The 70,756-nt window shown below is 49.5% G+C and overlaps 2 protein-coding genes and 1 pseudogene across 3 annotated transcripts; 1 reads left to right on the forward strand and 2 right to left on the reverse strand.

Moving 5' to 3' along the window:
- Positions 1-5,971: 5,971 nt before the first annotated feature.
- On the reverse strand, positions 5,972-47,427 carry SLC25A48 (solute carrier family 25 member 48). Of its 2 annotated transcripts, XM_036423961.2 has the most exons (8): positions 47,284-47,422; positions 40,747-40,790; positions 36,068-36,139; positions 33,840-34,098; positions 19,559-19,816; positions 17,187-17,320; positions 10,022-10,151; positions 6,113-6,256 (listed from the first exon to the last, which is right to left on the reverse strand). In XM_036423961.2, exons 1-7 carry the CDS (start codon positions 47,327-47,329, stop codon positions 10,029-10,031), a joined length of 936 nt encoding a protein of 311 aa, XP_036279854.1. In that variant the 5' UTR covers positions 47,330-47,422; the 3' UTR covers positions 6,113-6,256; positions 10,022-10,028. The 2 variants fall into 2 exon arrangements, with proteins under 2 accessions (XP_036279855.1, XP_036279854.1); XM_036423962.2 differs by lacking the exons at positions 10,022-10,151; positions 36,068-36,139 and having other exon boundaries at positions 5,972-6,256; positions 47,284-47,427.
- On the forward strand, positions 38,814-39,813 carry LOC118711051 (annotated as a pseudogene).
- Positions 47,428-57,892: 10,465 nt separating the features above from the next.
- Positions 57,893-60,113, reverse strand: LOC118710946 (putative protein TPRXL). Its single transcript, XM_036423776.2, has 2 exons — positions 59,559-60,113; positions 57,893-58,750 (listed from the first exon to the last, which is right to left on the reverse strand). Exons 1-2 carry the CDS (start codon positions 60,111-60,113, stop codon positions 58,421-58,423), a joined length of 885 nt encoding a protein of 294 aa, XP_036279669.2. The 3' UTR covers positions 57,893-58,420.
- Between the last annotated feature and the right edge of the window lie 10,643 nt (positions 60,114-70,756).

Here is a 70,756-nt window from a genome sequence, read left to right on the forward strand (position 1 = left end):
TATGTAATTGTTTCATATAATTGTTCCCAGTGTACAAAGGAGGAAACTGAGGCCCAGAGAGGTTACACAACTTGCCTGGGGCGCACTGCTTACAAGTGGTCAAGCCAAGGTCCTTGCTCAGGTAGCAGACTCTAGAGCAGTGGTTCTCAACCTTTCTCAATATAGTTCCTCATGTTCGAGACCCACAGGTTGAGAACCGCTAGCAGCGTCGCCTAAGACCATCAGAAAACACAGATATTTACATTACGATTCATTAACAGTAGCAGAATTACAGTTATGAAGTAGCAACAATAATAATGTTATGGTTGGGGGTCACCACAACACAAGGAACTGTATTAAAGGGCCTCGGCATTAGGATGGTTGAGAACCACCGCCCTAGAGCCAACTCCTCAATCTGACCAGCAGGGGCTTACAGCTCTCTGCATGTCAGCCGCCTCGTCCATGTTGCTAGGACCCGGGCTAAGTTGTTTCCAAAAGAGATTCCAGACCAGGCCACACCGCTGCTGGCAAAGCCACACCCCGATGCTGCTGGCCTTGAGTTGACCAGTCCCCATGCATCTGTTTCTCTATCTTCCCACCCAGCCAGTTTGAAACGAGACAATATTGTAAAGGCTCAACCCTGTGGTTCCTTCCCCACCCAGACCAAGCCCTCTCTTCCTCTGAAGGAAGCCTTCAGCAGAAATACAAAGACCATTCGCCCGTGTAAAGTGGCTAATTCAATAGCCTGTCCCATAGTCTCGGGGTTGGGCAACCATCACCACAATCTAATTTGAGAACATTTCACCACCCCTGGAAGAAACCCTGCACACATCTGCAGCCATTCCCTATCCCCCCTTCCTTCTTGCACTTAGCACGGTACTTTGACATTTCATTCACAATGTGGCAGGTATTGATGCTGACCTTCAGTACTGTCAAATCATATTCTATTTTATGGATATGCTGCATTTTATTTGCCCATTTATCAGTTGATGGGCGTTTGGGATGATTCCACCTTTTGGCCATTATGAATAGTGCTGCCATGAACATTCATGTAAGGGTTTTTGTGAGGACATAGGTTTTCACTTCTCCTGGGTTTACATCTAAGAGTGGAGTTGCTGGGTCACATGGTAATTCCCGCTTAACTTTTGGAGGAACTGCCCAACTTTTTCCAAAGTGGCTGCACCGTTTCATATTTCCACCAGCATGAGGTCTCCAGCTTCTCCACATCCTTAGCAACACTTGTTATCTATCGTTTTCATCGTAGCCATCCCAGTCCAATTATCTCGCTGTGAATTTATTTTTCTAATAACTAGTGTTGCATCTTTTGACGCATCTGTTCGTGTGCTCCTTGGCCACTTACATTTCTCCCTTAGAGAAATGTCTCGTCAAACACCTGGACCAGAGAGGGGCATGGGTGTGTCATGGGGTACAGCAGAGAGGCCCTGGGTGGCAGAGATGGCATCATGGGCCACGTGGCCAGGGCCAAACGGGAATGAAGATGCTTCCACAGAAGCCACCGCGGAGGAAAGGCCAGGACGTAGGACTACGAGGGGGGATGCCAGGAATGGGGATGTGTCTCCCACGAGACAGAAACTTCTCCTATACCCCAAACCCCCAAATCTAACTAGGGATGGGAGGAGAAGGAGAGAATCCTGAACTGGCTGCGTTTCACTTGTGATTTTGGAATTTTATCCTGAAATGGCAAAATTACTTTTTCTGCCATCACGTATAATGGATGTTTGAAAAAATACTAAATTTAGTTCATTTGTTTTGTACGCACCTGAAGCCGTGGTGAGTCACTCAGCAAACACCAATAAAGCATGCAGGGAGCGCCAGGTGCTGACCTGGGCAGAACAGTGGATGGGGCAGCACCCTCTGAGTCTGCAGGCGTGTGGGGGAGAGAGACTGGCCTTCGCTGCCCGGAGGCGGAGGGGCAGGGCACTGGGAGGGGTCTTGTGACTGGCAGGGGTGACTGGGCCCAGAGAATACTGGCCCCTCCTCACTTTCAGCCAGAGCTGGAAGCAGTGATCCTGTGGATGGCTTTTCTGGGTCCGAGGTGCTTATGGGTTGTACTCCTCTGCTGGACAAATGTTTCCTAGAAATTTCTTTGATGTCGGCCTGAGAGAGGGACCAGAACCCTGAAGGACCCAAATCAATGACTCGTCAGACACCCTGGGCACAGAAGGGCCATATCAGCATTCTGCAAGCACCCCTCCCCAAGTACGCATATCAGATGTTCACACATCGGTCCAAAGGCCTAGGAGCCAGGCATCGGGAGCTCTGGGGGTTCACCTGCAGAGACAAGGCCCAGGAAGCACCGCTGCAGCCATCCTCTGTGGCCCCCTGAAAAATGCAAACATTCCAGATGTACAGAGAGGAAGGCAGGCCAAGAAAAATCACAGGGACCCTTCTCCCTCCCTCTCTGACCATCCTCCAACTTCTGTTTTGCACTTTAGAGTTTAGAAAACCACTTTTGCACTTGATTCTTATTGAAGCCTGGAAGGTAAGTAGGGGTACTCTATGGCCATTTTACAGATGAGGAAACTGAGGCGCAGCAGAAGCAAAAGCTTGCCAAGGCCTCGCAGCTAGCTGATGACAGACCTGGAACTAGAACCCAAGGCCAAGGTCTCCCTAGTCTGAGGTTCGTTCCACAGAGAAGTAAAAAAACAATAAGGGAGGCAGGAGACCCCAAACACAGGAAGAGTAGTTACAGGGCCCAGACGCTCTTATCACTGAGGCCAGGGTCACAAGCCAACAGAAGCCTATGCCTGTGCAGGATTTAGTTGACCTCTGCTGCCATCAAGTGGTGATTCTGCCACTTACCAGCCAGGAAAGCCTTTGTGCAACATTTTGTGTGTGTGTGTGTGTGTGTGTGTGTGTGTGTGTGTGTGTGTGTAGCAGCTGCTCAAAGGAGTCCTGGAGTCCAAACAGTTTTCATATAACAGAAGATGGTATCTGCCCTCTCCACTCTCTTTTCACACGAGTGTGCTATGGAGCTTTCCCCAGCCTACACGGCGACTGACATCACAACGGATTGAAAGCAGAAGCGTATGGGGATCTGCCTGTCCTCTAGGTAAGCCAGAAGTTAGGGAGATTTGCAAAAACGTAACAGTGCAACGCTTTCATTGTCTATTTTTTGGGGAAAACATAGCTATTTTCATAAAAATGTTATTATTTTAACATGTAATAGGGTTATTATGCTTTATATAAGTATTTTTAAAATTCTCTTTTAATTTCTGGTAGGTATTACAATCTGCATAAACAAAAGTTCTCTGTAATTTTGAAGAATGAACGGGACCTCTGTTGAGAACTGCTGTTATAGAGTGTCAACTGGTGGTTGTTGGCACCAATTCAATGCCAACAAGAATGCCCTTTGGGGAAGCAGTGAAGAAGAAAACTTTATTCGGTGCAAACACAGCTGTGGAACAGCTGAATGGGGATACAGCATGGCTGTGAAAACAGCACAGCTACAGAACAGCTCTGGGCCAGGGGTCCTGGGGCCAGGCCCCTCTCCCGCTAGACAGCTCTGCTCTGCTCCTCGCAGGTCTGCTTCACTCTGCTCTGGCGAAGCTTTGGTGTTTCAGCTCAGCCAGGGAGATGACACTTCATTCCTTTATTTTCTTTTTCTTTCTTCGATTTTTTAAAATTTTTTTTGAAAGAGAAATATCAATTTTTTGTTCCACTTATTTATATAATACATTCATTGGTTGATTCTTGTACGTGCCCTGGCTGGGGATGGAACCCACAACCATGATGTATAGGGAACAATGCTCCCACCAACTGAACCACCCAGCCAGGGCCCCAGCTTCATTCTTATGGGGACAGAAATCCCTGCCCATGGTCCCTGATTGGTCTGTCTCTTGCAAATGAGGGCTCCAAATCCTTGCAGTTTGATTGGCCCAAAAGGCAATGTCCTGATTGGTTAAAATAGCCACTCTGGTCACAGCTGTGCAGCTCTGATTGGCTTGGGAAAGCCTCAATCCTACTGGTTGAATAGAATTTCAGGAAACCTTTGTAAGGCTGGCTCCGATGGCAGGAACACAGTGCAGGCAGGCAGCTTAGCACAGGCTTCTCTGTGAAGTGCAGTTAGCATGACAGGCTCCATGCAGGAATGGCTGCTACGCTGTTTTTTGTTTTGTTTTTAAATATGAGCCCAGTTCATCACCTGGAGCCCTTCTTAGTAGCTGCCTTCCCCACGGCCTCAGGGCTCACAAGAGTAATGGTAATTGTTCCTTTTCCTCCGATAACAGGAATGCTCCCTGTTCATGAAGGTCAAGGTGTCCAGGCTAAAGAAAAGAAGAGGCAGTTAGCCTGGAGGGTGGTGGTCAGACAGGAGCTGATCCCATGGGTTTGTTGGATACTTACTCATTCCTTCAACAAACATTTAAATGCCCACACGTGCCCGGCATTGGATGGGATGGGAAAGCTGTTGGAAGTACAGGGATCCTGGGCCAGAGCAGTAAGAGGTGGGTCTGGAAGAGCAGCTCTGATGGGGATTGCTAAACGCCTTCACTGACAGTTCAGGACTCTGTACATCACACAGGTGCCCCGGCAGCTTTCTCTTTTCCACTAGGAAATGCGGTTCCAGGGCTGGACAGCTGGGAGCAGTGTGGCCTCAGGATTATCAGATGGAACTGGAAGTCCCGCTGTCAGCAGGAGCTGGGTACATTGAAGCCTGTTTCTCCATCTGTGAACTTGGTCAGCAAGGCCTCTTTCTGTTTACCTCCTCCTCTCAGGAGCGGATCAGAGAAACTGCAGAGGATTCTGACCCTGGAGAAGGTTGTTTCTTGGATCTCAGCCTTATCAGGGCGTCCAGCAGAGGCCCTTGCTGGCCTTGTGAACACACCACCACTTCCAAACAAACCGGGCAACCGGGACCAGACAGTGGACATCTCTTCACCAGCGTCCACGGGACCTGCCCAGGACCAGGGGTGCTGGGTGGGCAGACCCACCTGTCCTGTCAGTAGAGCATACCCCAGAATGGAGTGCTGCTGTCCCTGACACAAAGGACAGAGTCTGCACGTAGTAGGTACTCAACGAATGCTTGATGACCGGTGGAGGGATGGAGAGTTGGACTGCAGCCTGTGGATCTGCCCGAGGGACACACACACACACACACACACACACACCCATTGCCAGGGGCTGTGAGGCAGGAAGATCAAGGAGGGCACACTGAGGGTTTATTTCAAGGAGGGAACCCTTTGCTGAAGCATCAGGATAAACAATGAGGCTGAACACCTTCAACTTGCTTACGCCTGAAAGGTGCTGTGCCTTGGTGCTGGGTCTGGTAGGGCAGGGAATTTTCAGAGACATCTCTGAATTGCTCAAAGGGTTGGAAAGGAGTAGGGAAATCATGGAGAGGGGGGAGAGAAGAGAAACCTAAGGATATTTTCACCACTGGTTTTAAGCCAGGAATGGCAAGTAGATTCCTCCTGACTGGTGGGTGGTGGCTGCTCAGGCACTGTGCTGAGGAGGACTCTGAAGCTGCCTCCAGCTCCACAGTGGAGGCTCTCTGCCTGGTTAAAGATGCCTGTTGTTGGCACAAAAACTGGGAGGGACATCACTCTCACGAGCAATGGCCTCCCCACATGGCTCCAGTGAGAAACACAATTTAGAATCATGACATCATTCTGGAAACCGGGCTGTGGACAAAGCATTTTATTTTGCCTCATTTTGTTCTCCATGTGAAAAGAAGGCCCCGAGAACGCCCACCCCACTCGCACCCAGTGCCCCGCTTCTGGAGTGCGTGCCCAGCACGTACTGCTGGCTGCGTGGGGAGAGTGCCGGCAGGGCTTCCTCTCACTCTGTGGCCCCTTCCCCCGCCGCCCCCTCCCTGCCCTCCATAGGCAGCTGGGAAAAGGGAAGTGAGGCTTCTCACCTGATGGAATGGCCTCTTCACTGGTGACTTCTACAGGGGTCTAAACAGAGGGAAGAGGGTGGCCTGTGTCTCTTGGAAGCCAGGCAGAAGCATCCGATACAGAAATGACCTGAAGAAGTTTTCATTGTTTTTATTTGGAAACTTAGAGACAACTTCAGCGCCTCTGTGAATTTCCCGTGAGTTTACAGCAGTCGTGGGAAGCAGGTCTATGTCGCCCTACTTTCTGCTGGTGCCAGTGCAGATGAAAAATAGGTGGCGATCTATCAATGGTCCGGCTCGGAGGGGAGGAGCAGAGTGCTTGCAATCGGAAGGAAGGGGCTTGGTTTGGAGGTTAGCAGGTTCTGGAGAGGCCTCGCCCTGCAGGGAATGAGGCCCTGGTCCATGACACCAGCCCTGGCCCTGAGGGAAAAGGAGGAAAGGTAAGGCTTTCATGCAACCAGTCAGCAAGATCTAACAGTCAAACCATCCATTCAGAGCTGCTTGGGTGAAGCAACCACTGGCAAAAATTCACCATGAGAACAGGCCAGAGGGAGGCTAAGAGGTTGTCTAGGTTACCGTCAAACCTCGATTTTCTGTACCGAACATCTCCCATCTCCAACAGTTGGCTTCTCAACCCGACAACCTTTTTGTGCTATTACCTGTATGGTCAGTCAGACATTGCTTAGGTGAATAACAAAAGATAGAATGCGTGACTATGAGTCAGTTTATTGCTAAACTGCATGTTAACTTCTCAGGAAATTGTGCTGTGACTATTTGTGCTGTGTGTTTTGTTGCTGCTTATTATTATTAAAATTTATTTTTTACTGTACATTTCATGTCCTTTTTGTTAAATTTTCATTTACATTTCATGTCCTTTTTGTTTTAAAGTGTCTATAGATTAAACAGTACATTAGGCATGTGCTGTATGTAATATATACTGAGAGTATGATGCTGAGTGAAATAAGCCAGTCAGAGAAAGACAAATATCACATGATCTTACTTATAAGTGGAATCTAATGAATATAATAAACTGATGAACAAAATAGATCCATAAACATGGAGGTATACAACACTGATATATCTCAGGGGGATGGGGTGGGGGGCAGGAGGAGACGGGAAGAGATTAGCCAAAGGACTCATATACGTTTACGCATAACCAAGGAGCACAGACAATAGTGTGGTGAAGGCCTAGGGCGGGATAAGGGTGGGTGGGGGGGTAAAGGGGAGAAAAATTGGGAGAAAATTTTAAAGAAAGAAAGATTAAAGCAGAATCATTTGGGGGTCTGGAATGGATTAATTCTATTTACATGATTTCTAGTGGGGGGAAAAAGACTCAGTTTTCAAACAGCCTTCCAGAATGAATTAAGTTTGAGAACCAGAGTTCCACTATATTTGCATGTTTTTTTAAAAATGGGTGGGAGAGAGACTGAATCTAGTTCCCTTGAAAATGAATTTTCCTGACATCGAAAGTAGACCAATGAGGTTTGGAGCACGAAAGTCATGGCAGGGGCAGAACAGCATTATTTCTGGAAGGTTCTGGAGGTGGGGGATCCAGGTGGACAGGTAGGCGTGGTGCACTGGGTTCACAGGCCTCAGACATGCCCAAGAACTGACCGCTGACCAGTGACCGGGCCCCCTTTCTATCACCGAAGGTCATCTCCCTCGCATAGCCTGACTCGGTTTCCCCATGTGAACAGATAAAACCACATCACGAAACCACCACATCATGCGTCTTTCACGTGGGTGCAAATGGTCCGTGGGTCACTCTTGTGTTGACCCAGAGAGAGCTAACTGAGCAGGCGGCTGAAAAGAAAGTTTGGGAGCAGGGGAGCACTCTGCATCTGGTTGTTAGATGGAAAAATCGTATACCTACGGATGAGGACAGTGCGGGGGGAGGCGGGGGGAGGTAAGGGCAGAGGGTGGGGGGAACTGGGTGGAGGGGAGCTATGGGGGGGAAGGAACAATTGTAATCATCTGGTTGTTAGATTGAGGCTGATGCTGACTGGCACTGCTGTGTCCTGCAGGCACAGGAAAGCAAGTCCATGGATCCCCACTCCTGCCCTGGGCACTTCTGAGATGGTCACTATCCGACTTCCCTAGTTCTCCAATGACATCATCTCACCGTCTCCAGTTTAGACTGGGGAGGGAGGGAGGCACTGGTTTCCATGTGCTCGAAGCGTGGATGCTACCCTGGCCTGATCCATGACTGGCCCGAGATCTCAGAGCTGGGAGGTGAATTCAAAGCCACGACCTGTGAGAGGGTCTTGGTGTTCTTGGGTCAGAGCAGGAAGTTGGTCTCCTGGGGTGAGGCTTGTTTAAGATGGGGCTCCAGAAAAGTCTCTGGGACACCCTCCCCCCAGTTCCTGCTGGGCGCACCCGTCTCCTCCCACCCCAGCAGACATCTGTGCCCTGGATGATCAGAGCACTTTCAGGAAGAAATGCTTCCAGTCGGGGTGGTCACTGGCCCGAAGGGCCGAGTCCAGAACAATCGGGGTTTGGTGTGCTAGAAACTCCTTCCTTCCTCCTGAAGCAGCCCATCACCAGGGGGGTCACAGTGACAGACTGCCAGCGTCCAGCCAGGCGGGGATCGGCCAGGCCTTGGCATTAAACCACCTTGCGGCTGAAGACTTAAGGACATGGGCGAACGGTCCTGGACTGTTAAACAGGAGAGATTATAAAACATCGTGGGAAGTAGGATCCCATTTTGGGGCTACACATAAAAAACACAGAAAATAATAGAAAGGTCTTGGAATGATAGGGTTTTTGTTTGCTGTTCTTTCAGTTTATTTCTTTTTTCTAGTTTTCTAGAAATAAAACGCATTGATTTTATTATAGGATTTTTTTTTTTTTAAAGGGGGGAATGGCCCATATCGGAGCAAAGCTTTAAGAACCAGACCTCCCTCCCCTGCCTTGGACATACCCTAGTACAGTAACTTGTCACCCAAGATGTTTAATTATGCGAAAGGCATTGCTGCTCTCTTCCTTTTATAAGAGGGGGGAAAGCCAGGGAATTTGTGAATGGGGTGCTTCAGGAAAGAGCTGAAAGCATTGGCTCTAAAGCCCATGTCCAGGGCAATCCGTGGCTTCCTCTAGCCAGCTCCATCTGCCTTGTCCTCCCCCGGCCTGTCCAGGCATCCCATAGGGCTCAGCTTCCTCAAGGGAGTTTTGCTAGACCGTCCTAATGAAGACCATCCTTCCTGAGAGAACCTGCAGTCACTACAGCCAAAGCAAACCTGTTTCTGGGCAACTAGAAAAGCCAGCCACTCACCTCCTCAGACTCACTTTGTCACTGAGCTCTGCGAGGGACCGGTTTGGGCCAGGGGAGGAGAAACAAGAGAGCAGAAGGAGAGAAAGAACTGAGAAGATAGTGACGGTTGATCTTCCAGCCACTTGGTGATATTTGTGAGTGGCCATTCATGTGTCAAGCTCTGTGAGGAGACACAGGCCACCGAGGTGAAATAACAGTCACAGTTCTTCTGGGACTTTCACGCTGGCTGGGAGTGAAGAAAATCACCAGGCAGTTACCATGCAGGGGGAAGTGGTAGGGGCTGAGCAGGGGTTGTGGGAAGGAGCCGATAGTGGGCACAACTCCTGGCTGAGGCATCAGGGCAAGCTTCCTGGAGGAGGAGACTTCTAGACCAAGGCCTGGATGACAAAGAGTTGATGAGCCAAGAACCATGGGAAAAGTGTGAAAACAGCTTGGGGACAGGGACAGCATTGCACAGTCACAGAAATAAGAGTGAGAATAGTTTACAGAGGATGGTGGTGTGGACGAGGTGGTTAAGGACTGATGCTTTACCTAGTGGGTAATGGGGAGCCATTGAAGGCATTTGAGCAAGGGAGTCTCTTACTCAGATTTCTGTTTTTAGATGCTTTGGGCCAGTGATCTTTCTGCAATAAAGAAAGGAGAAGGAAAGGGTATGTGTGTGGGGGTGGGGGGTGGGAAGGCGGGGGGTGTGAGGAAATGGGGCAGAGGCTGTCCCCTAGAGTTCTGGGAGCCTGCTGGTGGCTCTCAGAGTCAGGCGGTGAGTTCAGTTGGAAAATGGTGCCCATGTGTCAGGGGTGGGTACCCTGGTTTTTGAGTCCTCACTTCTGAGGATTAACACAGATTAGGCAGGAAACCAATGCAGGGAGACATTTTCATGGTTAAGAAGAGAGTTTCAAGCTCTGGGAGGCGCAACTGACCTGGAGCTCAGGGGCTGGTCACCGGGTAGTCCCCTCTGAAGGCCCGCAGCGAGAGCTCGTACCCCAGGAACATGGCTGCGCTCATGGGGAAGCCCCGCACAGCGTTCACCGTGATGCCTCTGAAAAACACCTGTGACGGGACGGCATTATCACCGGGGGCCCGACCGCACCTCTGCAGGGCCACAGCGAGGGTAGGGGGGTGGGGCTGGTGGTGATGGCCGCTCAGGCCTGTCTTGGGCTGGGCCCTGCAGAGCCCAAAGCACCTGTGCTGCCTGGGATGCCCAGCCATGCCCTGCCCTGACCCAGGTCATGTTGGATGGCACTTCTCCTGCAGGCCTGGCGCACATGCACTGTGACAAAACTGTTGAATCCTGTGAACACCACATCTCCTTGCTTAATTGCTGCCCTCTCTTGTGAGCACACACATACACACATGCACACACATGCGTGTGCACACATGATTTTCAGGAATCTAGAAGTCAGAACTCCCTTCTCCTCTTTGCAATGGTGGACAGAGCACCAGCTCCAACCAATACAAGAACAGGTGCTTCCTGGCACATCCCCAGGGACCAGTGGGGAGAACTCAGGCCATGTGAAGAGGGCAGACACAGAGTTGAGGCACAGTTGTGCCATTTAGTAGCCGTGTTATTTCAGCAAGTGGCAGCCTCTGGAATCTTAATTTTCCAATAGTAAAAGGGGGGTGATTATGCTACTGACCTGATACAGTTGATGAGGGAATAAAAGAGATGACTGCTGTGGAGGACGGACTCAGTGTTGACTAGCACATCACCATCCTTGTGATCTAAAGTCATTGCTTTGGACAGAGTGGCACCCAACCTCGATCACTCATGTGAGGGCCTCAGGGAGGTGGCCTGTTGATGAGCCGCTAGCCTTGGCTTTAATACAAGAAGACTGTTTGCCTTCCCTTCCAGGGAATACGATAAGGTGCTTTCCCTCCTCCCGAATCCTCTTGCCTGGTGCAAGAAGACACTAATCAATGTGACCTAATTCCAGCCCTTGGAAAGTTTATAACCTACTAAAGGAGCTAAGCCCCACTCAGGAATAATTACAACATAATGTAGAACGTGATGAGAATAGATAAGGGCTTTGGTGAGCGGTGGGGTAGAGAGGAACCGTCCTTACATGTCCTCCCTGGACAAAACATCTAAAGGCAAATTCCTATCCAAGCATAAATGACACGGTAACTGTCAGGCATAAGATGCAACTCTGTTAACTGACTCCTGTATAATTTACTACGTTTATGAGTTAGGGCTGGTATTGTAATTTTAGGGGAGTGGAAATCCAGCCCTTTGCATTCCCTGTTTGCTTAGTCAAGCACTGTGGTGTCAGGTTAGGTGTAGGCCACTGACAGGGGACCTTCCTTCAGGAGCGATGCCTGCGTCTTGCCACTCCGTGGCAGCCGGGGAGACGCAGCTGGATGGAAGGGGAGAGAGGGCCTTGTGAACTTGGCAAGTCTGGGTCCTGGGGGAAGGGAGCTGATAGACAGGATCCAAGAGGTGAGCAAGTGGCTCCTCCAAACCTTGGAGCAATTCAGATAGGGGGCAATGGGGATCCTTGGGACATTAGCTTTCCTTTCTCATGTGTAACCTTTCTGGAATTCCACAGGCTCACCCTGAGTGACTGAATAACAGCCAGGAACCGAGTCAGGCTCTGGAGGGAAATTCCTTGCTAGGTGCCTCAGAGGCTCCCCTGCAAGGCAAGCCAGGCAGATCCTCCTGTCCCATAGCACTGGGCCCTGCAGGAGCCCTAGGCCACTTTAGACAGACAGACAGACAGACACTCCTCCCTCCAACAGCTGCAGCAGCTCTGCCTCTGCTCTGCGAGGCTGAAAGGTGGCTAACAAAATGCACACCTCTGACTTTCACTGTGGCTCTCAGAACACAAAAAACACTGCACTGAGTTGTTTCTCACGAAGCCTCAATGGCTCCCCACTGCCCAAGGTCAAGAGAACACCCTACCCTGGCCTGTCAGGACCCACACCCTCTGTTCCTGCTCTTTCCCTGGACTGCCTCTTACACCTCGCACCTGTCACTCTGGACCACATGTGTCAAACACAAGCCCCGCGGGCCAAATCCGTCCTGCCAGGCCTTGCAATGTGGCCCGCACCGCGCTGTCATCACTGCACTCCGCTGCGTTTCCATCACAATGACAGTTTATGACTGTTCAGTAAACCATTCGGCCCGCGATTTAGGCTGGATTTTAGATTTTGGCCCCTTCTCTGATTGAGTTCGACACCCCTACTCTGGACAGTCTAAAAGCCCGTCATTCCTCCTAAGGGACCACCTCTCTTCACCGCTGGGCCTCTGCTGGAATGCTCCCAAGTCTGGCTATGCCCTCTAGTAGTCCTCCCAGGCCACCCATGGTGGATGATGGTGCAGTGCCTTCTGTGAACTCATCTCTCTGCCATCACGGCACTTCTCATACCCCTGCCAATGGCCCGTGACTGGCCCATCCTTTCATTAAGAATCCCAGTAAGGGCAGTGGGAGCAGGGCTGTGTGTGTGGCTCATCTCCAAACCCCCGGTGTCTGTACTGTGCTTGGCCTAGAGGACCCTCTATAGCAGCAGTCGCCAACCTTTTTGACCTCATGAACCACCAGTGGTCTATGGACCACCAGCTGCGGACTGCTACTCTATAGATCATATTAAATGAATCAGTGGATGGATGGATGAATGGATGAGAGGAAGGAAGGAAGGAAAAGGAAGGAAGGAAGGAAGGAAGGAAGGAAGGAAGGGGAAGTAAGGACTCATTGATACCAGAAGCATGGTTTCTGAGCTGAAAGAGTCCCAGTGTGATGTGATAGTGGGGGATTCCTGGAGTTGAGAGAAGGCTCTCGACCCTCCCATTTTGCAGAACCAAAGAGCAACCAACCCTGGTGCTTCAGGAAGCTTTCTACTACAAATGCTCCTCTCTGTCTCTCCTTAGAGTTATCCATTCTCATCCTACTGTCCCAAATCCCTCCACAAGGACTCCAAGTCACTCCTCCAGCATCCTATTTCAGATGACAGCTCTCCAAGCATGAACCATGGCCCATGTGGCCCACAGCGATCCTCACAGCAGGCAGAAGATGGATCCAAAACTCGGGAATGCCCTAAACCATGGACTTTTAAAGCCATTATGAAGGCTGCTTTACTGCTAACCATTAAGAGAGTTATGAAAAGGGCTACTAATATTGAACACTGCCATCATCATTTTACTGCTTTCCAGTTCTCTCTTACCACTGAGTTCTTCTCCCAGGGGAAAGTTGAAACAGCTTAGGGCTTTGTACACCCCTCAGGGAGCTGCAGTCAAAGTGTTTTGGAGTGGGTATTCCACAAAGCAGTGCTCAAGCCAAATGGGACTGGAGCCATCTGTCGGCCCTGGAAAAAGGTGTTCCTCCTACTGCTACCAATATGATGGTAAGACAATCCAATCTTCCATGACGGTGTGGGAATTTTTGTTACCATATGGTATTTATATGCAATCATACAAATATACATAAGTATCCATAGACATATATATGCATGCACAGGCTGCGAATATTTTTGGAATACATCACACGAAATATCAGCGATTGCCTTTAGAAGGTACTGGGAACCACCAGAGTGATATTTAGACAATATATCTTCTTATACCTTTTTGAAACTTCCTATGTTCATACATAATCTTTTCTTAACCTTCTAATAAAAAATTTAAAAATTAACCTCAGTCAATGAGATGATTAATCAAGCTGAATATGACTATCTTTGCTTAAAACCTATTTCAGACTATAAACTATGGACCAAATGCAATTGAGATTTAAAAATGGATCATCTGGCCTTAGTTGCCCTCAAGGACATTTTTTTTTTTTTTTAACTGAGCACCAGAAGTTTTGGAAGAAATAATATCAGCAATATATTTTGCCTCTACAGACATTTTTAGAATTATGACATTAATATTTCAGATAACAGACAAAAACATCTCACATAAAAACATTCTCTCCTATGTGTACTCGTTGGTTGAATCACAAACTGTGCTTCTGCCAAAAAAAGAAAAGACAATTGAGGTGTGAATTCTAGGAAGAGGGCCGAGCAGGAAATGCAGGAATCTGCCTTCCCACCTACACAATTGTACAGGCAGAATCTGTCTGGTTTTGGAATTCTGGAGTTTATTGAAGGTTTGGACAGTAAATTGTGGTTAATTTCAGCTCTTAGCTCTGTAGCAGCTACACATCCTCCACGCAAGCCCTGAGGCAGGAAGCTGTGCACTGTACTTGGAGCAGCCTGTACACAGCTTATGGGAGCCAGGATAGGCAAAAAGGACCCAGTCCTCCGAATACTGAAGATGTTTCTGATCACTGATTGCTGTTTCTGGTCAGAGAGGTGCCATTGTTGTTTCACCCAACCCCACCCTCCATTGATCCAAGCCCCTCCCCTCTGGCTGAAGGAAATTCCAGGGGATTTAAAAGGCTAATGTCCATCCCCCTTCATTTTCCTCCTTTTCCCCTTAAAGACTAGGACATTCAAAAGCAACGGCATGTTTGGGAAAAATTAGAAAGTGACTGAACTTGCTCAGGGAAAGCTGTTCAGAAAATACCTGAAAGGATCTAAGTTCACACCTGATCCTTGGAAAAGGGAAGAATCTAATTTCCAGAGTTACCTCATTACTGTATTAGATTCAGAAGTCTAGTTTTTGACCAAAAATAAAAATAAAAAATAAAATTATAAGGCATTCAAAATAAATAAATAAATAAACAAACAGAAACTGTCCCTGAAAAAGACCTCTTAGCAGAACTACTTGACAAAGACTTTAAAATAACTGTCTTATAGATGCTTGAAGAACTGAAGGAAGATGTGGAAAAAGTCAAGAAAATGATATATGAATGAAGTTGAAAGAAACAAAAAACTCAGAAAGAAACAAAAAACTCAGAAAGAAACCAAAGTGAAATTCTGGAACTAAAAAGTACAATAGCTGAAATTTAAAATTCATAAAAGGATTCAAAGGCCTATTTCAACAAACAGAAGAATCAGCAAACTTGAAGGAAAGACAATGAAAAGAATTAAGGCCAAGGAACAGAAAGGAAAAAGACTGGAGAAAAGTGAACAGACACTAAGGGACCTGTGGGAAACTTTGAAGCCAGTCAGCATATGCTTTGTGGGAGTCCCAGAAGAAGAGAGAAAGGGGCAGAGAGAATATTTGAAGTAATACTAGCTGAAAACTTCCTAAGTTTGATTAAAGACATGAATATAAACATCAAAGGATCTCAATAAATTCCAAGTAGGATGAACTCAAAGTAGGTATGACCCATACCAAGACACATAAACTTTTTAAAGACAAAGAAATAATCTTGAAAGCAGCATGAGAGAAGCAACTCACTGGACAAAGGATACTCAGGAAGATAATTTTAGAGGCCAGAAGACAATGGGACAATATAGTCAAAGCACTAAAAGAAAAAAAAAAAGTAGTCAATTGGAAATCCTATATCAGCAACACTATCCTTCAAGAGTGAGGGAGAAATTAAAACATTTCCAGATAAACAAAAGCTGAGAGAATTCATTACCACTAGACCCACTCCAAAAGAAGTGCTCAACAGAGTCCTTCAGGGTGAAATGAAATGACATTGGACAGTAACTTGAAGCTATGTGAAGAAAGGGGAATCTGTAGGGAGAGTAATGTCAGCATCATAGCAGTACAAGACATTTCTTGCTTGGTCTCCACCTCAACAACAAAAATTCGGCAATTTTTGTTGTTGAACAAAAATTCCATGAATAGAAAAGAAAAGTTCATGGGAGGTGAGGGATCCAGCACCATATACCAAGAGACCCAAGAACAGTGGGACCCCTTTGTACACCAGGTAATAGGCAGACAGACCTCAGCACTGGCAGTGGTGCCTGCCAGGACCTGTGAACTGGCTCCAGCCCCTTTGGCCATGGTCCATGAGCGCCTGGAGAATTCTGACTTGGGCAGCTCCCACAGATGAGACAGCCTTTGTGAAAGTCCAGGTTTTAAGAGGAGAAGTTCCAGTACTCCATTGGAGCAAAATAAATAAAGTTTGGATGCAATGGAGTGGGCAATTTAGTAACTATTGGGGGGATTGGGACAAGGCAGCTACATGAAAAAAAAGGCCCAGAGATCAGAGGTAACATTTAAACTAATAAAACTCCTAATACTAATGCCAATGCCACATGGATAACTTTTTCTAAATGTTCTCTATGTGTGATGCATTAAGCTAAGCACTTTTTATATGCGTAATTTAACCCACAAATATCTCTGCTGTTCATGGTAGGGATGGTTATCCTTGGAGAAACTGAGGCCCAATGAGGTGAGGCAACTTGTGTGGATTCCTCCAGCTCACAGGTAACCAAGCTTGGCTGGGAACTCAAATCTGCTGATCCCGAGAGGCATGTCAAGAAAATCAGGGGCCCATTGGTGGGAGAGCATGCAAGACTGCTTCTTTGGAGGGTGTTCAGGGTGTCATGAGAGTCAAGATAGACAGGGATGAATTTGTTTATAACTTTGGGTGCCAGGTGTGGGAGTCTAGTCTTTATTCTGAGACAGTTTAGAGGCAGGAAGGGGCTTGGGTTTAGGACAAGACCGTTGGGGCAGGGAGGAGGAGGAGGAGGGAGACAAGGCTGCCTCCATAGCTGAGACCAGGGGTGATGGGGTCTGTACTTGCGTGGGCAGGGGAGCAGAAGACAGATCAGGGAGCTGGAACCTCTGAGACGTGATGACTGAGGTGGTTCTGGTTCTTCCCACTTGGAGCAGGGAGGGAAGACAATGAGTGAGGATGGACCTCCCAGCCTATATCGATGAGAAGGCAAGCTTTGGTGACACAACACACAGATGTGGGTCTGGGTCCCAGCTCTGCCACGCAGCAGCTATTTGACCTCAGGTGAGTTACTAGTCCTCTCTGAACCTTGTCAGGTGGGTATACACCCACCTCCTCTACCAGCCCGGGGCAAGGACCAGATGAGACAAGTTTCTCTTGTATTGCTGGATATATGGTAACCACCTGCACCTCAGTTTCCCTTCTCTATTCTCTCACATGCCCCCCAATGTGTGACCCGTCTTCCAGGGACTGAACTGACCCCGCCGGGTTATTGTGTAAACACAGAAACTAGCACATTCTTGAATGGGGAGAGGAAAACAAACATGTGCCAAAGTGCAAAGTACTGCTGTGGGCTTACTTTAAGACCTTCCTTCTGGTAACTCTGGGAGATACAGTCCAGGGCACCTTTGTATTTGCTTAAATAAACCCCATCAGCCTGGAGTCGACTTTTCACAACATCCATAGGAGTCGCTGTCCCCCAAGAAATTGCTCCTGTAAAGAGAGAGACAGACAGGAGTCAGGGGCTGGCTGGTTGGGGTCTGGAGGGGACCCTGCAGCTTCCTGCCAATCAGGAGCTTCATCAGCTGCTGAGGGAAGTGGGAAAGCTCAGGGTCAAGGCCTGCAAAGGCTGTTCCTGAGCCTCCCTTGAGACTTTGTGTGGGACTTCACAGCGTTATCCTACCCTGCAGGCCTTGGTTTGTCATCTGTGAAGTGGGGCAGCAGTACCTGTTTTCATGGGGTTGCTATGGGGATGAATAAACGGAGGTGAGGCATTCAGCACAGTGCCAGGCGCACAGCCAGTGCTTCATAGGTGGAAGCTTTTCTTTGAAGCTTTTATTGGAGAAGCCGGAACAGGCCCACCAGTGCTTGCAGCACCTTTCCAGGCACCAGAGGAGGCCCAGGCTGAGTCTGGTGAGGAGGGCTCGCAGCTCCCCAGAGGCAGGATCTACCCTGAAAACACAGAAGCTAAACAAGTGCTGGCCAGCCTGGGGATTGGAAAGAAATGTAGGAGCGGGTTTTTAAAAAGCTCTCATCTCCTCCAGGTATATGGAATAAAAGTCTTAGGACCTCGTGCCCTGCGTCACCCTGGTTGGACACGCTCAGGTGCCCTGGTTTGAGCGCTTTTTGACTTGCGGGGACTGTGGAAAAACAGCACCGGGTTATTGTGTAAACACGAAAACTAGCACATTCTTGGATGGGGAGAGAAAAACAAACCTGTGCCAAAGTTTGAGGCAGCTGGTTTGCTAGTTTTGTAATTGCTGCCAAGAGGCTCCCCAAAGAGGAACCCCAAACTCTGCTCATCCTGGCCTCCCTCCAGCCCCTGAGGCCACAGTGCCAGGGCGCCCTCTGGACCTCTCTTCCTTCTGCTCAGGTCAGGGTAACAGGCTGCTTCCCCTGGCACAGCATGCTCCCTGTCCCTCACCCCAAGGGCGAGGGTACTACAGGAGGTTTGCTTGCCAGGCCACTCACACCTGCTCTCTCCGGAAATGAGAGCAGGTAGGGCTTTGTTTGTCCTCAGCCGGCGAGGACTTCCTGAGCACACACTAGGAGCGGCCAGCCTCAGGCGACGGGGGCGGTGGGAGGGAGGGAAAACACTGGTGCTTGGGCTTTGTTATGTGCGGCAGAGTTTCACACATAGCTGATTATGAGGAGGAGGAGAAGGAGGAAAGACAATTTTCTCCTCTCAACAGCAAAGGCCACGTATCAGCCTCTTAAAAAGCATTCTCCATGTTCAAAATTGACCAATGTCACCCCAATTAATTTAATAAATTAATAAGTAAATAAATAAATAAATAAAAGCATTCTCTCTGGATTCCCAGGCCCCTCTAGCTATGCTGCACTTCTCTCTGCCCTGTTGGAACAGTCAAGTCCCTCCCAGGTTCTGGGCTCTCCAATTTCCTTTATCCCACTCTCTCTGTCCCACTTCAGTCAGGTTTCCATACTTTCTCTTGACCAAATGGGGCTTGTCAAAGTCCCTGGCGGCCTATCTACCTCACAGAGGCCCTTAGTGGGTGTCAGGACAGCCCGTAGCAGAAAGACCAGTGGGGCCAAGCCCAGAAGCCGACACGGAAGCAGAGATTGAGTGCAGGTGGGTAACAGGCGGCCCATGGCAGAGGGCCTTAAACACCACTGTAAAGACACCGACTTCTACCTAACATGACAGGGGGATGCAGTGGGAGTTCTGAGTTGGGAGGTTAAGTTCTGGTCCATGGTCATGAAATGAGTAAGTGTGGATTTGAACTTGTGTCTTTCTGATGCAGAGTCCCTGCTGAGGTCTGCACTGGCTGTGGGACCTTGGGTTGGCCACTTAATTTCTCTGAACCTGATCTTTCTAATCCTAAAACAGGGAAGACTGATTCCTACTTTCTGGAGGTAAAAAACGCTCGCACGAGGAAGGTTTATAGTGTGCCAATATTAAAAAATGGTGAACTGTAGTAACTAATTTCCTTTGAAAAGCTCGGTAACACCTGACACAGAGTAAGTGCTCAAAATGTATCTTCTGACTGAAAGTTGAAGGAGCCCAAAGAAGGACTTGCCATCCCCACAGGTCCAGTGGAGAGGAGATGGGAGAAAGTGGGGGACTGTCCTGCATTCCTAGCCCTTTCTCTGACACACAGTAGGTATTTAACATGGAATTGTTGGATGAGGGCTGAGTAGGGCATGGTAGGCCAACCCAACTGTCCCACTGCAGTGCCAGCACAGGGAAAGGTATCAATGCTGCTGTCTTACCTGCCACGCCACCTGCCAGCCACACAGCATAGGGGCTGGGGTCTGCACAGGCCTCAGGTGTGATCCAGTCGGTCAGGAACACATAGGGGATAAAGTAGAGGCAATAGCCTGGGACATCCCTCAGCATCATGGCACTGGCACCCCGGTATAGCCCCGCCAGGCCCTCAGTCCGCACGATGGTTGCAATGCAGTGCACGGGACCCTGGTAGGCTGGCTGCTCCCCGAGAGCCACTGCCCTGGGCTTCAAACTGAGGCTGGCTGCAAAGACAGGGCAGGTAAGATGACAAGTGACCCAGGGGGCAAGAGATTGGCCATTCTCTGGCACTAGAGCCAGCCCAGCCCACTGACAGTTCCCTCTCAGGTGGCCCACTGGTTTCTACCAAACCTCTGACCTTCTTGAAGCTCAAACCAGAATTCCGGAATCCCAACAGAGAGCCCTGCCAACATGAGCAGCCAAATGGAGACAATCTACCCAGGTGATAAAGCACCAGTTGCCTTAGAATGTTCAGGGGCTGCTGGTCAACCATCAATGTATCTCTCTCACAGATGTGACTGTAGAATTCCTAGGATCAACTATGAGAAGGCACACCAACCTCTTTCTTGAAGCAGAGACTGGAAAATCTAGCACACCGTGTGTGTGTGTGTGTGTGTGTGTATGTGTGTGTGTGTTTTAAGATCTTTAACTTTTCCTATAGTATCTCCACACCCAACCTTTTCAAAAGCTTTTTTTAGTGGGGCACATTTGGGGAGCACAGAGCCCTCTGAGCTCAGAGCAAGGTCAGATACTGTGGCCTTTAAAGCCCACTGAGACGTCCCTGGACACCCTCTCCTCTCCCAAATCTATCATAACACGGCCGGGGGCACCGGGGATATTTTGGCACAAGTCAAACAAGATGTACTTGTCCCAACATAAACTTTGCCTGGGCCACACTCCTGTCCAAGTGCAGTGATCTGAGTAAAAGTTTTAATGAATCAGCTCTGGGAATGAGGTGGCTTTCCGAAGTTACTGATTGAAGGAGGGCGCCTGATAACATCCTGCTTATTCAGAGGACAGATATTGAAAACTATTTGCCCAACCTCCAACTAGCCCTGGGAATAGAGAACCTGAACTCTTCTTTCCAGAGTGAGCAATAAGGAAATCCTCCCCATTCTCCCAGGCCTGTCACACAAGCAAGCAATCAAGTTTTTATTGCTTGAGAATGATCCGTTTATGACTATTAAAGCCATAAAACTGTCATGATAACTACCATCTTCTGAATGCTGCCTCGAGCCTGAACTGGCGGCCAGTGCCTTCTGGACACATGCTGATACTGCGAAGGCCCTGGGACTCCACTCGACTCCCTCATCCCCATGTAATAACAAGTGTGTGTTATTTAAAATAAAAAGACTTTTGCCAAAACCGGTTTAGCTCAGTGGATAGAGTGTCAGTCTACGGACTGAAGAGTCCCAGGTTCGATTCCAGTCAAGGGCATGTACCTTGGTTGCGGGCACATCCCCAGCAGGGGGTATGCAGGAGGCAGCTGGCCGATGTTTCTCTCTCATCGACATTTCTAGCCCTTTATCCCTCTTCCTTCCTCTCTGTGGAAATCAATAAAATATATTTAAAAATAAAATAAAATAAAAAGAAAATAAAAAGACTTTTTATTTGAAAAAAAGATTTCAAATTTGAAAAAAAGCACCAAAAAGAAAAAATTGTATAAAGAACAGCCTTAATATTCGCTACCCAGATTCACCTGCTGGTAACATTTATTTTATGGTTTATGCGCTCTCCTCCCCACACCCTTCTCCCTTAACCACGCATATGCAATGACTGAGCAGCTGCCAATGTCCCCATGCCTAGACCTGTCCGGGTTGTGTTCATCTCCAGGCAGTAATGGCCTGACCTGGGGTCAAGGTTCTCTCATGTCAGCTATAGGTATGATGTGGGTTTCAGGACTTACAGGCTGAAGGGTAGTATCTGATAAGGTCCTCTCTGTCTGAAGGTGTCAATGTTGGGAAAACACTTGCCAAACCTTGAATCAGCCTTGTGGACAAGACCCAAACCTGCACTTGTTTTCATTTTCCCCAAGGTAAGCAATAAGGAAATTCTTTATACAAACATACATAATGTTATATTCTGAACCATTTTACCATGAATTATATACAAAATGGCCTTTTACCCTTAAATACTCAGAATATGTATTTTCTAAGAATACTGTATTGTCTTACATACCATAGTGCAGTTATTTGTTTCATAACCTACATTGACAATACTGTTATCTAATGTACTGTCTATATTCGCATTGTCATTTGACCCCATAATGACCTATAAAGCATCCCTCTCCCTCCCTGGCACGGAATCCAGTCTACTCGGGTGTTGCATTTAGCCATCATGTCTCTTTAGCTTCCTTTAATCTGGAGCCTTTCCACAACCTTTCTTTGTCTTTATGACACTGACATTTTTTTTAAGAACACACTGCTCTCCTTCTTGTAAACAGAACTTTCTTCATTTGGGGTTTGCTTGATGTTTCCTTGTTTTTACATTGAGGTTATGAGTTCCTGGCCCAGCCTCTTCCCCATTCTCACCTCTTTTCCCACGAAGACTAATCACTTTCAAGAGCCTTCTCCGGCCTCCTATGCTTGTTTTGCAGTTTGTTTGTTTTAATTGAGGTATACTTTACCTTCAATTGAAGGTATAGCTATTAAGTGCACAAAAGGAGAGTTCTGACAATTGTTGCTACACTCCACTGAGAAGATGACATCTTATACTGAAACTATTTTGGTTGCAGCCCACTCAGGCAGAGCAAAAATTCCAAATCTACCTGCCCTCTCACGCTTTTCAAGATAAAGAACTCTGCACATCAACATGTCACTCAATGAGAAGCATAGCTTCCTTTTAGGCGATGGTTGTTATGGGCCCATCTGCATTAGCAGTAGTGCTATGAATGATTCATCTTGGACCACAGAGCAGAAACTGCTATCAGTTGTTCAGACCACAAGATGCTCTGTGGCTGGAGCAGGGAGTTGTGGCCCTGAGAGGTATGGCCTGGATGGGAGCCTTCACAACTAGACAAAGAAAAGCACTGATCGACTGAGAGTTCTGGGTAACACTAGCAGTGGACCAATTTTAGTTTGTGAAAATCAAATTTTGCTGATCCCAAAAAACTGACTTGGGAGGTTGCTGATAAGCAGTTCTTGGAAATATGCACAACCGAATTCCATGGCCTTCCATGTCATTCCTGCAAGGACCCTGAGGAAGGAGGCCGGGTGCTGGACCAGGATCATATGTCTTCACTTAACACCACAGATAGCCCAGCCAGCGTGGCTCAGTGGTTGAGCATTGGCCTATGAACCAGGAGAACATAGTTCGATTCCTGATCAGGGCCTGTGCCTGGGTTGCAGGCTCAACCCACTATGGGTACATGCAGAAGGCAGTCAATCAATGATTCTCTCTCAGCATTGATGCTTCTCTCTCTCTCTCTCTCTCCCTTTCTCCCTTCTTCTCTGAAATCAATAAAAATATAAAATAAAAAAATTAAAAAACAGAAGACCATAGATAGGCTCCTATAGACCGTGACTTGAAGCAAAATGACATAAAAAGAACCACTTTACCATAAACTAATTGATATAAACAAGAGTTAAGTTCAGACAGCATATTTCCGGTCACAAAAACATCTTCAAACTTCTAAATAAGTAATCAAAACACTTCTAATATTAAACATTGAAATAAATGTGAGCTATATACACACTTAAGATTCATAGAAAACAAGAAAAAGAATTATTTCCAATCTACTTATTCCAATTCAGGATTGTAGGTGGCCAGAACCTCTCCTAGCAGCTCAGGGTGTGGCAGGACCCATGCTGGACAGACCACACACACACATATTCAGACTGGCACAACTTAAGACACGCCAATTCAGTGGCCGCTGCCAGGCTGATTTTTCTCATCGTTGTTTTATATAATCACATTGAACAAAACGATGTTATTCGAGGCCCCACTGTACTCAATTCACACTGCACCACCATCTCAGCTCGTTGTTCCTGAACTGTCAGGACTTGGGCTTAGGGTGCACACATGCAGGTGAAGGGATTCACATTAGGTTTTGTTATTCTGAGGGGGTGAGATATATTTTGTTTCTCTAATTATAATTTTTTGCTCTAAAATGAGAATAAGATTATGAGTCAAATTTTGCTCATTTCTTATCATGAGTGCTTCACCATTGTACCATTTTTTGCTGTGCTAAGTCAAGAAGAGCCTATGACCTCTCACATGATAGGTATGGGTTATATATCTCAAACACTCAGAATGTCTGTGTTTTTCTTTGTTCTGCTCAAATTCAGTTAGGATTGACTCATATACCAAGACTGGCAGGATGTTCAAGGTCAATGAAACTGGCTCCCATTCTGCTCCTAATTTTCCCCTTGGAGTGGAAGAGAGCCTACAAAATTCTAGAAGACCCTCTCCTCCAGACCCCTCCCTAGATGTGGCTCTGACACCACTGCCCTGCACCAGTGGCCAGTGCCATGCTTGCCTCCTTGCTGGCCAGGAGGTCCCTTTGAAGAAGACTCTGCAGAGGGTAGGGGCTTCCAGGCTTGGCCAATCATAAGGTACCATGCAAGCACCTCTTGAGGGTCCTTCTAGACCACATGTGTCAAACACAAGGCCCGCGGGCCAAATCCGTCCCGCCAGGCCTTGCAATGTGGCCCGCACCGCGCTGTCATCACTGCACTCCGCTGCGTTTCCATCACAATGACAGTTTATGACTGTTCAGTAAACCATTCGGCCCGTGATTTAGGCTGGATTTTAGATTTTGGCCCCTTCTCTGATTGAGTTCGACACCCCTATTCTAGACCCAGGTCATGGTTCCTACAGACCTGCCACTATAGCTCCTCTTCTCAGAACCCAGGACCACACCACAGCAGACTCTGTGCCCTTATTAGATACAAACAGGGCAAGTTCCGTTTCTTTCCCTTTCGTAGACAATGCTATTCACTCTCTTCAGTGGGCCATCACCCTGCAAACAGGAAAGCTCACTGAAACACAAAGGCTGGTCACTGATTTACAGAGGGCCTGGCCCTCGGCAGCACAAAGGCCTGGCCACACTCTGGGAAGGAAAGCACCACCAGGCTGCCACTGTATGTGAGCACATAGGGGGTAACTTTCTACAGAAAATCCCTAACAAATCAGCCACCCACAGAGGAAGTGCTGCTGGTCCCCAGTCAGTGACGTGTGGGTTTACCAAACTGCTGTGCTCATGATACATCCAGGCCAGGGGGCTCTCAAATGAAGTGGCAAACATGGAGTTATTTCAACAGACACAAGAATCTGTGGACACTATAGATGGAGAGAAACCCTAAAATATCTGACACATACATTATGGCCATTTCTTTCTCATGTGTAGGTGCTATTGTGAAGAAATAAAATATATATATATTTAAATACTAGAGGCCTGGTGCATGATATTCGTGCATGGGGGAGGTCCAGCCTGGACCCTCTCCAATCTGGGACCCTTGAGGGAGGTCCGGCTGCCCATTTAGGCCCAATCCAGTGGAATCGGGCCTAAATAGGCAGTCAGACATCCCTCTTACAATCCAGGACTGCTGGCTCCCAACAGCTCTCCTGCCTGCCTGCCTGCCTTATTGCCCCTGAACATTTCTGCCTGCCAGCCTGATCACCCCCTAACCACTCCCTTGCCAGCCTGACTGACACCTAACTGCTTCTCTGCCAGCCTGGTCACCCCTAACTGCCCTCCCCTGCTGGTCTGGGTTCCCCCCAACTGTCCTCCCTTGCAGGCCAGGTCCCTCCCAACTGTCCTCCCTTGCAGGCCTGGTCCCTCCCAACTGCCCTCCTCTGCTGGCCTGGTCTCCCCAACTGTCCTCCTCTGCCAGCTGGGTCACCCCTAACTGCCCTTCCCTGCTGGCCTGATCACCGACAACTGCCCTCCCCTGCAGGCCATCTTATGGCAACCATCTTGTGTCTACATGGGGGCAGCCATCTTTGACCAAATGGGGGCGGCCATATTTGTGTTGGAATAACAGTCAATTTGCACATTACTCTTTTATTAGATAGTAATCTAACCCACAATAGCTTCATGTCATATGTGTTTTATTCACCCATGAACACTGAAAGGATGGTTGCTGCTCTATGGATTGGACCCCATTTTACATATAAAAAGGGACTCAGAAGAAACTGGGAGCCACCAGCCCATGCCAGAGGCTGTATCCATATTATGGTTTGTCCTGATCGCTGCTCTTTTGCTCTTAGTGGTCGGCAAACTCATTAGTCAACAGAGCCAAATATCAACAGTACAATGATTGAAATTCCTTTTGAGAGTCAATTTTTTTTTTTTAACTTAAGCTATATAGGTAGGTACATTGTTATTAACTTAATTAGGGTATTCCTAAGCTGGCCTTTGCTAAAAACTCAAGGGACCAAAGAATCACATGTGGCTCATGAAGTGCAGTTTGCCAATCACTGCTCTAACTGGTATTTCTTCCCATTGGTTAATTTCCAGATGGCAGGAATCACACACTGTGGTGTGTTCCGGGGCACTGTAACCTTGTACCTGACACTGTGCCCCAAATATGTGCTTCAACATCCATTCAATGAACAACTGAGTATTTGATTGGGCAGATCTCAGTACCAGGGCCTCCCAAATGTTCATCTCCCATCTCCTGTCTTGGCATTCATCCAAGCCTGGCCCTATCTGGTCCTTTTGCCAGAGGCTTTATGAACTTAAAGAAAGTTACAGCGCAATCCCAAGAACCTGGCTGTGGATGGCTTAAAGCTTCAAACAGGACAGCAAGAGCTAAAGTTGGATGCCATCAGACATTGATTGGCAGAAAAGTACTTCTTGGGAGGCCCAAAGTCAGCATATAAAACAGTTAGCCACTCCATTTCTCTCTAAAATCAACAACAACAAAAATGTGTTAAAAAAGATAAGATACCTAGAAATAAATTTAACCAGGAGGTAAAAGGCCTGTATTCAGGAAACTATAGGACATTGAAAAAGAAATAAAGATACAAACAAGTGGACGCATATATCATGTTCATGGGTTGGAAGAATTCACATCATTAAAATGTCCACACTATCCAAGTCCATCTATAAATTCAATGCAATCCCAATTAAAATACCATTAGCATACTTCACAGATCTAGAACAAATATTCCAAAAATCTATATGGCACCGTAAAAAATTTTGAATAACCACAGAAATCTTGAGAAAGAGGACCAAGTTTAAAGGGATCATAATAACAACTATGAAACTATACTACAAAGTCATTGTAACCAAACAGCCTGGTACTGGCACAAGAGGCATAAAGATCAATGGAACAGAATAGAGAACCCAGGACTTGATCCATATCAATATGGTCAATTCATATTTGACAAAGGAGGCAAGTGCATACAATGGAGTAAAGACAGTGACTTCAATAAATAGTGTTGGGAAAATTGGACAGGTACACGCATAAAGATGAAACTAGATCACCAACTTACACAATAAACAAGAATAAACAACAAAAAAAGGTTAAAAGACTTAAATATAAGTCACAAAACAATAAAAATCCCAGAAGACAATATAGGCAGTAAAATCTCAGATATCTCTCATAGTAGAATTTTTGCCAATACATCTCCTAGGGCAAAAGAAACAAAAGAAAAAAATAAACAAATGAGACTACATCAAACTAACAAGCTTCTGTACAGCTAAAGAATACATCCTCAAAATGAAAAGGCAGCCCATTGTATGGGAGAACATATATGTCAATGATACATCTAATAAGGGGTTAATTTCCAAATTATATATGGAACTCTTACAACTCAACCAAAAGAAAACAAATAATCCAATTAAATAATGGCCAGAAGACCTGAACAGACACTTCTCCAAAGAGGACACACAAAAGACATATGAAAAAGTGCTCAACATCACTAATCATCAAAGAGACATAAATTACAACAATAATGAAGTACCATCTCAGCCCTGCTGGAATAGCTATCATCAATAAATCAACAAATGTTGGCATGGATATGAGGAAAAGGGAACCTAGTACATTGCTGGTTGAAATGCAGACCAGTGCAGCCACTGTGGAAAACAGTATAGATATTTCTAAAAAAATTAAAAATAGAACTTCCATTTGACCAAGTGCTTCCACTTCTGGGAATATATCCTAAGAATCCCAAAACACCAATCAGAAAGAATATATGCACCGCTATGTTCATAGCAGCATTATTTACGACAGCTAAAAGCTGGAAACAGCTCAAGTCCCATCAGTAGATGAGAGGGTTACAAACACTGTAGTGTAGTCCTGGCTAGTGTGGCTCAGTGGTAGAGATTGGTCCGGGCACCTACTGTGTTCAATTCCCAGTCAAGGGCATGTACCTGGGTTGCAGGTTCATTCCCTAGCTCTGGTTGGGTGTGTTGGGGAGACAACCGGTCAATGTCTCTCTCTTACTTTAATCTCTCTCTCTCTCTCTTCCCTCCCTCCCTTCCACTCTCTCTCTCTAAAAATCAATGGAAAAAATATTCTTAAGTAAGGATTAAGGAAAAGAAAATGTGGTACATTTATACCATGAAATACTATAATATTATGCAGTTGTAAGAAAGAACGATCTCCGATTCTTTGTGACAGCTGGATGGACTTGGAGAGTATTATGCTAAGTGAAATAGGCCAGTCAGAGAAAGAAAATATCACATGATCTCACTCATATGTGGAATCTAATGAAGAAAAGAAACTAAGAGACATGGAATCATGCAACAGACTGACAGATCTTAGAGGGAAGGGGAGGGGGACAGGAAAAGATTAACCAAAGAACTTACAAGCACATATGCTTTTTACCCACGGACACAGACAATAGTGCAGTGAAGGCCTGGGGTGGGACGAGTTGGGAGATGGCAGAGGAGGGTTACGGGGGCAGGGAATGGAGACATCTGTAATACCCTCAACAATAAAAAGCAAGGAAGGAGGAAAGGAAGGAAAGAAGGAAGGAAGGAAGGAAGGAAGGAAGGAAGGAAGGAAGGAAGGAAGGAAGGAAGGAAGGAAGATCCAAATCACGGTCCCAGCAACTGAGAAGTCTCAGATGCTTGGAGGTACCCAGTAATGTGGTTGCGCCTCCTCCAGGAGCCAGGCTGGGCGTTACCACCGTGGTCGAGGCTGGAGCAGGCTGTGTAAGCCCTCGTTCACTTCCCCAGGATGTTACCAACTGGCAAACTCTTGCCCAGTTCCTGTTTCCAAAGAGTCCAGCAGTTTCCCCATGCTCTGAAGGGTCCACAGTATGTAGACAGTTTGGTGGAAAGAACCCTGAGTTAGGAGCCTCGGGATTTGCTTTGTGACTCGGTGCCATTCACTGTACAACCTGGTGCAAAGAACTCATCCACACAGCATCTATAACAGAGGAAGAATAAGTGGCCTGTCCACTTCATTTGGTTTTTGTGAAAACTAAGGGCAAATGCTGGCAAAGGTACTTTACTAAAACGCATGTTGTGCAAATGTTCTTTCCTCTAGGCAAATAGCTATCATTCCTAATTTTATGACCCTGTCCTGCTGTGACCCCGGATTCCGGAAGTGCTGGACCTGCCAACCTGAGGCAGCTGTGGCCTGTTGCCAAGGCTGCCAGGAGAGGTTGTGAATCCCCACACAGGGCCAAGAACTACCAACACTAATGTGAAGTCCAGAAATCAGGACAATACTGGCTCTTGTCAATTGATTCAAAGAACAAATAGGTGTGTCACCAGCACACGTTACTTCACAATGGTGTGTTCTGTGGCGAGCACCTTTGTTAATCTCTGGTAGCTTTGTGGGGCCACAAGTGTGAAAAAGACTCAATCAAGCTGACCAGAATTCAAGGCCTCCTCTGCAGTGACGTGGCTAAAGTCATGGCCTGTCCACAATCCCCCTCCATCCACTCCTGGGCTGCCATTGCTCCCGCCCTCACTTCCTAGTAGCAGCCAGAGCCTGCGTGAGGAGGCGGCCTAGGCTGTATGGTCCTGGCTTGTCCCCACTTTTTGTGCCCCTTGTCGTGCTCCAAGGGTCCCTGCCGTCCCACACAGGCTTCCCTTCAGGAGAGTTAGCTGCAGTAAGTCCTGCCCTGCACTAGCCAAGTATTGGGAAACCCAAGGTATCAGAGGCTGCTCCTCCCAAGGCCAGCCTCTTTTTCTTGGCAGCCACACGTCTTTACAGTAGCAATAAAACTACGCGGCCAAAGAGACCAACTGATGTATGGAGGGCTCTGAAGCACAGCTGGTGATCTTCCCAGACAGACGCTGCTGAAGACTTGGGGAAATGGGAGAAGTGCTTTCACCCCAGTGGTCAGCATGCACATTCCTGGGCTCAAACAGGCTTTGTGGTCTGGGGTGCAGTGGGCGACCTCATGCAGATTCCCCACCGCACCGGCCTCTCTGCTCTGACTCCGCAGCCCAGCTGGTCTCCTCTGACACACCCGGAGACCAGGACCCTTTCCTCCTCCAGTCCTGGCCACACGCTGCCCACTTTGTTCTGTGCACATTACCTCGAACATGGTAGAGGCGAGTACCTTCCCCTCCTTCCCCTTGCCCTCAGAGTTCTCTCTGAGATGTCTCTTTCCTTTGCTCTCCCAACTTGGAAAGAAAGCCTTCCTCCTTCTCCACCCCTTGGTCTCTGTGCCCAGCGTCACCCCTACCCCAGCAATCCTCCCTTCCCTCTGCTGCCCGGCACGGCGGGCAGGAGTCTCTGGGGCCTCTGCTTCCCCTGCTGCGGAGCTGGATGGCCGGGGCAGTGCCCTGTCCCACCTGAAACAACTGAGTGAGCAGGCAGGCCACCTTACCTGAGCCTCAGTTTCCCCGCCTGTAAATAAAGAGAATGACAGTGCCTATTCACGGCTGTGATGATTTAATCACTGTAGGTGTGTTAGTGCAATGATGCACATTGTATGGGCTCAAGAATTGTTAACTCTGGCTGTGAGTGTCCTTATAGCTCTCTGCTCCTTCCTAATCTCTTTTATTTTATTTTTTTACTATTTTCTCATGGATGTCCACCCTCTGCTTTTTTTGCAGCTCGCCTTGACATTGGTACCTGATGTCATGACTGCGCCTGTCACTTCTATGTCTGACATGCCAGCTGCGGTCCCACGGGCACCTCACACGGGAGCCAAGCCAAACCCATCACGCCCTCCCTCAAGCCTGCCTGCAGCCAGTTCCCAAGCAGCGGCGATAAGCACGTATTGATCACCTCCTCCATGCCAAGCACTGTCTCACACACGTCATTTGCCATTTAATTCCCAATGCGGGAGGTTCCACTCAATAGTCACCCAACTTTGAAATCCGGGCCATTTTTGACAATTCCTTCTCTCCTGCATGGCCTGCTGGTTCTACATCATCGATGCCTGCTGCCCCGCACCTGAGCCCATCCTCAGCTAAGAAAGCCACACCTGTCCACAACTCACCCACATTTTCCCCTCCCTGCACTGCACATCTGCACTAACCAAGGTGCCCACGACCCGCCTCGTGCCTGCCTTTGCTGCCACCGACTCTTTTCCTACCTGTGCCTCAGGCTGAAACGCCTCTCCATGTCCATACCCCATCTCTAAATCCCAGCCAGTATTCAAAGACCCGGTCAACAGCCACTTCCTCTCCGGAGCCTCCTGATCCACAGCGCCAGGCTCCAAGGTTCTAGACTCGAGCCTTCGACGGGCCCTGCTCATTCTGTACATCTGACTTTCCACCAGACTGTGCGCTCACAAAGGGGCAGTGGCCTGAGGGCTCTGATGTACCTGCTGTGTTTGGCTCAGAGCAGTGATCTGGAAATGCTTGTGAATGAAGGAGTCAGAGTGAACTCAAACAGGCGTGGTGGTGTGTCCCGTGCCTCCTGCTGGACCCAGGGAAGTCACCAGGATGGTCCGCACAGAGTTAATGCCCAGGCCTCCTCCAACCCCCCAAACTCTGCCCTCTGGTGATATGGAGAGCTTTCTGGTCTGCATATTGATTAGGCTCTTACTGAAAACACAGACCAGATGGGGGAGGGGTGAGTGCTGTTGACCACGGCCTCCAGGCTCATGCCTGTGCAAAGGGTAATGATGACTCTAAAAGGGAGGGACCCTTTACAGGTGCCTGCTGTCAAGGCCACGTCCGACTGAACTCAGGCCAGCTCTTCCTTGTTTGCCAAGTGGCAGAGGCCCAGGAGGAAGAGTTTAGGAGGGTACTGCTGTTCTGGACGCAATGGCAGGCGGGGCCAATGGAAACTCTCTCTGACCTCCAGCAACTCTAATGTAAGCTGGCAAAGCCCTTCTGTGTACCAGTTTCACATGGACCACGGAACTTAAAAAGGACCATAGCCTTTGACCTTCTCAGGAATCAAAGAGCCCCCACATTTAGGGAAGTAATCCTAAATAAAGGCAATTCTTCGTGGAAAAGTTTGCTGATGACATCACTATTGTTAGAAGAGGAAAAACTGTAAACAACCTAAATGTTCGTCACTAGAATGGCCGTTAAGCAATGTTTACTAAATCGTAGCTAGCAGATTTTTTCAGTGTGTTAGGATCTTTGTGTATAACATTATCTCATTCCATCCCAGGTGCAAAATAGCTGCTTTTATGCCTGCTTTGCAAATGAGTAACCTGAGGCTTGGCCATGTTAGGTGAGGCGTCCAAAGTTTCTTGACACGGTAGAGGATTAGAGGCAGGTAGTCTAAATCCCAAAAACTAAATTATGACCACAGCATCATTCTTCTCAGTGTGTGTGTGTGTGTGTGTGTGTGTGTGTGTGTGCATATCTATTTGAAGGAATATTGCACATCCTTTAAAAATATTATTCCTCTATTTCAAAATAATTTATATGCTATTTTAATAACAAAAGTATCTGTTATAATGTTGAGCTAAAAACAGAATGTGAAACTATCTAGACAATATGAGTATGATCTCCTAAGATACTTAATCTAGGTATATAGAAAAGGAAAAGGAAATGTGCATTAACAGTTATTGTAATCCAGCTGGTGTGGCTCAGTGGTTGAGCGTCAGCCTGTGAACCAGGAGGTCACGGTTCAGTTTCTGGTCAGGGCACATGCCTGGGCTGCAGCTCTGTCCCCAGGAGGGGGTGTGCAGGAGGCAGCCAATCAATGATTCTCTCTCATCATTGATGTTTCTATTTCTCTCTCTCTTTCTCTCTCCCTCTCCCTTCCTCTCTGAAATCAATTAAAATATAATTTAGAAAAATAACCCAGGGATGGCATCTGGGAGGATGGGCCTCTTCTCCCTCTATAGTCCACGGTCTGCATTTGCAGCCTCTGGTCACCACCAATGGGCACTCAGGCCTCAGTTGAACCATTGGTTTTATATTTGCAAATCCGCCAAGCAGATGACCTGAGCTGCACTTGGCTTTGGCACATGGGCGTAGTCTCCCATGGCTCAGTGTCACCACCCAGGAAGTGCACAGGCAATTCAGGGGTAATGCCACAAGCCATGAGCAATCCCCTGTTCAAGGCTGCTGGAAACGCCCATCTCAGCCCAGCCACCACGCAGAGTGGGCCTGACCCAGAGCAGCAACCACAACCTGCAGCCAGCAACCGCCTGCACTGTGCTTGGGGCTGTGCGGGGTCAAGTTGTGTTTGGCTTTGTTTTTAATTGAATTATCTAATAACTTTCAGTTGGAAGACCCCAGATAAATCTAGCTTTCTGCTTTCTCTTAAAAACCAAAAGATCCTGGGCCCGTGGCAACGGTCCGCAGGAGCAGGATCTAGCCACCCCTCGGATAGGAAGTGGAGCCACCACTCCCTACAGCCTCCACGTGTGCAATCTGATGCACGTGCTTCAGCTGCTGCCTTTCTGACAGCAGAGTGGAGTGCAGAGGGCCTGTCCAGGTGCAAGACCCCCGGCCGTGCTCCCAGGTATGTGGGCAGGCATGGCTTGGAGACCTATGCCCATGCCTGGCTTACTGCTCTGCTGTTACCCTTTTCCAATTCTTAATGATTTTGAGCAAGGATCCCACAGTTTCCTTTTTCACCTGGCGCTGCAAATTGCCTAGCTGGTCCTCACTCAGAGAGTAGGCGTGTGTCTGAATTAGTGCCTTGCCCTCTGGGAGCCTCGGTTTTCTCCTCTGTAAATGGAAAGGGTAACAGCACCTGCCTCAAAGACAGACGAATTAAGAGAACACAAGCAGAGCTCTCCGCAGTGCCCAGCATGTGGTAAATACGTAACCACAGGAGTTTCTACTCTAGGCAAAGGAATAATAATTACGGATGATGACATGACCAGGTAGACGCCCCACTCAGTAGAAAGGGTGTTATCCCCGCACCCCAAATCAGGCACATGAGGCCCCTCCCAGACACCCGGGCCTCTTACTTTCCCGAAACGGCTGTGTTTGCATCTGCAAGCGGATCTTGATGAGGTCCACGGGTGTGCCCAGTCCGACAGACACCACGCCGGCCACCATGCTGGCCAGGATCAGGTCTGACAGGTTGCGGGGAGGGCCGGCCTCTGGCTCCCTGCTGTGGTGCTGGCTGAGGAACCTCTGCGTGTTACTGAAGACCCCGAACACCACCGAGTTGTACACGGCGATGCTGGCCAGGGGGAAGGACATGCCCTTGAAGAAGCCGAACACCTGTGGGGAGAGGAAGCGTGAGAACCGCAGCGGGGTGCCAAGCTCCCCAGTGTCCCGGGCACAGACCTGCCCTCCCGCACGCAGCCTGCAGGCTGGTGGGGAGACAGAAAGCCAGGTGCCAGTGAAGAGGACACAGGCGGATGCTGATGTGAAAGGAGATGGGCGGTGAGGACATTCCTGCCCTGAGGAGAAACGGGCTTCTGCGTGAAGTCTTGTTGACAGAGGGTGTGTCCTGGGCCTGTACCCAGTATTTGCCCCTGGATGCTGAGGTGACAGGAAGGAAGTGGCAGTCGTCTTGGGCTGTGTCCGAGGGGGTCTGTGGAGCACTAATGGGTAAGTGGGCTTGCCAAGCATCACACACACCCTCCTCATCTGCCACTCCCACAAAAAACATTCTCCGGGCACTTGCCACGCGCGTGCCAGGCCCTGGGGCCAACAATAAGAAGGAAAGCTTCACTGAATTCAGGGGGCGGAGTGGGGAGGGGTGAATCTGGATGGACAAATTAAACCATAATGTGCAAAGCTGTGGGGAGGGGCTAAGAAGAGGTCCCACAGCCCCCAGGGACACCGGGCCAGCCTGCATTGGGGTGCCCCTGAGCAGGGGTGTCTCAGAAGAGCAGCTCAAGGAGAGAGCCCCAGGAAAACCCATAGGCAGGATACTGGGGCTGCGGAGAGGTACTTCAGACTGTGAACTCGGAGAACAGCATGGCTGCTCCTCGGACACCGGAAATCCTACGGCCTGAGAGGAGTCAGGCCGCATCCGAGCCCCACCCCACACCCAAAGCGAAAATCCTGGCAGCCGTTGCACAAACCCGAGCCACAGGCAGACCAGCTAATCCCAAACGCGTGCCTGCACCCTATGTGCCAGAGATAAGACACCCCACACATGCATGTTTGTTCACATGTGCAACACACACACACACACACACACACACACACACACCTGCTTCCCCTCTTCCTCAGGTCCCCTCGGGCATTGCTGAGCCCCGAGCTGCTGTGTCTCAGAGGAACAGCCATGTCCCCACAGAAACCCTGGAGCGGACACCGCTGGCAGACACGTGGGAGACGTGTGCCAACTGGGAGAATCAACAACCGCTTCCCGGGATTGCGCATTGCCCTGGAACAGCTAGTACCAGGCTGGTAGGACCCATCCAGTTCTAGAGCAGCCGATCAGGGAGATAGAACACCCTGACACAGAAATCTGGCCTAGTGGGTAGGTGGGCCTCCGCCCGCACCTGGCGCCTCTCCTCAGACCAAGCGTGTCTGAGGAAAGGCTCCAGGAGCGGGCGGAGGCCCCCCAGCTCCAGGGCACGTCCCATGTGGACACTGGTCAACCACGGGGCCACGTTTCTGGTGACTCCAAGACAAGCCCGGGACTTGACCTCTGGGGTTAATACCTGGCCGTTGCTTTAAATCAACAGGTCATGTCACCCTAAATTTTAAAGTTTATTTTAAATTCCCCCAAAGAGGCCTTTGATACCCTCCCTAACGCATCCAATAATTCTCAAAAAGGGCACCTGACGCATCTTCTGTAAAACATTATTCAAGCTTTCCCCTTTGCAAAGACAGGGAGAAAGGCCTCGAGCTGCGGTTCACGCCAGTGGCTGGCGTGTGATGGCGGGACACCGGCTCCGGCTGGAGGAAAGGAAGCCTGTGAGCACATGGTACCAGCAACTCACTCGGTTTCGAAAACCTGACAAGTCACCCTGTTTCTTGCAGGAATTTTCCACACCGGGGTGAATTTCTCCAAGGCGGCCACACAAAACCAGGTTTTGTCTCCCACAGCCTCACACCAGGTGGCAGGGTTGGGTGGGGTGAGCTGATCTGGGAAAACTGAGCGAACTGTGATGAGTGGGAACAGACGGGCTTCCTCCGCCCAACGTGAAGTCCTGTTGACAGAGCGTGTGTCGGGCCTGGGTGGGCTTCACCCCATTCCGAGGGAGGCACCGCCTGCCCAAGGGGCACTTACGCTCTCCTTCTTGTACACCATGCGGATGCAGCTGAAGGTGTTCCCATAGCCCACGCCGGCCTGCAGGCGAGTCTGCAGAGAGAGGCAAGGGGGTGAGGCCAGGGAGAGATGCTGAGCGTCCAGCACTGGGGCCCCCGGCAGGAAGGCCCTGCCCACCGTGACCCTGGCAGGAGGGAGGTCTGGGCTTGGTCCTGGACAGGCTGGCCCCCTCCTCCTCTGGGTGTCCCATGCAGACCTTCTCCTGGTCCAGGGGAAGAACAAAGGTCAGTTTATTGAGCAAACACGATGCTCGTTGGGGGACACCTGACCCCTACCTCGGATACAAAAAGCTAACTGGTGCTGCGGTTCTGTCACTCTGCCCTCCCAATATACCCGGGGAGTGACCAGCTCTTCTCACCTCCAGAGCCCTTCCTCTCTCCCCAGAGTGATGCCTGGTCCCGCCATGGCCCCTGCTTCCCCACCCCCCTCCTGACACAGTCAGACTGATCTCTGACGGTCTCATGGATTGTATCACTGCTGCTATGGCTGTCCAGGGGCCTCCTGTCAACTTAGAATGGGTTCCATGTGGTTAGCCAGCACCCAGCAAGCCTGGGTGAGCGCTCAAACCTGCCTCGCATCCCACCCTGCTATTGCCTCCATCCCTTGCCTCCGTCCCTCTGTGTACATCACTTCCCTGGAGCATCGGTTCTTTCCGCCTCCAGAACTTTCCACCTCTGTTCTTCCCCGAAAGGCTCTTTCTCCAGCAGCTGCTCCTCTTTTTGGTCTGAGCTTCAATGTTGCCATGGTGTCATCTGTTTGCCTGTTCACTTAGGGTTTTGTTTGCATGCCCCTCTGGGGCAGGGCCACTCCTACTGCCCTCTTGACCTGGAGCCAAGTGGGCCCTCGCTCCGGGCCCCTGGGCACTGTGGAAGGCCTGGTGTCCTTGAATGGGGCTGGTCGTGATGCCAGGGGCTTCATGAGGGCACAGAGGGTCCAAATAAGCTCATGAAAGTGCCCAGGGTGCCCCCTCTCCTAGTCTCAGAGGGTTCTACTTCTTTTAAGAGGTGTGACCTATAATTCCCCATTACAATACTTCCTGCCCTGGCCGGTTTTGCTCAGTAGTTAGAACATCAGCCCTCAGACTGAAGGGTCTCAGGTTCAATTGCTGGTCAAGGGCATGTACCTCGGTTGCAGGTTCCCTTGCCCTGGTACACACTGCATCAGCATAAACAGTAAATGTACCCGCTGTGCCAGGAGCCATCCTGACCTCAGCCCCACTGTTCTCAAACAGCGGTGACAAGGAAGCTGCAGGCGGGGCAAGGAGACTTTGACCAACTCAGCACCCAGGTAAGTCTCCTAGCTTGGCTCTCCCGTGGGCCAGCCTACGGCCCACTCACTGCTCTACCCTCTGTGCTTTCTGCCCATTTCACAGATGAGGACACCAAAGCTCAGGGAGGTTACGTGCTGTGCCCTGGTCCCAGGAGAGGAGGTGGGGAGGCTGGACTGCACTCAGGCTATTCTGACTCTGAAGCTCTGCCCAGACCTTTGTCAGTGGAAGGGAATCTAGAGAAAATGTCAGCCAGAGAAAAGGAGGAGCATGTTCTGGGGTGAAATGGCCCTGCGACACCCCCTCTCCCCCCGGACTGGACCCAGACGCTGGCCAGTAAGCTGGCATCACCAGGTGGCACCCAGCGGGGAGGTTCTCAGGCTGAGCAGAGACTGGCTTTTATGAATCAGAAAGGGTCCCTCTCTTCCCCCTCAGATGCTCAGGGGACAGAGTGAAGAGAGGAGAAAAGCTCCAGTCTTTTTAGGTGACATGTGCCAGACATGCCTATGCAAGGGGGGATGGAGGCTCCAACAAGGCCCACCTGCCCCTGGCCAGCCCGGGGCAAGGGAAGGACACTCTCCCAGGAGATGCAGAGCGCACCTGCATTAGGAGTGTGGCTGGAAGGCCCACAGGGCAGGGCCTGCACTAGCTTGGTCCAACACCAAAGCCTTGCCATCCCCACGGCGCCCACACAAAGTGGTTGATGTGTGAGCAAAAGGCAGAGCCCATATAAGGAACACGAGGAGCCAAGAAATATCTTCCACGACTTAAGACAAGTAGATTAACCTCCCATCAAAAGGGGAGCAGGCTGGAACCAGTTTGGCTCAGTAAATAGAGTGTTGGCCTGCGGACTGAAAGGTCTCAGGTTCGATTCCGGTTGGGGGCATGTACCTTGGTTGTGAGCACATCTCCAGTAGGGTGTGCAGGAGGCAGCTGATCAATGTTTCTCTCTCATCAATGTTTCTGACTCTCTATCCCCTCTCTTCCTCTCTGTAAAAAATTAATAAGATTTTTTTTTTTTTTTTTTTTAAGAAAGGGGGGTAGCCGGGACCGGTTTGGCTCAGTGGATAGAGCGTTGGCCTGCGGACTGAAGGGTCCCGGGTTCGATTCCAGTCAGGGGCATGTACCTTGGTTGTGGGCACATTCCCAGTGGGGGGTGTGCAAGAGGCAGCTGGTCGGTGTTTCTCTCCTTATCGACGTTTCTAACTCTCTGTCCTTCTCAATTCCTCTCTGTGTAAAATCAATAAAATATATTTTAAAAAAGAAAAAAAAAAGAAAGAGGGGTAGCAAGCCGGGGCCCTGACCTAGGAGGGGGCCACTGCCACACAGGGAGGGGGGGGGATGCAGGGGGCAGCTGCCCTGTGAGAAGGACCTGCGAGGCTCCTCTGTGTGTGTGACCCAAGCAGAGCTTTGCATTTGGCTCTGGATGTCACTGTTAGTGGCCACGCTCCCTCTGGGTCCTGCTCACCACCAGGAACAGGTGGTAGGGGTGGGAGTGGAGTCAAACAATGCTCTTCCTCTTTCCCTGCCACCACGGAGTACACTGAGGCAGAGGCTTGGGTGCGTTCAAGATTCTGCTCTGCCCATAACCTACCGGCATGGCAGAGGCAGGCATGGCTGCTGGAGGGGTGATGGACATTAATACTGCTCTGCAAGAGGTACTAAAGACCGCCCTCATCCACCCACGAAGGCCTGGCACACATAGGGAACCAGGCACTCATTCTTTTAATGCTTATCAGCTGAGCCCGAGGACACTGGCAGAATCCTGTTATCTGTACTGATTTCTTATCTTTATCCATATGCTTGGAATGAGGAACAAATAGAACCTTGACTTACCCAGATCTTGATATGCTAAATCTTGTACCAAAAAAATGAGGAGCTTACCCAGATCTTGATGAATAGGATCTGGGCACACCCGAAACTCCTTTTAACCTTCAACTCCCCTTTGGAAGCCAATAAATATGCTGTGTTGTCTGTGGTGAGTGTGACTGTCTCTCAATTAGAGAGATGGCGCCCACCTAGCGCCCAGCTTTATGAATCTATTTCTGCCTCTTGTCTCTTTCTTTCTCTAATTTCTTCATCCCCAGCTCCTCCACTCAGGAACCTGTCATTTTTCCGTGCGGGACGCGGAAAAAGGAGAAACACCACACGCGCAGAATTCGCGGAGCTGACAGAGCCTTAGACAAGCGCCAGGCCCACCTTTGTGTACTTGCATCCAGCTGTGATGAGGCTGTTACATCACCAAATCACCCTAATTAAGATTGATGACAAGAAACTAGAGGAATGGTGGCCTCTGTAAAGTCGACAGAGAGGGAAACCCCATACAGCGGTTGGCTGCAGTTGTGTGGTGGTTAAGGACTACGGCAAAGAGTCTCAGGCACAGGATGTCATTGAGGAGTACTTCAAATGTAAGAAATGAACAAATAAAAACTTGGATTTTGTATATATATATATATATATATATATATATATATATATATATGCTCCTGCCTGGCCGGCATTACTAATGGTTGAGCATCAACCTATGAGCCAGGAGGTCCTGGTTCGAGTCCCAGTCAGGGCACATGCCTGGGTTGCAGGCTCGATCCCCAGGGTGCAGTTTGCAGGAGGCAGCTAATCAATGATTCTCTCTCATTAATGTTTCTCTCTGTTCCTCTCTGAAATAAATATTTTTTAACAAGTGCTTCTTTGTAGTATCTCACTCCTTGCTCTGTGGCCTGGGGCCAGCCCTTCCCTTTCTGAGCCAGCTTCTCCATCTGTGGACCTAGGGGCTGAGTGACCCCATGCCAGATGGCCCTGCTGGCTCCAGAGTGCTCATACCACGTGAGCTCCCTCAGCTTATAATGGCTTCCCCTTCCCAGCCCGGGTCCAGAGTCCTCCCCTGACACCCAAGGCCTCCGAGGGCTGCGTGCCGACCTCCCTGTCCTGGCTTCAGCCCTGCAGCTGCTGTCAGAAACCTGGTGTGTTAGCCAAATGGCCACACCGGTCTTTCCCAGGTACGCCCCATGAAGTGTCCCCAGCTCAGTGCCATTCCTAATCACCTAGAACCCAGCCTTACATGTGGGGCTCAGAGGCTAAGTCACACCTGAATTCTTTCCTGGTTCCTTGGTTCCCAGGGGCTTATAGGACACTCACCAGTGCCTTCCCCCACGCCCACAGTTCATGGGAACTGAAAGGCAGAAACAAGACGTTCATCAAAACAAAATCACTGCCAAGCACTGAGGGTAGAGCCATTCCAAACCAGGCCTCCTGGCACCACACCCCCATGAACTAGCACAGAGAGCCTGCCGTGGGCTGGAGACGGGACCGGACACGGCGGGCAGACTCACTCCAGGCCCTTCCCGAGAGGTAATGGTGAGCAGGGCCATCGTACCTTGACCGTGTCCAGAGGGTAGCCCACAATGACACTGGCTGCACCTGTGGATTGAAGAAGAAGACCTGGTCACTCAGCCCTGCACTTGCACTTGCTGGCTCTTGGGATAGGACAGCGGGCTCGGGCACTTACATTCACTTATCCTGTCAATGCCCACTCACCAGAGAGGCCTCGCCATGTGCTAGGCACTGGCCAACGCATGGAGGAAGGCAGAGAAAAAGTGGAGTAAAACCCGGTTCTGCCCTAAGAAACAAGAGCACTCTCCCCATCCCCGACAAAGGGCAGTGAAGGTGTTGGGATAATTGGGTATTTACATGCAAAAGAATGAAGTTAGACACACTATAATACTATACCATATTTAAAAAATTAACTCAAAATAAAACAAAGACCTAAATGGAAACTTTGAAACTATAAAAGCCACATATTAAACACAGGGAAAAATCTTCATGATCTTAGATATGACACCAAAGGCACAAGTAACAAATGAAAAAAAATAAATTGAACATCATGAAAACTTTAAACTTTTGTACATCAAAAGATACTATTGAGAAAATTACATCAGCCCTAACAGGTTTGGCTCAGTGGATAGAGCGTCAGCCTTCGGACTGAAGGGTCCCAGGTTCGATTCCGGTCAAGGGTATGTACCTTGGTTGCGAGCACATCTCCAGTAGGGCATGTGCAGGAGGCAGCTGATTGATGTTTCTCTCTCATCGATGTTTCTAACTCTCTATCCCTCTCCCTTCCTCTCTGTAAAAATCAATATATATATATATATATTTAAAGAAAATGACATCAACCTACAGAATGTGGGGAAATATTTACAAATCATATGTTTCATAAGAAACTATAGCCAGAATATGTAAAGAACTCTTACACCTTAAATGGGCAAAGGACTTGAAGAAACATTTCTCCAAAGAAGAGATGCAAATGGCCAACAAGCACAAGACAAGATGGTCCACAGCCTTAGTCATTAGGGAAATGCAAATCAGAACCACAGCGAGACCCCCCTCCACACCCACGAGGATAGCTACCATTTAAACCAAAGAGGAGGGCTGAAACCAGTTTAGCTCAGTGGTAGAGCATCGGTCTGCAGACTGAAAGGTCCTGGGTTCAATTCCGGTCAAGGGCATGTACCTTGGTTGTGGGCACATCCTCAAAAGGGGGTGTGCAAGAGGCAGCTGATCAATGATTCTCTCTCATCGATGTTTCTCTCTATTCTTCTCTCTTCCTCTCTGTAAAAAATCAATAAAAAGAAATTAAACCAAAGAGGAGGGAAATAAGTGTCATTGAGTATATGGAGACATTAGGACCCTCACACATTGCCGGTGGAAATATAAAATGGGTCATGCCTAGCCTGCGTGGCTCAGTGGTTGAGGTCATGGGCTCGATCCTCAGTGGGGACACGCAGGAGGTAGCTAATCAATAGGTGGTTCTCTCTTTTTATTGATGTATTTATCTCTCTCTCCCTCTCCCTTCCTCTCTGAAATCAATAAAAATATATTTTAAAAAAAATAAAGCTTAAGTAAAAATAAAAAAGAAATATAAAATGGTGCAGCCACTGTGGGAGTTTGGCAGTTCCTCAAAAAGTCTTGAATTACCAGATGACCCAGCAATTCCACACCTAGGTAAATATCCAAAAGAAATGAAAACAGGCACTCAAACAAGTACATGTGCGCACATGCTCATGGCAGCACTATCCACAATGGCCAGCAGGTGGAAACAGCCCACCTGCCCATCACTGGATGAATGGATAAACAAATGTGGTCCAGCCATACAATGGAGTGTTGTTAGCTATAACTGGGAATAAAGAGCTGATACAGGTCACAGTGTGGATGAATATTGAAAACATGAAAATGAAAGAAGTCTGAATGATTCCATTTATAAAAATTATCCAGAACAGGTAAGTCCATAGAGACAGAAAGCAGATTGGCAATTGCCAGGGCTTGGGGGAGGGGAACTGGGACTTCTTTGGGCATGAGGAAATGCTCTGGAACTAGACAGAGGGGCTGGTTTCACGGCACTGTGAATGTACTAGATGCCACTGAATCGCACACTGTAAAATGGCTAATTTCATGTTATATAAATTCATCTTCAAAAAGGGGGAGGATGTGAAGAGAAAATCCAGAGACTTTTCAGTTACCAGCAGGTTACTTAAGATGTGTAGGTGAGAATAATATCAGCACCTACTTCACAGTCCCACTGTAAGAGCAAAACGAGGTTATGAATGTAAACACCTGTAGAGAGCCTAGCACTTCCAGGACATTTAAAAAGAGATGCTGCTGCTCTTGATTTTACTTATTTTTATTTTTAGAGAAGGCCTCTTTGAAAAGGTGATTGAAATATAGTGGCAACCATACTTTGGTAAAAACTGCTGTTTGAATTTTAACCCTGGTAAGTCTGGCTCCTTCCTGATTAAACACGGAATACTTACCTCAGCTTCCAGGTGGAGGCCTGGAGGCTAAGGCAATTTTCCCTTGCCTGGGACCAGGACCACAGGAGATTGATTTCCACTGACTCAGTAGCTTCAGGGATAGAAACTGTAGATAGCCGAAACCGGTTTGGCTCAGTGGTAGAGCGTCGGTCTGTAGACTGAAAGGTCCCAGGTTCGATTCTGGTCAGGGGCATGTACGTTGGTTGTGGGCACATCCCCGGTAGGGGGTGTGCAAGACGCAGCTGGTCGATGTTTCTCTCTCATCGATGTTTCTATTATATCTCTCTATCTCTCTCCCTTCCTCTCTGTAAAAAATCAATAAAATATATTAAAAAAAAAGAAAAGAAAAAGAAACTGTAAATAATCTTTAGAGACTAACCGCTGAGCTCTGCTTCTGTGTTATCGCTATCGCAAGATAGGACCATATTCCAACGTCCAGCAGGACGTGACTGGGAATCAACCCTGTGAGCTGTCCCCAGTCTTTAGAATTTAGTCTTTAGGATTTAGGAACAAAAGGAAAATTTTTGCGGTTTAAACCTTTAAAAGGAATTGCCTACCCCTGAAACGGTGCAGTCTTGTGGAGACCACCTGCGTGTGGTGCTCTCGCGGCCGTCCTGGCCAGTTCAATAAATCCTTGCCTGCTTTTTTTAAAATTAATTAATCAGCCTCTGGTGGTCTTATTTTGAACCCAGGGTTTGACCCCATAACAGTGATGGATACTCTGGGTCTTTTCGCAGGGAAATGCCTACCCCCACATATTCACAAGTCTGGAATCATTTTGGAGGAAAGGTTACCCTGAGGTCATGTAGGTTAAGAAGCCCTTATTGGAGAAGTCAGTGAAGATGAGATTCAAACAGGAGCCATTTTTCTAAGACAAACTCTCTATCACAATGATGAGGAAGAAAGTGTCTCTGTTAGCAAGTGTCTCTGCTCACCAGCTAAGGTAGGTAAAGGGGTAATGAAATATGAGATATTTACAGGGAAAGAAACCAGCTCTTGGTTTAGAACCTCCTGACCCCTCAGCCTCTGCTTCCCACAGAACTGGGCAGAAGCAGAAAGGTGATGGCAGCTGGGAGCTGGAATATTCACTCCACATGAACCCTTCCCAGCAGGGAAGGGCTGAGTCTGGTCCTTGGGCTCCAGCTGCTCCCTATCCCAGCTACCATTTCAACCAAAGCGTTTAGATCACATGTGTCAAACACCAGGCCCGCGGGCCAAATCCGTCCCGCCAGGCCTTGCAATGTGGTCCGCACCGCGCTGTCATCACTGCACTCCGCTGCGTTTCCTTCACAATGACAGTTTATGACTATTCAGTAAACCATTCGACCCTCGATTTAGGCTGGATTTTAGATTTTGGCCCCTTCTCTGATTCAGTTCGACACCCCTAGTTTAGATAATGCTCAGGGCCACACCCCAGACCCAGCCTTGGGCCAGCATCTCCCTGTTGATTTAGCCTGCCACCTGAAAGCAGGGATCCAATATAAGAAGTCAGACTATCAGGCTGTGGGACTTCACAGTAAAATTTCAAACAAAATGTGAAGGATGTAATGTTGAAATTTTATCATGTGAGGTCACTAAGAAAGAAAACAGCACGGACAAGCACAGGGGTTGAGATGGCCCTGGCGCAGGCTGCCTGGCTTATTCCAGTGCTCACACACACGTCGGCCTTGGGCAAGCCACTGAATTTCTCTGTGTGTCCTCATCTGTAAAATGGGGATGGAATTACCGTAGCTACCGCATCTATAATAATAAAAGGGTAATATGCTAATTAGGCCAAACATCTTCCCATGTCATTCCAGACATCCTTCCTGATGAAGCCGGGTCCAGGTGCCAGAGGAAAGCCAGTGCCAGCAGCCGGGGAAGGAAAGCCTACTCTTGCATGAACTTTTGTGCATCAGGCCTCTAGTTGGAATTGGAGTTATAAAGAAATATACATCAACAGACATATAAGAGACCACATATTTTTTGTTCCATTAATATAAAGTGTCCAGAAAAGACTAATTTATAGAGCTAGAAAGTAGATTTGTGGTTTCCCAGAGGGTAAAGGAGGGGATGGAGTTTAACTGTAAATGGGCATAGGGATCTCACACGGGATGAAAATGTTCCCAAACTAATTTATGGTAATGGGCTTACAACTTGGTGAAGTTATTAATCACTGAATTGTACACTTGAAATGGGTGAACTTTATAATATGTAAAATAACCTTAAAGTTGTTTTTAAAATATACACAGAACATTTAGCATCTGGTACCTACTAAATATTCACTGTTACTACACTCACCATTTCATGGTAGAGAAAAAAAAAAAAAGAAGTTAACATCAACTGCCAGAAACAGACCATTGTCTCACTAATAGAAAAGCTGGTCAACCTTGAAGCTCTGAAAGATCAGAGCCAAACACTCCCTTATCTAATTGAGACAATGGTAACTGAGGCAACTTCCCCATCTTGTAATCATGTAAATCCTGATATGATAATCCGATTATTATCTGCCTAAGGGCTATGGGTGTCTCCCAAACCTGCTTAAGGGTAACGGGTGTATCCCATAGTCTCAATAAAAGGGATAGCAAGGCCAGAGCCTAGAGGCAGCCCTCCCACTAGAGGTGGGCTCTCACCTGGCCCCCCATATCGCCAAATTAAATTTCTTTTAGTCTCTCTTTAACTTGCGTGTGGCCCTTCTCCGGAACCCGAACCCTGAACCACGTGGAATGTGAAAGGGTTCCCATAATCAACAAAATACGGACATTTACAGAATAAAGGGCACTCCACTACTCGCTGTGTACCCTGGGGAGGGTCTCTGGGTCATTGGAGTCTGAGCTCCTCTGACAGCATTAGCCTCCAGGGGGTTCTACCCCAAACCACAGGCAGCACGCTGAAGGTGTCTGGCTACGAAGGAAGCAGAAGCATCGGAGGGAAAGCTTCCCCTTGGGATGGCTGAAGGCTTGTCCAGAGGGCCTCCAGGTGCAGCCCTGAGTGGGAAACTTAGGAGGGGCGGGTCTCAGCCAACCCGAGAGGCCTGGTCGGCTTAGGACTGCCCACCATGAAAGGAGCCACCTCAGCTCAAGCCGGGAGAAGCCAGTGCCCTGCAGCCATTTGTGGGGGCAGAGTAGATGCCTGCTAGGCGGGAGGGGGTGCCAGAAGGGCAAGGACCTGGGATGCTACCTGGCCTGTCGCGTGGTCACCCCCCCCACCCCCTTTCAAATCTCCTAGTCTCTTCCATCCCTAGAATGCTTGGTGGCCCCCACACACAACATAGACCCTGCCTCCGCACCTCAATATTTTATTTTATCTTTGGGGAGGGGCTGCATTTGCCACATCCCTTTGCAGATGGTCCTCTTAGATGAGACTACAAGGAAGATATTTTGCAGTAAGTCCCTCAACCACCCCCCTTCTCTCCCCCCCACCCCCATCCCAATTCCCACTTACATCTGAGAAATGGGGGGATAGACCTATTGGGAAGAGAAGAATGGAGAAGGAAATGGATGAACCTCCTGAGCAAGCAAACCCATCTCAGGCCCAGCAGAGAGCGGCTCCTGCAGCGGTACTGGTACCAAGGACCATAGAGCCAGGAGGGGGGCTCTGACAGCTGACAGCGGCTGAAGCGGGGAAGGGTTCCTACTATCGTATCTGCTCCCTCCAGCAGGGGCACCCCCTGGGACCCGTCTGATCCCGCCCAGGGGCTTCCCCTTCTGCGCAAGGGCCAGAGGCCAAGCGCCACCCTCACCCACAAGCTCCTGCGAGCCACGTCCCCAAATTCAGGTGCGCGCCGGGCCACCAAAGGGTGTGCGCGCGCCGAGACGCTCCATTGGCTGCCGGCTTAATCATTACCAGACCGAGCTCCCGGACCCTAACTTGGAGGCAACTCGGGAGCTCAGGTGAACCTCGGTGAGGCTCGCGGAGTTCCGGCGGGCCGCCCTGTGGGGAACTGAAGATCCCGAGGGCGGGCAGCTGGCGCTCCCCTTGGCAGGTGGCGCGCAGAGAGTACCCCGTGCGTCCCGGGGTGTAAACTCGGCTCACGCGGCGCCCGGCTCCCCTTTCTGTCTCTCGGACCCGGGGGTCTCCCGAAAGCACACACACCTCTTGCGGGGTGTCCCTCCCATCGGACTCACCTCCGATCCAGCCCGCCGCGAAGTCTTCCAGCTGGAAGCTGCCCATGGCCGGGGCCGCGGCAATGCGCCCGCCGGGCCGGGCCGGTGCCCATTCAATGTGTGAGGGGCGTGGCCCCGGGAGGGGCGCCCGGAGGAGGACAGCGGAGCTCCCCGCGGCCGGCGACGCCCAGCCCGGCCTCCAGTCCCGCCGACAGCACGCCCCCAGCGGACCTTAAAGGCGCAGCAGGCCGGCGGGCCCCCGGGGAACCCCGAGGAGATGACAAGGCCAGGGAGATTCCTGAGCCCCACCTTCTCCCTTGCCAACTGCAGAATCTTGGCGCCTTGAGGCAAAGGTGTCTGCCGGCGCCTGTTACTGTTCACATCGCGTCCAACACTGGAAGGAATTAAAGGACATTTTTGCAAAGTTCATTACAAGAGGGAGGAAAGGATGCTTTAAAGGTTGGGAAGACTCATCCTCTTTTAAGCTAAAACAGCACTGAAATAATTCTAAGTGTCCAACTAAACTGGACTTCTTAAGTTGGTTGAAAGCCAGGGGCAGTTTCGCTATAAAAAAACAAACAAACAAAAAAAACCAACAACAACAACACACAAAACAAAACACAGGACACGCAATTTTCCATGTCATTTTAGAGGTTAGGGACTCTACCCCAGGCTGCTTACCACATCTTCCCATAGCTTCCAGGTTTCAGAACCCTATCTATTCATGAAACACTGGAATAACGTGTGGAAAGCACCCAGTCCCGGGCAGGCTCCAAGTCAGCTCTAAATAAATATTGTGATGAATGGCCAACAGTTCCTGTGCACTTAGACCATGCCCTCTCACTGCCTGGCCTGCTCCTCACAGCGGCCCGTGAGGTGGTGCCATCCTGGTCCCCATTCCGAGGTAGGAAAATGCCTGGTGTTTACTGTACATAATGTGTGTGTGATATATAGATATGAATCTTTCAGAAAACTGGCCCAAATTAGATGAAAGTTGTCACACGTGAGTTGTAGGCTTAGCTCCTTCCTGAAGACCTGGCTGTCCCACACTCAGACAGAAGGCCCTGCCGAAGGCGCACAGCGCCTGCTGAGAGCACGCAGGCCAGGTGGGAATTTCCAGAACCCTGAAAACTCTCAGCCCATCCCTGGCCACGCCTTAAGGAGGGGTGAGGCTAGGCTGGAAATTTCCTTTGACAGCTGCCTGGCTGTGGGTTTGGGTGGACAGATAGCACACACTGTGCCTGGCAGGTCCCAGAATCCACAGGGCCCGCCCATCTCCACCTCTCTGGGCCAACCCCCTACCTGGTACAGACAAGCAGGCCCCAAACCATTCTGCCACCTTGTCTGAAACACTTCCTACCAACCTCCCCACCCCCCCCCACCCCACCCCGCCTCCCCAACTCACGCACACAACCCTGCCCCTCTACCTGCCTGCTCCAGACAAGCAATGGAGCGGCCTTGCCAAGGATATCCTCAAACCCAAGTCTGTGCTGAGGGCTTTATGCACAGCCCCACTCCCTCCTCACAGCAGCTGTGAGCAAGCACCAAGATCACCCCACTGATGGTCAGATTTTTGTTTGTTTGTTTGTTTTTAAATATATTTTATTGATTTTGTACAGAGAGGAAGGGAGAGAGATAGTTAGAAACATCGATGAGAGTCATCGATCAGCTGCCTCTTGCACATGCCCTACTGGGGATATGCCCGCAACCAAGGTACATGCCCTTGACGGGAATCGAACCCGGGACCCTTCAGTCCCCAAGCCGACGCTCTATCCATTGAGCCAAACCGGTTTTGGCTGATGGTCAGTTTTGTGTGCCAACTTGGCTGGGTGACAGTCCCGGTGATTCAAGCAAACACTAATATAGGTGTTACTGGGAAGGTATCTTGTAGATGTGGTTTAATCTACAACCAGTTGAATTTAAGGAAGGAGCTTATCCTTGATTATCTTGGGCTTCATCTAATCAGTCAAAAGGCCTCCAGAGCAAAGGAGATTACCCCGAGGAAGAAGACACTCTGTGGAATGCAGTGACTCACCCAGCCAGTGCCCACAATACCTATCTACACACACGCCCTGGAGATATTGCAGGTCCGGTTCCAGGCCGCAGCAATAAAGTGAGTCAACCTTTTTGCTGGTGGAAGGGGTTGCCTTCAGTTCGTAAAAAACACAACACCTTGAAGTGCAATAAAATGAGATATGCTTGTGTCTTCTACGGTCCTGCTTCTCTGGTAGAACCCTGCCTGTGTTCACTTGTGAACCAGAGATGAGACCCAAGGCTCAGTGAGGCTGTGAGACCCTATCAGCCAGGGCTATCAGTCCCACAGCTTTGAGATGAGTAATTCTACAGACAACCTAGGGCTTGCTTTTGTTCCCTTTGACCTGCCCCCAACACCTCTCATCCTCCCCCCACTTTCCCATCCAGCTCCCCCTCCTGAAATGGCACTCACATTCCCCTGGGCCTGTGCTGACGGCACTGATCCCAGTCAGCTGTGGGCCCTCTTCCCCGTCCCAACTGTGGGCAGTGATGCTTATTGCTTTTGTTCCCTGCAGAAGGGACACAGCCCCCTGCTGACAGCACCCTGGCCAAGTGGAAATGTAAGAGCATGGAAGTACCGGGAGGTCCAGGGGTCATGCCCAACTTTCAGGTAAGTTCTCCAGGGGCCCAGCTCCCTCCAGGCCCAGGCTCGGCCTACATCGTCCACCCTGGGCCACCCTGGAAGAGGGGTGGTCCTCTCTCCCTCAAACTCTCTCTGTAGACACAGGGGCTGCTCTCAGCGAGGCCCTGGCTGGAGGTCCCTACTCGCTGTGGGTAAATAGCCTGGTGGCCTAGCCAGAGGAAGGTGCTTTGGCCCAATGGGAGCTCCCTGCATTCCCTCTGTCTGTGAAGCTCCTGATTACACCTTCAATTTTGATTGATAGCCTTGCTGGGTACAGTATTCTTGGATTCAGACCCTTCCTTTGCATGACTTTGTATATTTCATCCCATTCCCTTCTGGCCTGATGAGTTTCTGTTGAGAAATCAGTTGCTAGACTGGTGGGGTTTCCTTTATATGTAACCTTCTGTCTCTCTCTGGCTGCTTTTAAGATTCTTACTTTGTCATTGGTGTTTGCCAATTTAATTATAATATGCCTTGGCATTGGTCTTCTGGGATTCATTTTGCTTGGGACTCTGCAAGCATCTTGGATTTGTGTGGGTTTTTTCTTCTCTATCTCAGGAAAGTTTTCTGTCATTATTTCTTGAAATACTTTTTCCATGTGTTCCTCGGTTTCCTTTCCTTCTGGAACCCCTATTATTCTAATATTTTTTGTTTTGTACTGTCCCAAAGTTCCCTTAGGCTCTCCTCCTGCTTTTTAATTTTTTTTTTCCCCAGAAGCTGCTCTAATTGGGTATTTTTTTTCCATCTTGTCTTCTAGCTCACTGATGCGGTCCTCTGCTTCTTCTAGTCTACTCTTATTTTTTCTTTCTTTTTTTCAAATATATTTTATTGATTTTTTACAGAGAAGAAAAGAGAGATAGCTAGAAACATCGATGAGAGAGAGACATTGATCAGCTGCCTCTTGCACACCCCATACTGGAAATATGCCCACAACCAAGGTACATGCCCTTGACCGGAATCAAACCTGGGACCTTTCAGTCCACAGGCCGACACTCTATCCACTGAGCCAAACCAGTTCGGCTACTCTTGATGCTTTCTATTGAGTTCTTCATAGTAGCGATGTCATTTTTCATTTCTTCTTGGTTCATCTTCATTTCCTCTTGGTTCTTCTTCAATTCCACTTGGTTCTTCTTCATTTCCTCTTGTTTCTTATTCATATCGTCAAATTTCTCTTCCATTCTTTTTAGCCATCCTATGATCATTACTCTGAATTCTTGATCTGGTAGGTTGCTTGCCTTTAACTTGTTTACTTCCTTTTCTGGTGATGCCTGCTTTTCTTTCATGTGCGGGCTATTTCTTTGTCTCCCCATGGTCTCTCTTTTCAGGATATCTGGTTATGTGGTATTCCTTCTCCTTTCCCTGGGTGATAGAAGAACTCCCTTGAATTCACGTGTTTGCGCCGATTGGGGCATCACAGCTGCTTGATGGTCTCCTCTGCTGTGGGTTTTCCAGGCCTCAGAGAAGATCCTCCTTTCCTGGTAAGATGGCACAGCCTTCCCTCTGAGCCCGTAGCTCCGGGAGAGGTCTCCACCGCCGCAGTGCTGGCTGCTTGGTCAGAAAATCCTGTCCAGCGGACCCTTCCTTATCTTCCTTTAGAGTTCTGCTACCCCTCAGCTGCCAATCGCTATTCCCTGAGTGACTCAGACGCTGCTTCTATCTGTTCTGGGACCAGGGTCAGAACAAGTCCGTCTGTTCAGCCGCCATCTTGTAGAGACCTGATGATACACCCTGCATTCCCTCTGAGGAGCATGACTTGATGTACTCCACTGTCCTGCTAGTCTCCAGCAGGGATCCACCTTGGCACCCAGAGTTGTAGAGAATGGTGAGGGGTATGGTCTGGAGGAAGGGGCCTGTGCCGGGCCTGCTCTTTTCCCGCTGGCACATCCATGACACATCTTCCAGGCTGTCACGCGGAAAACAGAATGCAACCACTGAGGCTCCTCCTAAAAGGTGGAAAGGCCTGATGGGGAAGTGATGGGACAGGGGGTCATCACCGACGCCCAGACTCTGCCCTGCCATGCTGGGGTACGTGCTGAGACAGTTATAAGAAATGAAGGGTTTCCAAAGACTGGCCCTTTTGTCATTGACAGTTGGAAAGAGTCTGTAGGTGGGAAGTCCGCCAGTTCTCCAAGTTCTCCTCTTTTGGCGGGCCCCCTGATGGGGGCCAGACAGATTGTCATTCCCTGAGTCCCGCGTCAGTGAGGGACCAATCGGGAAGGTCCTGAGCTGTCAGTCAGTGGCCTGGCAACCCCGGGATGGAATCCTGAGCCCAGAAAGCTGCTGCTTGTCCTGCTAATGAGCTGGAGCTGAGAGGGGGATGGCTCCTTTCCAGAGGGAACCATGTGCTCCATTCCTAATGGAGAGGCACATCACCGAGGGAGGCTGCGACTCTCTCCTCTTGCTTTCTCAGGCCACCTTCTACCTCCTTCAGGCCTTGCAAAGAGGCCTCTCCAGACCTGTCAGCCTTGCACTGACCTCAGACAATGGGGGCTCTGAGGCCCCTTTCCTGCGTCCCATGGGAAGGAGAGTATATGGTGGTTTTCAAGGTGCATTTGAGCTTCTCATTTGGGGCTGCATGCCTTCCTTTATTGGCAATTCTTTGAGAAAGCCTATTTAGAGCATATTCAGATTGTATTTGGCCCAGCATCCATTCAATTTGACACTCCAAGTTAAGAAACAAACAGAGCCCAGCCAGTGCTGCTCAGTGGTTGAGCATCAACCTATGAACTAGGAGGTCATGGCTTGATTCCCAATCAGGGCACTGCCTGGGTTTTGGGCTTGATATCCAGTCTGGGGCATGCAGAAGGCTGCCAATCAATGATTCTCTCTCATCATTGATGTTTCTCTCTCTCTCTCCTTTCCTCTTTGAAATTGAAAAAAAATTTTTATTTTATTTTATTTTATTTTTTAAGGAAAGAAACAAGCAAATGATGCTGAAGTGAGAGGCAAAGCAGCCACTGGGCTGCCTGGGCTCTACTTCTAATGCTGCTTCTGACTCACTGGGCACCTTGGGCAGGTCCATGCTTCAAGCTCCCCCTTACCCCCATTCCCCACACACACACATCCCTCTCCATCTTTTGGAAGATAGAAATGGGTTCCCTCCCAGGCAGTGTCATGAAATCTGAAATTCTGGGCCAGGCCATGGAGACACCAGCTGTGGGTGTCTTGTCACGCTATACCAGCAGAGGGCGCTGCTGCACAGCACATGAGGCTCTTAGGCAGAAATGACCAGCCTGGCTGCCCCAGGGGGAGTTTTCTGGCGGTTTCCCAGCCTTGGGCTGGCAGAGTCAGACTCAGTATATACTTGGGCTATGAAAGAGGTGCTGGCCTGGAGGCTTAGGAGGAGTCTGAGGTGCCAGAGTGGTCCTCTGAGAGGCTTGATGAGAACCTTCGTGGGAGCTGACTGTGTGTATTTAGAGGGAGAACAGCCCGGTAGAGGTAACTTCCCAATCTCTTCACCTGTCTTTTTTTAAATATATTTTTTTGTTTTTTGTTTTTTTTTTTTACAGAAAGGAAGGGAGAGAGGGATAGAGAGCTAGAAACGTCGATGATAAGAGAGAATCATCGACTAGCTGCCTCTTGCACACCCCCTACCAGGGATGTGCCCGCAACCAACATACATGCCCTTGACCGGAATCGAACCTGGGACCTTTCAGTCCGCAGACCGACGCTCTACCACTGAGCCAAACCGGTTTCGGCTCTTCACCTGTCTTGATTCCTCAAGGCCACAAATGTACCAGGCTCTTTTCCACCTCGGGCTCCAAGCTTTAGCTGCACCATCTCATTGAATTCTGTGAGGCAATTACCACTTTACAGATGAGAATAACGAGCCTCAGGGAGGTTAAGCAATTTATCCAAAGCCACACCACCAGTAAGGGGAGGATTGCAGATTCACAGCTGCTGTTTGATGCCAGGGCCCAGCTCTTAACCAAGGCGCTGCCTCCTGGCCAAGACTCAGAGTGGAAGTGACTTTCCCAAAAGTCCTTGCTCCAACCCACCCCCTATATAAATGTCCTAGCTTGCCTCAGTTTCTCTACCATCAGTGAGATGGTATTAACAATAACTGCTTTCCTATTCTTAGGTCCCTGGGCAGATGCACCCGCAGTGAGTGCCCTCTGTTCTGACCGACTCCTGTGGGCAAGCTGGCTCCTGTGTGCAGCAGCCTGGCCGCTCGCCTTTTCTCCTCACTGGTGGACATAAGTGGGCTGGTGCTGAGGATAAGTGGAGGCATGTGGGTCAGGGGAGCAGGAAACCTGGCTGGAGAGATCTGGAATTGAGGGGTTCCTGTGGAAGAGGGGAATGGGGTGGGGTGGAGGGAGCTGTTGAGGTCACTCTAGAAGTCCTGCTAAGTAAGTGCCTGCTGTGCACTAACCTGCTGGGATGCAGAGAGCTTGTGATGCTGGCAGGCAGAGTGGACTCCTCCACATGGGTTCACAGACATCGGGGCTCTGGGGAGACCAGGAAACCTCCCATCTTCCCAGCCTGGAAAGAAGAGAGGCCAGAGGGACAGAGAGACCATCTGGAGGCAGCCTGGGAGGAGGTGGTGGGGGCAAGGTGGACAGAGGGGACAGCCTGAATGACGCCAGGCATAAAAAAGCAAGGGAGCATGGGGAGCTTCGCTTACCCAGAGCCCGCTGCTGACGGGGAGGATGCTGAAGGCTAGGAGTCTTCAGGCTGAGGACCTCGGCTGGCACAGGAGGGTTAGGAAGTGATTCTGAGCTGATGATATCTGCTGGTTACCGGCGTCCTCAGTCCTCCTGCTGCTCTGTGAGTGGACAGGGAGCCATCTCAGGGTCAGCTACCTCTTGCCCGGACACACCTTCCTGGGCCACGCTGAGGTGGGCTCAGGCTCCACGCTCTGTGTGGACCTCAGGGGAAGTGGCGCCTGTGCTGGCACAGCCTCTCAGGAGGCTGTGATCTCCCTCCCACACCGGCCTGAGGACGGTCTCTGAATGCGCTGCGGGTGAAGGTGGGGATGGGACTGGGACTTGGGGTACCGGGGTCAGTTACTAGAACTATCAGTCCATTCTGTTCCAAGGGACAGACCAGGTCTTCCCACTTGCTGTGGGCCTTTGGATGCTCTGTTTCTTCTGGCCCCAGTTCTCCATCTAGTAAAAGACCCTCCACCTTGAGACTTAAGACTCTCCACCTTGAGAACAGAGATAGGGAGCAACAAAGCCATCAGCTCTGAACCCCTGCACCCCACTGCTCTCTGCTCCAGGGTCAGCATGAACATGATGAAGAGCAAACACCCTGTTTACCCTAAAGAAATGAAATTTTAAAGGACTTCTAAGAGATCTCACTTTTGATGTAATTACAAAGAAAAAAATTTTAAAGAACAAAATTCCCAAACCATATGCATTAGATTTTCCCCAAAACAGATTTCCTAAGTGACAAAAGCTGTGCCCAGGGAGGAGGCTCAGAACCACCCTTGAATGAGGGACAAGCCCATGTGGGGTAGAGGTGGGGTGGGATGGGGTGAGGTGGGGGTGGTCCACTGTCCAACCGCTGGCTCTGCAGCCAGGACTCCTGGCACCACAGCTGGGCTCCCTCCCTGCTCACTTCATCCTGATGCCTCTCCCAACAGGGACTCTGCCCAAGGCAGTCCCACTTTCTCCCCTGCAGCCCCCCGGGGCCCTTCCACCAGGGTCTCCACAGTGACTGAGGTGGCCTCACTATCTTCCCACCCTCCACCCACTTCTCCTCCCCCAACTTTGGGCTCCATATGTCAGACACAACGTGCTCCCTTTTCTGCCTTTATTGATGATGCCTTGTGCATTCTCCTGACGGTTCAAGCCTGAGGACCTATTAGGCACTAGGCGTAGAGCTGGGTGTCAAGACACAGCTCTCCCCAGGATAGTGCTGATGCTGCCCCCCGAGTTCCCACCCCAACCCCAGGGCCTGCCTTGGTGGATGAGCTCTGTGAATTACCAGAATTTGGCAATACATCTCACATTAGAGCATTATGGTAGCCAGTCCCCAGATGGCCCCACTGCCATCTCACCACTCATGACCTTGTAAGGCCTCTTTCCACAGGGAGCTGCAGCGACTCTGTGTGACCAGCAGATTGTGTGACCGACATCTGATTTGTGTCCCTATAAGCAGCATTGCAGCTTCTGTCTCAGGCCCTGGGGGAACTGTCCCCATGCTGTGAGGCTGCGCAGGCAGTCCCAGTCCGTGGGGAGGCCCACACCGAGGAGCTGCGTCCCCTTCCAACAACCAGCACCAATCTGATCCACAGCCATGGGAGTGAGGGGGCAGGCCCTCTGCCCCAGGCAAGCCTTCAGATGCTGCAGCCTGGCCAATGACCTAACCGCAACTCAAGCCAGAACCACCCAGCTAAGCTGCTCCCAGATTCCTGACCCCTAAAACTATAGGGGAAAAAGTGTTTATTTAATGTTTACCATAGTCTAAACATAATGGTTGAGAGCAGGGCTCAGAGGAGTTAGTGTTCACATCCTGGCTTCACCGTTTTCCAGCTCTGTGCTCTAATCTCCTGTGCCTAGACGGGTTTACCTGTGCCGTCGGGGTGTCAGCTGTAGCTAAACAAAGCCATACTTAACTCATCAATGCACGTGAGGGCTAACCAATGGAGTTAGCGCTCCCCATTGTATGGCCTGGGACCTGACGTGTGTACGTGTCCATGTCGGCACAGAGCAGCTCCTGGCCAATGCCAGCTGCACGGACCAACGTAAACTGCTCTCCCACTCAGCCCAGCCCTCCCCCTTCAGCTCTTTGCTCCAGCTTCTCCCTGCAAACTGCTCCTGCAAGAGAAACCTCAGACCTGAGAAACTTGAGGGTCTCTCCATCCTCATGAGCAAGTGAGGTCCCACCAGCTCCCCCGGGAGGCTGGCAGGTGGCTGTGAGGTCCCCACCCTAGATGTCACTCACACATCCAGGGAAGAGGGGCCCCATCGCGACCCAACTTGGACTGCACAAGGAGAGAGTGGCCCTAGTTTTTAACATACACCCAGGTACCCCCCAACCAGGGTCTGTTTCTGTGAGGGCAGTGAGGGCCCAAGGATGCCAGCTCCTTGGAACAGGAGAGGGACCAGGCCAATCCCGAGTCCCTCCCAGAGCACAGCCCAGGTGTTTCCGGCAGACCACCTCCATTTCTCCCTTCACACTCCAACGCCAGGTCACCTGCCACAGGGAGGTCATAGGTGTGCCTTCCAAATGTTACAAAGATGATTTTTCAAGAGGAAATTCTTCAGTGTAGCTGAAGTGTGACTGACTGATTTCTCTCCCCTCCTGCCAACATCTGTTCTCCGGAAGAGCCCGGAGCGGGTGAGGGTGTCCCCTGTAGAAGGAGCAGGAATCCAGCCATGTGGGGTGTGCAGGCCAGAGGAAGGGGACATGGCCCAGCTCCACAGGACAGAGCGGCTGTGAACGTGCCACACACGTGCGTGATGTTTCAAACCGGACCCAGCGTTCGCATGCTCGGGAGCGGACAAGCACACGCTGTCATCGTCCCACGGGCTTCAGCCGCAGGGCTGTCTGCTGCCATGTGGGGGTGAGCCTGCAGCGGGGGGTCAGGCTGGGGCACCAGGAAACGCGTCCACAGAGCCCATGAAGGCAGGCTCGGCAGGCTGCCCCGACACTGTCCTCAGCCTGCTGCGGCAGGGAGCCTGGGGAGGGGAGGCAGGGGGCAGTGGCGAAAGCAGGGTGGACTGGGTCCAGGCCAACCCCGTGGAAGGCAGCTGGCCCTTCCCTTCCCTTGCGTGTGAAGACTCACTGAGAGGGCCGAGGCATTCAGGCCTGAGAGCAGACAGAGCTGGGCACGAATCCCAGCTCCCTGTGTGAGCTCAGGCACACTACCAACCTCTCTAGTCCCGTTTCTTCACCTGTAGAATGGAGGTGACACCAGGATCTCCCCCTAAGGATTAAGGAGATGGTCTCTGTAAGGTGCCTGGTATATAACAAATGCTCAATGAATGGAAGCTGCAAGCATTACTCCAAAGCATTGGATTAGTGCACTCACTCCAATACTTGGAGTGAAATGATTTATTTACAAAACCTGCCTCTGGTCTCTGCATCCCTTAGTTGTCCAGTGGGCCCTGCTCCCCTGCCTGGGTTGAGGAGGCTGCAGCAAGACCGCTGGGAAGGTGTGAGTGCTGGGCCTGGCAGAATCCCCTCGTGGAGCCTCTCTGGGGGCTGCTGCTCCCTGTGTCTCACTGGGCAGGGTTTCCAGCCAGGAGAGCCAGGTGGGAGCAGCTCCTGGGGTTGGGGTCCCTTCCTGGGCGTGTGGCTGATCACAGGCACAGCTGAGCTGCTTCCTTCTGCTCCTTGAGGAGAAAGGCAAACCCCAGGCCTGCTGAGCTGAACATCAGCATGGAGCCACACCGCAGCCGGCACTGGGTGCCCAACTCAGTGGGCTGAGAGGGGACGGGAGAGCCTGCCAGCTCTGCAAGTTGTGGGCACTGAGGCAGGGGAGTAAAGCCAGAAGGCTCTGGTCCCAAGGCAACTGAGCTCTGGGAGCCTTCCCCCTGGCCACCTTGGCCCTCACTGATCAGCAGGGGCTGGGGGCCTGGCTCTTGTTGCTGCCGGCTTCTGGTCCTTACTGTGTGAGTGCACCAGCCCTGGGCCCCTCCCCTGTGCTCTCCTGGCCGCCCGCAGAGAGGCAGAAGGCCCCGGGCTGGTGTGCAGCTTCTCCTCGGAGGTTCTGTAGTAAGGCACGAATCCCGAGTCACGGAGGGTATGGTCACTGAAGGCAGCATTGCTTGACAACGTGGTGTCCAGGCCATTGTCGTGGGAGTGCCCTGCGGAGACCAGCAGGATGGTGCAGCAGATGGGCGAGGACTCAGAGACCAGGTCCAGGCCTGCCGAGGCAACCTGGTCAGAGGAGACAAGGTGGTTAGCCAGGCTCCCAGGTTCAGTCCAGACCCAGGACTGGCCTGTGCCTGCACCCCCACAGTGGCGGTAGGGGAAGGGCCCATCCCACACTGGGAGATACTCCTCAGCATCACTCACCTCTCCAGGGCTCCCAGCTAGAAGGGGTGTGTCTGGGATGAGAACCCCTCAGCCTGCCCCCTCCATCTTTGCAGTCATGGGCACAGTGCCCAGCTTCATGGTGCTGGAGGTGGCCATCAGTAACAGGGCACGTATTTGTTCTTGGTAGCAACTGTGCCCTTGGCCAAGTCACCTAGCTTCTTTTAGACTCATTTTTCTCATCCATAAAGTGGAAATAATAATCAGAATTATCTCATTAGACTGTTATTAGGATAAATGATGTAATACATATGAAGGATTTGGGTGCCTAGCAAGTCATAAGGACTACACAGATGTTTCTGTAGGGGAGCACCAAGCTAAACCTGGTGTCATAGTCACGTTATTATATGTAATTTGTGCAGTGGCTCTGTGACTGGCTACGACTTTATCTTCATTTGATAAGGAAACTGAGACTCACAAGGCTTGAACACATTCCTCAGGCCACTGTACTATTAAGTGGCCAAACTGGGACTGAGTGAGGTAGTCTGTCTCCAGCCCTGTCTTAACCAGGAGCCCCAGCCGAGACAGCCTGGGGGTGGGGCACAGGCCTGGCCTACTGGGGCCTGGGGCCCTGGGACAGAGGTCTGAAGGAGGCCAGGGCCCAGGGCTGCTCCCCACACCCTTCTGTGGCTTCTCACGGGGCCTTACTCACAGAGCTCCCACTGATGGCTGTCCTGTGGAAGCAGCCAGCGTGCGCCTCCGTCCTGCTGGGCAGGTTTTGGCAGGCCCTATGAGAAAGGCTGGGAAAATTCTCCTCCTTGGAGCGGTAGTAAGGCAAGAGCCCACCAGGTGGTTCGGAGTCCTCCCAGGATGGCACCTCCAAGATACTCCCAGCTCCTCTTTGGTCACTCCCAACCTCTGGCTGCATGGATGACTCCTCATTTAGGAGCTGCTCATAGGAGCTGCTGGAGGACGGGTACTCCAAGGTTCCCCGGGGGCTACGGGAGGGGCCAGAGTTGCTGATGGGCTTGCTGCTTGTTGAACTGGTGGCCTGCTGTTTCTGAGATGGGGGCCCTGAATCCTCCTCTTCCCGGAAGTTCTGAGAGGACGAGTCTCGGGGCTCATCCTTGGAGCTCTCCTGGGACGACTGGGGAGAGAAAGGAACTCCATCTGTTACTGCACCCCAACTTCTCCAGAGACCCTGAAGGCCAGAGGGGTCTTCCAAAGTGCAAACCTGAGTGTGGCTCTCCTTTAAAACCCAGCCCATGGCTTCCAGCGAGGGTTAGGTTACCCATGAGCCTGCCGGCACCTACAGCTTCCTCTTACATCCTCTCCCCCTGCTCCACTCTGGACATGCTGGTCCTCAGTCACATCACGCCGGTCCTGTCTTAAAGCCTGTGCGCAATCTGCTCTCCTACTCTCAACTCAGAGGAGCCTTCCCAGTCCCCGCCCTCAACCCTGTGACTGCAGATCACTTGACCCTTCACTTCCTCCCGCAGCGAAATGTCCTCGGTCTGTGGCCTTCGCAATGCGTGTATGCAGTGGTCCTGTCTGTCTGGTGCTTCTGGCTCCTCGTAGGCACTCAGTTGATAGTTTTCCAACAAATGATTAGTGTAGTCTGCTGATTCTCAGCCCATCTCCTATCCCAGCAGTCGGCAACCTTTTGGACCTCATGGACCACCAGCTGGGGACCATTCCCTTCACTCTGTTTGGTCTGGCCACACATATCTTCTCTCAGTCCTTCAACATGACAAGGGGATTCCCAACACAGGGCCCTTGCACATGCTGATGCTCCTCCCTGAAATCTCTTCACTCTCCTTTTCCCTTTATGACAACTCCTTCAGCTCTTGGCTCCCGGTCACTTCCTTGGTGTAGCAATATATTATTGACGTTCACCACCCTCGCCCACAGCAGCCATTCCTCCCCTGTGAAACATTCATAGGCATGATTGATTGGTGTCTCTTATCCCCCAGTTATAAACTCCACCAAGGCCAAGTCTGTCTATCTCCTGTATCCTCAGGGCCTAACACAGCCCTGGCATGCAGTAGATACCAAATATTGAAAGAAAGGTGGGAGGGAGGGGAGGAGGCCAGGAGCAAAGTCTTTGCCAGACTCAATGTCGATAGGCGGGAGAGGCTGTGTCTTGGTGAGAGAAACCGGATGGAAATAAGGAAGAATGTCCCTGGCCCAGTGGAGACATAGAGGCCCAGAACACTGGCTGTAGAACAGCCAGCACATTCTCCATCTCTGCCTGTCCAGCCAGACCCAGAGCCCCTGGTACGCATGGTGGACTCTGCATCCCATATAACCATTGTGGTCTGGCCCCCAGCTTTTTGATCCCTGCGGGGGCCTCTGGACTGTAAGTGCCCTCCCCCCATCACATGTGGTCCATGCTTGTCCTAATTTGAGGTCACTCAGTCCCAATCTTAGATCCTAACCTGCGGTAAGTCTAACCTGCGGTTCCACGGGCTGCGAGCTCCTGGAGAGCAGGGACCAGGCCCCATACCCGAGTCCCAGGGCCCAGCTCAGGCCAGCTTGCTGAGTTTCTGCCAGTCCCCTTAAGGTCTCCCTTAGGTGGCCTATGGGGACAGATTTGCCTTTCCCACTAGTGAGGACACAGGCCAGGCTGGTGGCAGCACTAGGGTTTGAGCCCACATCTGCCCTACTCCAAAGCCTGTGCTCTTTTCACTGTGATTTACATGGTCTTGGGGGCCGAACTCTGTCCTCCATAGATTATCGAAGCCCTGATGCCTGTGTGTGTGATGTGATTTGGAAACAGGGTTTTTGCAGATGTAATCAAATTCAGATGAGGTCAGACCGGGTTTGGGTGGACTTTAAATCCAGTGACTGTGTGTTTACAAGACCCGTGGAATCTGGAAGAAGACCCAGGGACAATGTTATGTGACAACACAGGCAGAAATCAGAGTGATGCTGCCTTAAGCCAAGAACCTGCGAGGATTGCCAGCCAACACCAGACAGGAGCGGGCCCAGGAGCAGTCTCCCTCTGAGCTCTGAGGAGGACCCCACCCCTGGCGTGGGGCTGCTGGCCCGCAGATCTGTAAGAATGAATCTGTGCTAACACCCCCTTTGTGGGGCCTTGTTCCTGCAGCCTTAGGACCACACAGGCTGGTTGGCTGGCCATGTGGCTGATGGGATCCAGCACAAGGAGAGGATGGCAGGGCTCTCCCTGCCCCACCTGTGGGCAGCTTATGGGGAGAGAACCATTGCTGTGACTGCTGTCCCCTACGTGGACACAGCTAGGCCTTACCCTTCCTGCCATCAGTGGTGCTGGCCCAGGGCAGGCCTTCGGGGTGGGCCAGTGGCTCCCTTATGCCTCAGTCTTCCCCGCTGGGGCCCTGATTCCACTTCACCAGTGAATCCTGGATGGAATGGGCCGGATATGCCTCCACCAACTCCCCAGGCGCTCGATGCCACTCATGCTGCCCCTGAGACACAGCCTCCAGGTCGGCTTTGGAGTCAGCGGTAGCCCTGAGGTGTCATGATCAAGCCTAATCTAACTCCAGCTGAAAAGACCAGGCCTCTTCCCACACCCCACCCTCCTGGCCTTCTCTCCTGCTCGGCCAGTCAGAGAAGATTCCAGCATGAAGTCACAAAACCTGATACTGGGCAAGAAAGCCAGATGGCTCCGTTACCATGGAGCCCCTGCCGAAGCACCCAGTACATCTGTGATCACCACCTGCCTCTTCATTCATCCTAATCCAGGTCTCCCCCAGAGACTCCCGGAGACAAAGGGAAGGCAGAAATCTCTGGAACCAGATCATTTCTCCCTGATGGGCCAATGGGCTCCCCGGGGACCTGCACCCAGAGACCAGCAGAGTGCCCCGGGGCCTCCTGGGAAGGCGAGGGGGTAGCTCCACGGGTCCTTCTGCTAGTCTGGGCTCCTTACCTGGTGCCTCAGTTTCCTCGGGGCTGGTCTCTGTTCTTGTCACTCAGTGTCAGGGCCTTTCATGGGGTTCTGCCCAGGCACTCCTGAGCCTGAAGTGGGAAGTCACAGGAGGACTGGTTATGCCGAATGCCGGCTTTCTCCACCACCGCTGCGTCTCTCCCAGGCCTGGAGCTCCTGCTCAGAAGGACACAACCTCCAAAAATGCCACACGCAGTCCTCGCTGCAGACTTCAGGTCAGGAAGGGCACCGCTGTCCTGCCAGCCTGCAGGTGGGAGAGGGAGCCTCAGGTTTCGGGCAGCAGAGGGAAGGCCTATAGTCCATCTTTAGCTTCCAGGTGACCAGCCCCAAGTAAGAGGAGGGACAGTAAACCCTGGGTTTTGTGGGCCTCAATTTAACGGACTTTGGAATTAATGGACAAAATGTCCGGTCCATGTATCATATGTGAAAATTAACACCCTGTTAATTTTAAAATGCTTTAAACCAAGATTTGCTTATAATTAAATTAACAGGTTATTTTTTTTCTATTAATTCACTGTTATTTTAAACAAATTTTAGCAGCTAGGCAATATGTTGGAAAAACACTGTAGTAATTTCGCTGACAAATAAATATTACATAGTACAGCTATAGTCTACATATTTAAATCCAAGAGTCAATGCTCATAAACAATGTTCGGTGAATGATTAACTCTTGATCCCACCCCAGCACCTGGGGCGATTGGCTCTGTTGTCTCGTGGTGTGACTTTCTGCAGCAGTTTTAACACGTGCTGCCCACGTTCCCACGTGCGCTAAGCCATGCCCCACCCACCCGTGCGCCTTTGTTTACTCCCAATGACTGGTGAATGCACACATTTACTAAACCTACTGAGTATAAGTTTAAAATTACTGTAATACATACAGAAAACTTTCTGTGAAATTAAACTTTTCATACATACTTAATTTTAATTACACAAACTAGTAAAAGCATGTGAACTAATTTGTCAATTTTTTAACATGCGTATTTAAAAAACCTATTTTATTACATAATGGACTTTTGGCTTTAATGGACACCCCCTGAATTACTCTGTTAGATAGAGAGAGGTTTTACTGTAGTGAGGCTTAATAAAGAGTTAAGAATTCATTGAGGAATAAATGGCCAGGGGTAAAATAGCAGAGCTGCAATTCAAATTTATGCAGTTAGCCTCTGAAGTACTTTCTTACTTAGCCATTGACTAATGGTTTTAACCTGCCCAGTGTGGCTCAGTGGTTGAGTGTTGATGTCTGAACCAGGAGGTCACAGTTGATTCCCCATCAGGGCATATGCCCAACTTGTGGGTTTGATCCCCAGTAGGGTGCATGCAGGAGGCAGCCAATCAATTATTCTCTCTCATTGATGTTCCAATCTCTCTCTCCCTCTTCCTTCCTCTCTGAAATCAATAAAAATATATCTTTAAAAAAAATAAAAATGAATTTAGGTGACACACAGGTGAACAGTTTTCATTTTAACAGCAAATGTATTTAATAGAATGTATATTAGAAAAAATATAGTTACCACATCAAAGCCATGCTTTTATAGATATTTTTGCTTGGGATAAGGATAAAATAGGTTTTCAGTAAAAGATGAGTCTGCATAAATACCCATCACTAGGTGTAATCAGATGTGGTCAGACCATATGGTTCCCGGCCTGCCTCTGTGGCTGTGTATCTGTGGACGGAGGTGATTTTACACTCAATTTGATGTAAAGGGAACCATTCACCACAACTTGCCATCTTCACTCCACAGCAGGTGTCAGACGCTACCCTTCTCCTCACTAACAGAAGCTACCGCTAGCGACTCCCCCCACCCCCAACTCAGGCCTTTTTGTCTTTACCTGTGAGAAGTGTCAGGTGACTTCCAGGGAGCCATCTCCCCATGCTGCTGTGCAAGTCCGGGTTCCGGGGTTTCCTAGCGAGCCCTCTGAGATCCAGCACAGCGCCCTGGAGAAAATGCACCCATTCACCTGTCAGTGAAGCTTACTCAAGCTGGAGTTCCAGTGTTTGCCAGGCAGAACCTCTTCCCCTGCATCCCTGTCCCCTGGCTCGAGGCATGGGCCCTCCATGGCTCTACCCAATCCTCACTGGCTGCTCACACCATGGACCAGTGGGTATGACTGGGCCCAGAGGTGGGGCCTGACTTGTCCAGGATTGCAGAATGTGGAGCCAGACTCAGCACCAGGACCCTTTAAATGTACCCTCACAATAGGCGGGGGCAGGGATTCAGAGCTCCATTCTGGAGATGAGGTCAGTGTGGGTAAGGGTCCAGTCTCAGGTCCCTGATCCTATGCTTTAGCCCCTGCCGTGCAAGAGAAGAGACCACTGTCTAGATGAGTGGGGACCGCAGGCCCACCCATGCCTCACCCTCCATCTCTGCAACGGGGACCATCTGCCTGTCCGGGGACCATCCGCCAGTGAGGACGGTGAGGGCAGGAGCTTTAGAACTCAGGCTGTCCCGACTTCCAGCGGCACATGCTCCCTGCACTGGCGAGTCCAGTTGGAGACAGCAGAGATTCTTGAAGGCTGGAATGGTCAGGGAAGGCTGCCTGTAGGAGGCAGGAGGACTCAGACCTGGAGGTCTGAGGGACAATGCCCCTCAAAAAGGCAGCCGAGGGGATAGCAGGGACAACACCCAGGGTGCAGAGGGAAGTCGGACTAAATAAAACCTGGACCTCAACTACAGGAAGATTCTCTCCCAGCAGCCAACTTGGTTTCCTTTGTTGGACAAAACCTCACCCACATCCTCTTGGTGGACCCTGAACTTCTCAGGATATATTCAGGGACATGAAGATTGTTGCTCTAGGGGCACAGGACAGGAAACCCTAAAATTTTATATATAAAATTTTGCTCTTGTACTTATTTTGTGTGCTCTACTTAAAAATACCCAGTCATAAATCCTCTTACTTTAACACAATTTTTTTTTACTTAAACACAAATTTTACATAAAATTTACTTACTAATATTTTTAAATGAAAAAGAAACATATACCATACAGTTAGTTCCCTCAGAACCCTTATATGTATCGATAACTTTTAGCGGGGGGAGATAGGTACTTTCCTAGTTATCCACGAGGGGGCAGACTAATTCCATTTCTTCTGGAACGTACTCTTGGGGTCATTATTAAAGATCATTCAAAACTGATATTTTTGTGTGACTATTTCCTTCAAATAAATGAAGTTTCCCTATTCACAGAAGATGCCATTTTTTAAATGCTGACAACTTACAGATGGCCGTTGGTTTAAAAAAAATTCAGAATCATTTATGCACATATTTTCCTCAGTCAGTCACTGAGGATTCTAATAAATGCCACATCCAGAATCTAAGAACATTGTGGTTTTTCCAATAGAAAGTCAAGCAGATTATTTAAATTCACAGGAAAGGAAAAAAAAAAATCATCTTTTCTCAACATCAAACAGAAAACATTCTCTCTTTGAAAATGTAAATCCCTCAGACATACTCAAGAAATTTAACTAGCATCTCAGAAACTATCCTATTACCCTTTGAAGACTTTAAAAATTTTTCTTTAAATAGTCACATGCCAGTCAGGGAGAGGGAGAGAGGCTTTTAAGTGACAACGATGCCAGGAAGGCCCATGTCCCACGGTACCTTCTTCCAAAAAGGAAGAACAGAGACTCACTGGGCAAATGGAGGGGTGTGGGATGGTCTCAGAGGAAGACACAGCATCATTTCCCATCTGTTCTACACCTGGGGGTGGGATAGGGCGCAGGTTCTGAGCTGCAGGGAGCCTCGAAGACGAGGTGAAGAACAGGGAGAGTGGAGAACTGGACCTCTCCTGCCTCTGCTCTCCCATCCGAGCCCCCGTCCTGGGCGTGGGGAAATGCCAAGGGCCACAGAGCCCAGCCGGTAGGAAGCCAGAGGCAGAAACTGGGTGGGTGCTCAGTCCTCTTTTGAGCTAATAACCAAATGGCTTCAGTTAGGAACTGGATCTCCATCTGAGGACAGGAAAACAGAACAATCAAGAAGATACTAGTTATTTTACTCATAGAAGTTTTTCCTAAGGAAGTAATTGAAGCTATTTACAGAGATGTGGCTCTAAGATGTTTATAACAAAGAAAAGTAAATAAAAAAAGTTTAAAAAGTAAATATCCAGCAAATAACACTGTATCCACACAAGTAAATATTATGAAATAGTTTAAAATTGTAACATAGAAAAGTGGAAAAAAGTCACTATATTAAGTGAAAGACAGCTGTTATGAAACCGTCTATGCAGGACACATACTGTAGTAGACATGTAGACATTCTCAGTTTTTTGCTCTTTTTAAAATGTTCAACCTATTAAAAGTAATATATGAAATATATGCTAGCTATAGAAAAGTTATATTTAAATAAAAAGAACCTAAAATTCCTATCAAAATCCCAGCAAGATATTTTGCAGATATAGGCAAGATTATTCTAAAATTTATATGGAAAGAAAAAGGACTCTGAATAACAAAAATAAAATTTTTAAAAGAGTAAATTGGGAAGAATCAGTATACCTGATTTAAGATTTACGATGTACCCACAGCAGTCAAGATTGTGTGGTATCGGTAGTGACACACATAGTCAATGAAACAGAAGAAAGGACCCTGAAATACACTCATACAAGTATGTTCAACTGAGTTTTGGCAAAAGTGCAAACACAAATTCATAAGAGGGAATACAGTCTTTTCAAAAAACAGTGCTGAAACAATTGGACATCTGTGGGCAAAAAAACAAAGATGTGAACCTTGACCTAAGTCTCACACCTTATGTGAAAACTGACTCAGTTACCAATTTAAACGTAAAATGTAAAACTATAAAACATTTATAAAAAAAAACAGGAGAAAACCTCCAGGGCCAGGAAAGAGTTCTTAGACACAACATCAAAAGCACAATTCCTAAAAGGAAACCTTGATAAATTGGACTTCATTAAAAAGAAAGCTTTTTCTAAGAGGATGAAAATTAAGCTGCCGAATGGGAGGAAATATTTACAGATCACCTATCTGACAAAGAACGAGCAGCTAGACTATGTAAATAACCTGCAAACCCAGACAGTACCAAAAAACATCACCCCCAAAACAAACAACCAGCCCAATGTGAAAATGGACTGAAGACAAGAAGACATTTCACCAACAGGATATGCAGGTGAGCAATAGAGCACATGGAATTATGTCCAACATCATCAGCCATTAGGGAGTGTAAATTAGAATCCCAATGAGATGTCACCACACCCTTCTCAGAATGACTAACATGAAAAATAGTGACCACACCAGTGCTGGGGGGATGCACAGACACTGGATCTTTCTCACATTGCTGGTGCGAATATGACACGAATATTTAAATTGTTTAAAAAAATTGTTCTGAGCATGCCACTACCATAGAGCCCAGAATGGAATGCCTGGGCATTTCTCCTACAAAAATGAAGACACGATGTTCACACCAAAATCTGTACGTGAACATATGGAGCAGTATTCTTTATAGTAGCTGCAAACTGGAAACAACCAGCAGCCTTCGATGGGTGAAAGGTTAAACAGACAGTGGTACATCCATACCATAAACCACTACCCAAGGTAAAAAGGAACTATTGATCCATACAATAGCCTGATGACTCTGGAGAATAAGGCTGAGTGGAAAGAACCAGTCCTGAAGAGTTGCATTCTGTATGAATCCATCTATATAACATTCTTAAAATGACAAAATTATAGAATTAGAGAAGAGTTTAGTGGTTACAGAATGATCAGAGGGGTGAGATCTGGGAGCCAGTTAGTGTCCATCAGCAGCCAGCAAATGAGCAGGCCTGCCTTGCTCGGGGTTGTTTTCAGGGGAACTAATGGCTGTTTAGAACAGTTCTTAATGAGAGCAGCTTTCTCCAGTTAAATAACAAAAGGCAGGTTTTTTGCAAAACCTAGCAGTCTGCCTAGTAACCAAAAGGTAAACATAACACAACTGATTACAAGGTCCAAGAAATGCTGTTTTGATCTGTTAACTGCCTCCAACGAGGACGAAGCCATCAGAAATGTAAACAATGCATCAGAGTGAGGGTACTGAGAGGAGTTTGGAAGCAGCCCTGCATTTAGAAGCTACTGTTTGTGCTAGAGCAGCAGTAGCATGCAAATGCAGTGCCTGGCTTACAGAGGCAAAGGAGAAACACAGCCCAGGTGGATGTCTTGAGGGTGAGGAGGTAAGCTATCGGAGTGATGCGGGCCAGGAATTCCAGTGGCTCTCTTTGCTCTAAGGCTTATAACTAAGCAACATTGATGCTGAACCTAAAATAAAGTCTGTTCCCCCTGGCCACCTTTCTCTTCCTGCAACTCACCCAGTTGTTTCCTACCCCAGGGCCTTTGCCCTTACTGTCCCCCTGCCTTTCAGACCTGACAGATTCCTAGGTCTCAGCATCTCTGCCTCTTCCTCAGAAGGGCTGTTCGAAGCTTGTCTGTTTCATTCCGTTATCCCCATGACCTGACCTAGAATAAGTGTCTGTTGAGAGAACCAGTGAGCCACGCTCTCTCTTCTTGTAGCAGCTTTAGTTCTGCCCACGAAGGCTGTGGCCCCTCTCAGGGGATTTTGTTGCGGATGGGAGACTGAAAAGGACCTCTCCCACCTTTTGGGAAATCCCTTTGGGAGGAGCTTTGCAGTACCTCTGACAAGTCAAGTCAGCAGGCTGAGGCTGGGCTCAGGGACCCAGGACTGCGTTTTCTACACATCCTAGCCTGCGCTGTTGGCTCCCTCTCCACCACGAGCTAGTCACCATCTTCTCACTGTTCCTGTACAGTGCTGTCTATGTGACAACATCAGCATTTTTTAAAAAATGTAATTTTATTGATTTCGGAGAGGAAAGAGGAGGGAGGGAGAAACATCAATGATGAGAATCATTAATTAGCGGCCTCCTTCACACACCTTAATGGGGATCAAGCCAGTATGTACCCTTGCCTGGAATTGAACCCAGGATCCTTCAGTCCACAGGCCAACACTCTATCCACTGAGCCAAACTGGTCCGGGCATCACTAGCATTTTCTAAGAGAAGGACAGGTGGGTAATTCTAAACCTCCCCTTCAATTTCCAATGTGGTCTGTTAAAATTACTAGTACTTCCCAAAGAGGACAGAGCCTGGTCACAAGTCAGGAGACCCAGTCCAGCCTGGCTGTGCCAATGGCTCACCCTGTGACCCTGGGTGAGGCTGTGTCATCTCTGGGCCCAGATCTCTGTATAGAACACATGGCCTCTTGGCTCCCATCTGAGTCAGGCACTCTTCAATTGCCAGGTGCCGGTGGGGCGGGGTAGAGAGAGTGTGTGCTTGATAACCGCTATGGACTGAATATCTGTTTCCCAAATTCATATGTTGACACCCTATGCCCCATGTGGTGGCATTTGGAGGTGGGGCCTGGGGGAGGGGTGCAGCCCTCATGGACAGGGTTCAGTCCTTAGAAAAGACCCCAGAGACCTCCCTTCTCCGTCCACCATGTGAGATTACGGCACAGCAGGCCCTCAGCAAGAACCTGTCCGCTTACACCTTGACCTTGGGCTTTCAGCCTTCAGAGAAAAAAAAAGTCTGTTTCTTCAGCCACCCAGGGTGTGGTGTTTTGTATGGCAGCCCAAACTGGCGAAAGCAGCAAGGCTCTTGGGCCTGGCAGCCCACCTCAGGAGCTTACACTACACTCTACTCTGCAGGAAGGGCCCTCGCAGGAGGAGCCACACTTAGCGGAGAGGGGTGGCTCCCAAGGGTGTGGGGCTGGACAAGACAGACAGCCTCTGGCACTTGAAGGCTATGAGATTTCCCAGAAGCCACTTCAGCATTCTGGGCCTCACTTTCTCCCTCTGTAACTGAAGAACAATGGTTGCAGAAAGGAGTAAACAAAACAATGGTAAAGGAAATACAGTGGGGTTTGGGGTAAATACAAAGTACGTGACAGCACTTAGCAAGAGGATGATGATGAAGACAACGATGATGGAGGAGGACGAGGGAAAGGAGGAGAAGTCGAAGATGAATTCGCATTGCCAAAAGCCGGGAAAGAAA

Source organism: Pipistrellus kuhlii, unplaced genomic scaffold, assembly GCF_014108245.1.
Source record: "Pipistrellus kuhlii isolate mPipKuh1 unplaced genomic scaffold, mPipKuh1.p scaffold_m20_p_8, whole genome shotgun sequence".
Taxonomy (NCBI): Eukaryota; Metazoa; Chordata; class Mammalia; order Chiroptera; family Vespertilionidae; genus Pipistrellus; species Pipistrellus kuhlii.

Excerpts from the sequence above, each read along its gene's own strand:
- SLC25A48 (XM_036423961.2), bottom strand. The coding sequence starts at position 47,329 with ATGGGCAGCTTCCAGCTGGAAGACTTCGCGGCGGGCTGGATCGGAG. Across the intron at positions 34,099-36,067 it reads TGGTGTACAAGAAGGAGAGC|GTGTTCGGCTTCTTCAAGGG; the intron begins GTAAGTGCCCCT and ends CTCTCCCCACAG. Across the intron at positions 19,817-33,839 it reads AACACAGCCGTTTCGGGAAA|CCAGCCTCAGTTTGAAGCCC; the intron begins GTAAGAGGCCCG and ends CTGTCTTTGCAG.
- LOC118710946 (XM_036423776.2), bottom strand. The coding sequence starts at position 60,113 with ATGGGCTGGGTTTTAAAGGAGAGCCACACTCAGGTTTGCACTTTGGAA. Across the intron at positions 58,751-59,558 it reads CAGCCATCAGTGGGAGCTCT|GTTGCCTCGGCAGGCCTGGA; the intron begins GTGAGTAAGGCC and ends TCCTCTGACCAG.